Here is a 72,089-nt window from a genome sequence, read left to right on the forward strand (position 1 = left end):
TTTTGTTGACGACTATTCTAGAATGATGACTGTAATGTATCTAAAAGAAAAATTAGAAGCTTTTTAAAAATTCAAGTGGTATCTGGCAAGAGTAGAAAAAGAAACTGGAAAGAATTTGAAATTTTTGAGATTAGACAAAGATGGTAGATTCATTTCTAATGAATTCAATGAATTCTACATTGAAAAAGGAATTAAAAGACAAGTATCAACCCCTTGGTACACCTCAGTAGAATGGTATAGATGAAAGAAGGAAAAAAATCCATCATGGATTGTGCAAGAACACTAATGATAGAAAATAATGTTGCAATCAAATATTGGAAGCAAGCAATTAGCACTGCAATACATACTTTGAATTGAGTATAACTAAAGAAAGACTCAAATGAAACTCCTTATGAACTATGGTATGGCTAAAAACCTAATGTAAGTTACTTGAAAGTATTTGGCAACAAATGTTATATCTTGAAAGAATCTAGAAAGGGTAAATTTGATGTCAAAGATGATGAAGGCATATTCCTAGGGTACTCCTACAAAAGTAAAGCTTATAAATGTTTGAAATTTTTCTACTCATAAAATCATAGAAAGTGCAAATGTGAGAATTGATGAGTTTGTAGAAAAAAGTGAAGAAGAAAGCAAAAAGGAGCCTAAGAATTACAAAAGATTTGTTTACTATGAACCTAATACCCTACCAAATCTATATGGTAGACAAGAAGCTTCACCTCATGAGTCCCCAAAATCTCAAATAGCTACCATGTTGCAGACAGTGCAACTTGAGTCTCAGTCTAAACGACGAGAGTCAGAAGAGGCTATCAAGCTATTACTAGAGAAAACTAAGTCTCATGGACCCTAGTCACAGATAGTGGGAGCTGAGCTTAATATTGAAGTTCATTAAGAAATAAGTAAAAGAAACTCCAAATCCAAAAAACCTATGTTAGAAAGATATGTCAGAAGGCATCATGCACCTGATTAGATCATTGGAAACAAATCAGATGGAACAATGACAAGAAATAAATTGAAAAGTACATGTTTACTTGCTAAATTTGAACCTAGAAATGTTAAAGATGCTTTGGATAATGAAAATTGGATTGAAGCAATGAATGAGGAAATCTAGAATAGATTGAGAAGAACAAAACTTGGACTCTTGTTCCTGGACCCAAGAATAAAAATATAATAGGCACTAAGTGGGTATCTAAAAATAAGCTAGATGAAGATGGAAAAGTTTCTAAAAACAAAGCAAGGTTGGTATGTAAAGGCTATTATCAAAAAGAAGGTATTGATTATGGTGAAACTTTTGCTCCTGTTGCAAGATTAGAAGGTGTTAGAACCTTACTAGCCTATGCAACTCATAGAGGATTTAAAGTTTATCAAATAGATGTAAAATCTGCATTTTTGAATGGAATTCTTAATGAGGAAGTCTACATTGAACAACCTAAAGGTTTTGTAGATCCTAGCAAAAGAGACATGGTCTACAAATTACACAAGGCATAATATGGTCTCAAGTAAGCTCCTAGAGCTTGGTATGAAAGACTCCATAAGTACTTGGTACAAATTGGTTTTCAAAGAACAAATGATAACAATGGTCTGTATATCAAAGAAGGACTAGACAAGAAGATTGTGTTGGCAAAAATATTCGTTGATGATACTTTATTCATAGAAAATGATAATTTATGCAAGGAATTTTTAGAAGAAATGAGTAAAGAATTTGAAATGTCTATGTTTGGAGAGGTCAAATTATTTGTTGAATTTCAGATCCAATAGAAGAAAGATGGTATCTACATTACTCAATCTAAATACATCAAGGAGATACTAAAGAAATTTGGAATGGAAGATTCAAGACTAGTTGGAACCCTTATGTCTGCTGGACATAAAATTTCCAAAAATAATGATTCCAAAGAGGTAGATCAGACCACATATAGATCAACCATTGGAAAATTGTAGTATGTAGTGCATACAAGGCTTGATATTGCATTAGCGGCCAGTATGGTGGCAAGATTCTCAGAAAATCCCAAAAAAAATCACATGATGGCTGTCAAAAGAATCATGAGATATCTGAAAGGTATTGAATAATATGGTTTATGGTACAAAATAGGAGGCAATTTGGATTTAAAAGTATTTACAGATCCTGATTAGGTAGGAAGTACTAATGACAGAAAAAACACCAGTGGTGGAGCATTCTTTCTTGGTAAAAGACTAGTGTCTTTCACAAGTAAGAAAAAAAATTGTATCTCTTAGTCCATAGTAGAGGCAAAATATGTGGCATCAACAGTCAATTGTTCTAATATTGTTTGGTTCAAACAACTGTTGGCAGGTATGAAGATAGAGATCATCAAGGATCCAATAGTTATATACTATGATAACACTAGTGCAATCAATATATCAAAGAATCTAGTGATGCATACCAAAACAAAACACATTGCTATAAAATATCATTTCTTAAGAGAATTGGTACATGATAAAGAAGTGAGGTTGGAATATGTGAATACAAAAGAACAAATTGCAGACATATTCACCAAGCCATTACCTAACGATGCATTTTTGTATCTAAGAGGTAAGCTAGGGGTCATTCCCCTATTTGAAGCTCACTAAATAAAGTTTAGTGATGCATTAACCAAAGCATGTTGAAGATCAATCAGTTGGTGTACTATTGATAAGGGCATATTGAAAATGAATCAGTACCTGAGGTACATTGATATTCATTAAATATTGTCTTCGGCATGAGATGTTAAAGAGAGAGAAATTTATTGTCATAGAAATTTTGTAAACAAAAACATAAAGAGATGTAAAAAGGGAGAATGAACTTAGAAAAAGAAGTTGTAGCAGACAAAAGTTTTCTAATAGAAGGAGTAAACTGAAGACAGAAAGAGTTCACATTGATAGAGGGAGTTCTCATGGATGAGAATCAAAATAAAACTAAGGATAATTCCTCACTTTATTCTTGCTTAAAAAAAATATTTGTATTATGACATGTTGTGTTACCATCAATGTCCAAGAGGGAGATTTCTGGAATAATTGATTAATTATGTATTATCTTTGATGTTACAAAAAATGTCATATCATCACCAGTCAATGTGTTGGCATTTTAAAAAACTACCAAGCAACAAAATGCTCAATACCAAAATGACATCACTCATACAATCTAAGGACTAGCCAATTCCTATTAACAATTATATGTGCAAATCATATGGACCCAACTTCAACAAAACCAAGGGTGGTTTTTTGCTCTTTAGGCTCTACAAAACCAGGTGGGTATACCCAGGGATGATTCAAGACTGGGAAACACTATATGAGAATTATTTTAGTTTCATTATGATTCTCATCTCAAATCCTCAAATACATGCATAGTTCTTGACAATTTGATAAACACATCCCATATAATAGATCTGGCCAAAATTCTTCTATAGGTCTGCATGTGTTCTCAACAATAGTGGCTAACTGAAGCTAAAACATTCCATGCAAACAAGTACTGGCCAACTTTGAATGTCTTCAGGAAATGAAAGTAAAATTGATTATAATTTTGCATTTGAAAACCATTTATGACACATTTCTCTTCCAGTCGAATCAATTTGACTAGTGCCTAATCCATTAGGGTTCAGAGTCTACTACAAATCCTTAGATCTAATTTGTTGCCTTACAAAAAATATTATCAGCAATTCTTATCAGAATTCATCATTCAAAAATCCTTTCCACTACTACAACAACCTTATCAAATTCATCAAAGCTTTTACTCAATCCATTGAACTAATAGTAGTGATGAACAAATATACAACCTAACTGGATTGCATTCAATTGCACAAGCCTTTACTTATACAATATCAAGATAACCAAGTAATCAAAAGAAGACAAAATTCAGAAAGAAGTGATATGGGGACAACTTATAATTTTTATTCATTTTCTTTACAAATTGTATACATTTACAGTAAACTCAGAATGACCTTAGGAAGAAACACAAAGATCATTCTATTATTCATGTGTTCTCAGGAACTAACAGAGAAAATACATCATAAACTTGCTCCAAACATTGGACCCAAAAAAGACTAAGTATATCACTTAGAAACAATAGAATTTGAACCCTTTCTCTTGCCTTGGAATCTCACTTATATAGTGTGAGATGCAACAAGCTTCAGGCTGAGAGAAATTGACAGGTGTCCTTCAAAAAGGTTTTACATACACCCATTACAACAAGACAAAACTGTGAATAATAGAAAGATTGGTACATCGAACATTCCTTTGTGGGTCCACTTTTGTTATTCCCTTTGGAAAGATAAAATATTATGATCGGATTCCTTTAGCGCTCTGGTTCCTCGGGATAGGTGGCCATCAAATGTGATAGTGATGAGTCATCTCCTGCTACTTGAGGATCCTCTTTATCTTTATCATCATCCTCCACCTCATCATCTCCTTCTGTCTACTCTATAGACATAAGCTCTTCCTTCCATTTATTATAGGTAATGTCCTACGGCCAGTCAAAATTTAGAACTTCTCTTTGTATAGTTACTAAAAAATTTGCAGTTGCCTCTATATCAACAAAATCTTTTCTGATGGAGTTATAGAATATCTGCACTTTTACCAACTCCTCATTTGTCATTGCCCATAACAAATGTCTAGTTTCATTTATAACTTTATTTATCCTTTCAAAAAAAATCTCATCCAACTCCCTTTTCCATTCATCCTTTTCCTTTAATTTATCAATAATCTTTAATGCACAAGGGAATAAATCAAACTTTTCTGCAATATACTTGGAAAAACAAATAGTTCGTCTTTTTTGAAAAGAATTTTGCTTATCATCAAATCCTTGCAATTTTTTCAATAAGTCAAAGATTTTTTCTATTTGATGACAGGGCAGTTGGATGACAAATATACACATAGTAGTGATATCTTCATTTCTTTCTGTCCACTTTTGCACAAGGGGTCTGAATACAACTTCATCTCTCTTCAATTCATCCCTAATGGATGCAATCTTTGCCAATAAATCAAAACATGATGACCACTCAATTCTATCTACTAAATACATTATACCCTGCATTATTTTCTCCTTGAACTAATTATTTAGTTCTACATGCAATGCATACAACTTATTCTTTTCTTCTTCAAAATCTTCAGCAGTGTAGAACTGTGGCCTTTCAGGGGTATCTGGTACCTCAATAATTGGAGTGGACTTGAAAGGTTCAATAGGTGGCCTAGGAGGGTATACAATCCTGGGTCTGCTAGATTCTCCTACTTTTCTTTTCCCAAGGACCTTCTCCATTTGAGATGCTTTGTTTTCCAATGACTGTATTTGCATACCCGTTTCCTCATATGCTTTCAAAACTTCTTCAAACCTAGCATTGAGTTGGGAAAATCTATCTTCTTCCTGGCTAGATACAACACTGCCAAATTTTAACATTTTTGAGGCCATCCCTATTATCTACTTACTGCCTACCTCACCAGCCCTGAAAACTGTCAATGAACCAGTATGCTCTGTAGTGGAAATTTCCTACATTCTGGTCTTGTCTCTTTCTTCAATTGAACAAATAACAAGGGTTTTGTGGTCATCACTAAATTTGATTCCTCTATGAGCCTATAATACCTCTTCTTCAGTTTTAAATTAGACATCCTTTTGCTTCCTAACTGAATCAAAAACCATGGCATTCACTATATCCCATTCTGGCAAAATAAGGACTCCTTACTATTTAATTACTTGCCTACCGGCCTCAGGGGTAAATTGAGCAAAATCTTTCAAAAATTTAGACTTTACCTTCTTCTTAATAGCAAAATCTGATTTATTAGGTTGTTCTGCCTTTATTTTTTCACAAGTCTTCTCAAAATTTCCTATATTTAGCCTCCATAAAAAATGTACAAATGCTCTAGACTTCACAAAATTTTCATCATTAATAAACCTCTCAGAGGCTTGGGCAACTATAGGGTCAATTTCCTTACCTTGGTAATCAACAATAGTTAAATCCAAGGAAGGTGTAGGTGGCTCTTGAGGCTCTCCAATCTCCAAATCTGTGGAGGTAACAATCACATCCCCTTTTGCACCCACTTGTCTAAGCTGCTCCCTCAAAGATGCTTCATCATCGATCCAGATTGGGGACTGGCCTTGGGGGTATTTTTCTACTTGAGAAGAAGATCCTTGGTCTAATTTCTACCTTTTGGGAGAGTTGGCTGCAGATGGACTCCCTAGTCTTGGCCTCTGATGAAGGGGTGCCTGTTGCACACTTTAAATCATTACATAACCCACCCTTCTTTGCAAAGTATACTGGCCAGGAGCCACCACATTTCTGCTACTTATCCTTCTTTGTACCTCTGCAGCCTTGTCTGGATATGTCTCAACATATATGGCTTTCTTCTCATTCATGGTTTGGATTATTATAGAAAAATTATTCATTAATGCTTGCATTTTAGCTCCCCAATATTTTTTTTCTTTTAATGGATCATAATGAAAGTCAAAAGCATTAACAAATTCTAGGGTTTTACTATATACTATCCATTTCTCCTTTCTCAATTCCTGTTCTTGCAGAGTAAAAACATTTCTGATATATCCTCTGGATAATAAACTTGTTGTACCATGCAAGAAGCTTTCACCGTCTCTCTTAAGAGGTCATAGAATCTTTCAGGATCAGTAAATCTGGCATGAAATTCTGCCATGTTATATCTATCTAAAAGCAAATTAAGGTGCTTCCACCCTTTCTAGACAAAAACAAAATCATGAACTATAGTAACAATTGGAAAGAAGGTACCCTTCTTGGACAATTCCCTCTCATCTATAGTGCTTATCTACCATAGGAGCTCAGCTATCCTATCTTCAAGGGCACATGGAAAGGTAGCACATGAGGCTTTCCCAAAAAGCCATATACTCTTATTACTATTGAGACATTGTAAGGGATTATATCCCCCCAGTTATGACTAACCAATAGTCCTTGTGCATGGTCCTTGGGTCTAACCAATTCTAACAATTCTTGTGGAATTTTGGGGCTATCCCCTTTCACAAGTAGCCTAAGCTTTGATGCAAAGTATCTATCAAATCTCACATAACTGGCATCTGTAGCTTCTAAAGTCATATCTACACTCCACAACTACACTGGATTCCTCTCTCCATCCCTGGTTGTTTCCAGCTCCATACCCTTGGAGAAAAAGGTGAATCCCTTGTACAAGCATACACGCATAAGCAATGAATACCAACAGAATGGTTTGTTCACTTTTCCCCTTGCTATTCCCACCAAACCATTGTGAATCTCCTTTGCAAGAAAAGTAGCAAAATCTAGAATAGTACTCATTCCAAATTGAAGAGTTTGAGCCATTATGAGAACAATTGAGCCTGGGATCTGCTTAACTTCATCCATCCCAAAATTTTTACAAAGAGAAGTATATAATGCTTGAGCCCTGGGGTTAAAATGTCTTTTCAATAATGGCTCAGGTCTGTTAGTAGTAATCATAGATAAGGTTCCAACTTTAGCAACATGCTCCTGCAATGGCCCTGTCCTCAAGTATATTATTTGTACATCATATCTTGCTTGTAAATCATCCATATCAATGATTTCATGTACAACATGGTTAGGGTTAAGGTTGAAAACTTCATTGAACAACTCAGGGAAAACACTAAAAAGATTGACTCTAGAATGATTTTTCACCCATCTCGTAATAGGATCATATTTCTTTGCCAAGTCAGTCAATAGATCACTATCAAAGAAAATTGAAGGGACTGTTAATTTTCCAATGTCAAATTCCTAGACATTGCTCATGGGGGTATCTAAATTCCATTCTGAGAACCATTTCTTGAACAATTTGCAAACCCTCGATAGATACTTGGGCGTCTCTTACCTAGTTTTCCCTATCATAGAAACCCTTAGCCACAACTACCTTAGGGTTCTTAGGAATGAGTTCCATCCCTTTAGTTATTTTATTTACTGATAAGGGAAATTGTTCTAGGAAATCATCATGCACAACCCTTTTTAAATAATCAGTTTGCCCAAAAAATTCCTTTCATGGAGGCATTTTAAAATTTCACACTCTTACAACAACAAATTCTTGATTTTTACAGGTTACAGATTGCTTACCCGCTAAAATTGCCCTTCATTCTCTGTAATTTTCTCTGCATATTCACTGCAAACCTTGAGAAATTCTGTGCCCTTGCTCTGGAAATCCTTTCACTCTGAGAAAATTTGTGATTGTGTGCTTCAATAATGACAGTTTTTCATATTATACCAGTGCATTGAGGTTGCACGAAGGAAACTTTGAGTCATATTAATTCTTGTAACCGTTAGTTTCATGTTATATTTCAAATTTGAATTTAACCCGTCGATCTCTCAAAGATCGGACGGCTTTATTTCAAAAGTAAAATGCCTTAAAAAATTTCAAGACCCAAGCCATGTGTTAAAAGGGCGCATGCCAGCATTACTTAAAATTCCTGCAACTTCTTATTGTGGGCATGTGTTATTCGTCGATCTTTCCCAAATTGACGGTGGGCCAAAGTCCTTTTCTTTGATGGCCCACTCAACTGACTTAACCAATCAAATATCATCCTTTTACAAGGTGCTCTGATAGATTTGATTGTGTCATTTGAACCTTCAGCGCCCATGACATCACTACTTTCAACTTGGCATATCTGTCACATTCCACCAATGAGTGCACTTTACTTCATGTGACCTTTCCAGCATGGCATGACTCATCATTCCCTTTAAGTCTTGGTCCCACTATGCCTGCTTGCCCACATTACTTAAAATTCTTGCACCTTAGAATTGCAGGGAAGTGTTGCTCATTTATCAAGACAAGATCAATGATCAGATCAATTCACATTTAACAAAGTCCAGTCAACTATATTGACCAATAGGAAACCTTCATATGAGTTTTCACCTTCTGACAACATTCCATGCCAGCGGGTCCCATATCTTCTTTTGAGCAAGCAGGTGCTTGACGTCATCTTTTCCACGTGTTAAGCTGGTGCATTCCTGCTTTTCTTATCTGATGAGCATCTTCAAATTGCAGGCTTGCGCTAGTCGTTGATCTTTGAAAGATCAACGGTGGTAACGCTGGAAATTTGTTAACCTTACAAGATGAGAAAAGTGACATTATCTTGGACACGTGTCTGCATGGCACATTCTCGCTTTGTTTAAACTTCCCTTAAGTTCTTTATGCGAGAAAGAATCCTTCGTTGATCAAGATAGGATCAATGGTATGAAAATTTTTTGCACTTTATGGTCAATCATCCACTTGGGCCAATGAAATGAGTGCTTTCAATCTGTGTGCTCTGACTCACCTGACTATTGCATTAATTTTTGAAACTTTCCACGCCTACATCATAAGTGTTTCCAGCTAAGCACAAGTGGCAGACCACATGGCGTGACTTAGTGTTGCTTCCTAATTTGGCCCCATTATGACACGCATCACAAAGGTGCATACCTGCATTCCTTATTTGACTAGCAGCTTCACAATGCGAGAATGCGCTGGCCTTTGATCTTTGAAAGATCAACGATCATAAAATCAGGCATTTTAAATACCATGTTGGCTTCAGTGATGAATAAAATATCTCCATCCATTTCGACTCATCTAACATTTTCCACAGAAGACATCTTATCATCATCTTTGAGAACGACGGGCCCATCTTGTTAGACTGTGCCACTTGTCCCATTTTCGCTTCCTTGCATTATTTAACATTCGTGCATTTTAATATTGTGGGCATTCACAACCCTTTGATTCTTTGCAAGATCAATGATTAGGAACTCTGAGCTATAAAATAATATCTTTATTAAAGAACGAGACATTGATATTATAGGGATTTTAAAACATGCATGGGGAACACTCACAGTTCTGCAAAAGTTCTAACTAACTCTGACAGCCACAAAATTTTTTCGGTGCACTGAAGTTTAAATGTCAGTAGGAGCTATGTGTCGAAAAGGTGCTTCCCCATAATATTTAAAGACCTTGCAGCTTTGAATTGCGGGAATGTCACATAGAGTTTGCTGTTACATAGGACTTTTTCAAAATAAAATAATGCAGTTTAGGAAAACTTCATAAAGTTTATCAAAAGATTAATAAAGGCATCTTTGCGTGGATAAATCTTTAGGATAAAAATGTCCTGCCAAAATTTATTTGAAATGATACTTCCTAAGGTTTTCACAAGCTAGGGCCAAACAAGGAAAAGCACAAGGTTATTTGGTAAATTTTTTGCCTAGGGTTTTTTTTAAAAACCAAATTTCAAATTGCTTGGAGTGCATATTTAGGGTTTTTCACTGCTAAATACAAAAAAACAAGGGTGGTGAAAAACTAGGCCAATACAATGTATGTCGAGCTCACTTGGGCATTGAAGATAGTTTTTTGTGTCTACTAAGCATTCCAAAGTTTTCCTAGTTCTGAGTTCACTCAGGCATCAAAGAAAAGGCTTGCAGAAGTTGAATGTTGAACGAGGCCACTCAATTAATGAAGGAAATATTGGGTGGAACTAGTGTTAACCAAGCTCACTCGGTTACCAAAGGAACTTTGTGAATATGTAGTGTTGATCGAGTTCACTTGGTTAACACAGGAAAATCATTTTTGAATTAGTGTCTACCAAGAACGGTTGACTAACAAAGGATTTTCTTGTTTCGACATATTAAGTTCAACTGATTTGTCTATTGGTTCTAGTTGATTGAGGAGATGAATATTAATTATTCTAAGTTATATTCTAGCCAACTTGATAGCATGAAAGCTATAAAAATAATGTCAATTTGAGAATTAAAAGTGTGTGAATGCATGAAAGATAATTGAAAATAAAATGATGCTAAGAGGAAGCGAATCAGAAGGATACACATAATATCCTTGAGAAGTTGAAAAGACACATTTGATTAAGAAGGATTAAGTATACAAGCCAAAATTGAGATCTATAATTAACAATTTAGTTGCATCCAAATGAGGTCATCTCATTGTTACTCTCTAACCATTGTAGAAATGATCTAAATCTCTTAATAGAGTTGGCTTAATAACTATTTGTAAATTCTCCAACAAGATGGTATTTCTATTGAATTGTCCAAAGACCTCTAACAAAGCCACTCCTAATAGGGTGATTAAATCCTCTTACAGGGTCACACCTAACAATGTGTTATGTAACCTTTAATAGGGTTGGCTCCTAATAGGGCTCACTTCTCAAGAATGAAAAACAACAACTAGTTGCAATTGGTGGTTTTTCCCAAATTGGGTTTCCACGTTAAATATTGGTGTCAAATGTGTTCATGTTATTTTTCTTATGTTTTTGCACCTAAGATAAAATAATAACAATAATTACAGATAATATCTTAAGATTTGCATGTTAAGTATTTGTCAAACATTTTCAGTGCTTATCGAGCTATAACATTTTCTGTGTGTTTCCTGAGCTTCAATAGAGTTTAATATTCAGAGGTTATTTTGTACTAACATCTAAGGGATCTGGGATTTATTTTTGTGGTAATTGATTCACCCCTTCCCTCTCAGTTACTCTTCTTATATTTCCAACATATACATACATACATACGACATACACATGTATGTGTGTATGTATGTATATATACACATACATATACATAAAGAGAAGCTTCACTAATCACCTACTGGGGGAAATATAAAGATATACATGTTGAGAAGGAAAATAAAAGAAAATTTACATAGGTACCTCTACTTCCCTTGAAGAATATCATAGAGTAGGAACTACTACATTTGGGCCCAAATTACACCACAAATTGCAAAAACAAACATGAAAATCACCACAAATTACACCACCATCAAAATAAGACCCCAAATGTTGTAGTGCAAAGGGTACAGAGATCACAAGGGCATGACATGAAAATAAAATTGTAGATCAAGGGCACAAAGATCACAAGGGCATGGCAATGAAATGCAGATATCTCAAGGGCACAGTAATGAAATGCAATGATCACAAGGGCATGACAATGAAATCTTAGATCTCCACTGATCTCCACCAAGGGCATGAGAATGAAATGTAGAGATCATAAGGGAATGACAACCAAATGTAGTGATCACAAGGGCATGGTAATGAAATCTCCACCAATATTTTGAGCTTAGAGCTCTCCACCAATGTTTAGAGCTCTCCACCCTTGTTTGGAGCTATTTACCCTCTTTGGCGTGTAGCTCTCCACAATCAAAATAGATGGGGAATGATTTATGCCATATATATATTATTTATATCTAAAATCAACTTCACATTGTGTTGTAATTTTGGAATAGGTGTTTGATCCTCGATAGCTTTCATTTCAATGTTTCAACATTCAAGTTTCCAAGTTTCTCTTTATTATATGTTTGGTCTATCAATGATTTCCTCTAGTTTGATTATATTGCATCTCAACTAGCTGCTCCAATGATGCAATCACCCATCTATCTCTAGATTATGCAAGCACTTGTTGTTTTATAGAATCTAAATAGATATTGAGAGTTTCAAAGCCATAAACTTGAAGACCATCATGTGTGTGTCCCAACAATGGAAGCCAAGGATGTAACCATACATGTACTGACACGCTATCACTATGAGGATCCCAAGTATCTACTATTGCTATTAATTTGAGCATCACTATATGATCCAGAATGTTATGAAGTACTGAAGCTGGTAGTAACTTCTCCCATGTCTCCAAAAATGTAGCATAGGTTTAGGGTCCCTTAGCATAGGTTCAAGGTAGTAACTCCTTACACTCAACTCTTCACTAAAGTTATACACTCAACCAATTTTACATTTGAATAAAGGGTCCCATTATAGAACAAAGAATTCATACTTGTGGTTCATCTTAAAACATTTCAGTAGATGCAACCTAGTCTACCTAATTTTTGAAAATAAATGCTAAACTTTGAGTTTCAACATTAACTTGACTAGTCTATTTAGACCCATTGGTTATTGTCACAAGTTTTTAAACATAACTATATAAGGAGTGAGTTAGGATGTATATAGGTTAACTTTACATTTTTACAACACAAAGGTTGCACTAGGGTATTATAGTATTGTAATTATAAAAAACCACCTGATTCGCCTAAGTGGGTGTATGATGTCAAAGAGCTTTATTAGGTGAGTAAAGCTCACTAGTGGTTATAGAAATATAACTACATCAAAACAATTAGAAAATATAAATACATATTCATTAGAGTGAGTAGTTCAAGGGTCTTGATCCTGTGGATACAGGTATGTAGGTAGCCTGGTAGGCAGAGTATACCTCTAGTGTGCAGATGCCTTAGACATAGTTAGGTAGCACTTAACTATTTTAAGACATTATTATTAAATATATTTAAACTATGATTCTTTCTTTTTGATAACAACTTTATTATGAAATATTTCAAATATTCAATATGATTGTTTGGATCACCTTTTTGTAATTAGGAACACAATAATAGTTGATAACAATGATAAAAATGGCAAGTTCTTGTTTCAGTTACAAAATTAATCAAATTGAATTATGTTAATGTTCAGTATTATTAATATGATTTATCTTCCATTTTAACATACATGACACTGAAACGACTGTCAATTTTTTTTAAAATGCTAATTTTTTTACATTGACAAATGCTTCCACTGTAGAAAGCCTCTCGGCTTAATTATCTCTTGGTGATTGAGTAAAGATCAAATATAATTTTCCAAGGTGATAAAATTACATATGCAGATTTATGTATGTATGTATGTATGTATATATGTATGCATATATGCATATATGTATGTATGTATGTATGTATGTATGTATGTATATATTTATGTGTATATGTATGTATGTATGTATATATGTATCTCTACATCTCTACATTTTGTTGTCGTGCGCTTGTGATATCTACATCTTATTGCCATGCCCTTGTGATCTTTGTATATGTATGTGTTGGTTCTGATTTTTCACAGTTTAGAGAAAATTTTGAAAAAATAAGTGAGAACTCATTTGTGGGCATTATATTATGAAATTTAGGGTTTGCTCATTATATTTCTCAATTTTCTTAGATTGCCCTAGTTCATGTCTTGGTCGCTGTGTTGTTGGAATTTTATCACTTTCTCAAGGTTTGTCACTAGAGCAATCAATTGAAAAACCTTAAATGTGAAAACCCTAATGCCTTATTACATTTTACCTTAGTCTTGGAAACCCTCAAAGATAATATTTAATTTTTTTTTCTCTTAAGGCATATTACTTTTACCCTAAGGAGAGGCTTTGCACAAGCATGACTTCATAAAAATCTTCTTTAAACCTTATGTGGCCATGCTTTTCCTGCGAATTTCTCGATCATTTTATTAAGAAATACCTCTGATGATAGAAAGTTTTTATGATCATTGATCTTGTTCAGATCAATGGGTATCGCATTCCCAAAATTTTGAGATTCAAGGTTTTTAAATAATGTAGGCATGCACTTTGGTGACATGTAGCCCTTGCCCTTTTCAAGTTTCAATGAGCCATAAAGTTTGTGATGAGTCATAAGTTGTCAGAACCTTTTGCAGATTTGCCAGTACTTTTCATGCACATTTTGGATTTCCTACAATGTCATTGGTTGAGTTACTAACAGAGATATGCCTTTATCACCAAGAAGCATCAACATTTGATTTCATTTTAATCAAGGGCTAGCACTTTCCCACAAGAAGGAGATGCTCGTGAATTAAATAATGTGGGGAAGTGTCAATAGGACAAGTGGTACAGTCTGACAACATGGGCCTGCCATTCCCAAGGGTGATGTTGAGATGTCTTCTGTGGCAAGTGTTAGATGAGTTGGAATGGACGGAAGTATTTTATTCGTCACTTCAGCCGAAGTGGTGTTTAAGACACCTAATTTTGTGACCGTTGATTTGTCAAAGATCAAAGGCCAATGCATGCCTGCATTTTCAAGCTACATGAGAGATAAATAATGCGGGCAAGTAGTTTTTTGACACGTAACAAGGTGGGGTCGAGAATCTCAAGTGTATGCTACGGTGTGCCATGTTGTAAAATGATCGCTGATATGTACTGCCAGATGTGCCACTGAAGAAGTTTGTCTGCCAGATGGGAGTGAAGCTTTATCAACCATAGATCTTTTAAAGATTGAGGGTTAGTGCAAGCCCGCAATTTGAAGATGTTCATTCAATAAGGAAAGCATGAATGCACCTTTATGCCACATGTCATAGTGGGGCCAAATTATGGAAGAATGCTGGGTCATGCCATGTGGTCTATCACTTGTGCCTAGCTAGGAGTACTTATGCTATGGGCACAAAAACCTCAAAAATTAATGCAGTAGTCAGATGGGTCAAAGCATGAGGGTTGAGAAGAGTCATTCCATTGGTCCACATAGATGCTTTGATCACAAAGTGTAGAGTTTTTTCACACCATGGATCTTATCTTGATCAACGATGAGCGCAGGCCCGCATTTTGAACATGAAAGAAATTTAAGGAATGCGAGTATGCGCCATGTGGGCATGTGTCCATGATGATGTCACTATCCTTGTCTTAGAAAGCTTATAGGATCTGAGCAATGTCACCATTGATCTTTACAAAATTAATGATTGGTGCATGCCCATAGTTTGAAGATGGTCATTCAATTATGAAAGCAGGAATGCACCAGCTTGACACGTGGAAGGAATGATGTCAAGCACCTGCTTGCTTAGAAGAAGATGTGGGACCTACTGGCGTGGAAGTTGTTAGGAGGCACAAACTCATATAAAGGCTTCCTATTGGTCAGTATAACTGACTGGAATTTGTTCAATTGTAAATCAGTCTGATCATTGATCTTATCTTGATCAACAAGTGGTGCTTCCCTGCAATTCTTATGTACAAGAAATTTAAGGAATGTGGGTAAGCGCTATTGCGACATGTGGCCTTTTTTTTAAAGCCATGAAGCTCGTTGCCTATTAAATCAAAGCCGGTCAATCTCGTGAAAATCTATGGATAGGATTCAAATCTAAGTGCAATTTGGAGGTAATGGTTACTAAGAGTAAATATGGTGCAGAGTTCATTCGTGCGATTTCAATGCATGAAAAGAACTCATGATCTCACCATTAATGAATCACCAAAGTGTAGAAAGAACATCAGAGCATACAAAATTTTTAGAACCAGGGCACAAAATTTTTATCTAACAATCTAGTAAGCTACATAGAAAACTACATAGTATATAAGTGAAAATTTTAGCAGGTACAAACTCCAAGACTCTTTGAAAATCAAGTATCTACTCTTATAAAATTTCTAGGGTTTATTCAAAATGCCTCCCCGAAAAGATTTCACTGGACAAATGGATTATCTAAAATGTTTTGTGCACGATGATTTTCTTGAACAATTCCCTTTATTAGTACATGAAATAACTAAGGTGAGGGAACTCATTCCAAAACACCCTAGGGTAGCTGTAGTAGAAGGTTTTTATGACAAAGCAAATTGGGTAAGAGATGCCCAGGTTTCCATGGGGGGTTTGGAGTTGTTCAAGAAATGGTTTTCAGAGTGCAAACTAGATACCCCTATGAGCAATGTCTGAGAGTTTGACATTGGGAAATTAATAGTCCCCACAATTTTCTTTGATAGTGATTTATTGATGGATTTAGCCAAAAATTATGATCCAATTACAAGGTGGGTAAAGAACCATGCTGGAGTAAATATTTTTAGGGTTTGCCCTGAATTAATTAGTGAAATTTTCAATCTCAACCCTAATCATGTTGTTCATGAAACTATTGATATGGATGCCCTTCAAGCAAGGTATGATGCACAAAGGATTTACTTAAGGATAGGGCCATTGCAAGAACATGCGGCTAAAATTGGTACTTTGTCTGTGATTACTGCCAGCACCCTAGAGCCATTATTGAGAAGACATTTTAACCTTAGGGCTCAGGCATTATATTTTTCTATTTGCAAAATTTTTGGGATAGATGAAGCTTATAAAATCCCAAGCTCAATTGTCCTTATTATGGCTCAAACTCTTCAATTCAGGATGAGCACCATTCTAGATTTTTCTACTTTTCTTGCAAAGGAAATTTACAATGGTTTGGTGGGGATAGCACGAGGAAAAGTGGACAAACCATTATGTTGGTATTCATTACTCATGTATATATGCTTGTACAAGGGATTTACCTTTTTCTCCAAGGGTATGGAGTTGGAAACAACCAGGGATGGAGAGAGGAATTTGGTATAGTTATGGAGTGTGGATATGACTTTAGAGGCTACAAATGCCAGTTATGTGAGGTTCGACAGATACTTTGCATCAAAACTTAGATTACTTTTGAAAGGGGACAACCCCATAATTCCACAAGCACCGCTAGAATTGGTCAGACGTAAGGACCATGCACAAGGACTATTGGTTAGTCATAATTGGGGGGATATAATCCCTTATAATGTTTCAATTGTAATAAGAGTATATGGTTTTTTGGGGAAGCCACATGCGCTACCATTTCATGTGCCATTGAAGATAGGAATAACTAAGCTGTTATGGTAAATAGGCACTATAGATGAGAGGGAGTTGCCTAAGAAGGGTACCTTTTTTCTAATTGTTACTATGGTACACAATTTTGTCTTTGTGAGAAAAGGGTGGAAGCACCTAAATTTGTTTCTAGATAGATATAACATGGCAGAATATCATGCTAGGTTTATTGATCCTGAAGGATTCTATGACCTCTTAAGAGAGAAGGTGAAAGCTTCTCACATGGTGCAACAAGTTTACTATCCAGAGGATGTGATCAGAAATATTTTTACTTTACAAGAACAAGAACTGAGAAAGGAGAAATGGATAGTATTTAGCAAGACCCTAGAATTTATTAATGCTTTTGACCCCTAGTATGACCCATTGAAAGAAAAAATATTGGGGAGCCAAGATGCAAGCATTAATGAATTTTGTTATGATTATCCAAACTATGTATGAGAAGCAGGCCATGTATGTTGAGACATATCTGGACAAGGCTGTAGAGGTGCAAAGGAGGATCAACAATAGAAATGTAGTGGCCCCTGGCCAATATACCCTACAGAAAAGGGTGGGATATGTGATGATCTAGAATGTGCAACAGGTTCCTCTTTAGAAGAGACCAGACCCAAGAAGCTCATCTGTACCCAGTGCTCCAAAAAGATAAAGATTAGAGCAAGGGTCTTCTTCTTAAGTGCAACAATATTCCCCAAGCCAATCCCCAATTAGAATTGATGATGAAACATCTCTAAGGGAGCAGCTTAGACAAATTGGTGGAGAGGGAGATGTAATTGTTACTTCCACAGATTTGGAGATTGGGGAGCCTCAAGAACCACCTGCACCTTCATTAGATCTCATTATGGCTGATTATCAAGGTAAAGAGATTGATCCCATAGTTGCCCAGGCTTCAGAGAAATTTATTAATGATGAGAATTTTGTGAAATCTAGGGCTTTTGCTCAATTTTTGTCGAGATTAAACATGGGAAATTTTGAAAAAAATTGTGAGAAGATAAATGCAGAATAGCCAGACAAACCTGACTCTGTTATTAAGGAAAAGGTAAACTCTAAATTTTTGAATGACTTTGCTCAATTTACACTTGAAGCTGGGAGGTAGATAGTTAAACAATCAGGAGTCCTCCTTTTGCCAAAATGGGATATAGTAAATGCCATTGGTTTTGATTCAGTAAGAAAATAGAGGGATGTTCATTAAGGACTGAGGAAGAGATATTACAGGCTCATAAAGGAGTCAAGTTTAGTGATGACCACCAAGCCCTTGTTATTTGGTCTATGAAAAAAAGGAACAATACCAGAATGCATGAGATTTCTACTGTGGAGCATACTAGTGCATTGACAATATTCAGGGCTGATGAGGTAGGTAGCAAACAAATAATGGGAATGGCATCAGAAATGCTAAAATTTGGCAATGTGGTGTCTAGCCAAGAAGAAGATAGATTTGACCAAATAAATGGTAGGTTTGAAGAAGTTTTGAAAGCATATGAGGAGAGGGGTATGCAAATACAATCATTAGAAAATAAAGTGATTCAAATGGAGAAGATTCTTGGGAAAAGAAAATTAGGAGAATCCAATAAACCTAGGATTGCATACCCCCCATAGCCACCTATTGAGCCTTTTAAATCAACACCAATTATTGAGATACTAGATACCCCAAAAAGGCCTTAGTTCTATACTACAGAGGATTTTGAAGAGGAGAAAAATAAATTATATGCATTGCATGTAGAACTTAACAATCAATATGAAGAAAAATTGAGGCAGGGTATCATGTATTTAGTAGATAGAATTGAGTGGCCATCATTTTTTGACTTAATAACAAGGATTGTAGCTATCAGGGATGAATTAAAAGGAAATGAAGTTGTATTCAGACCCATTGTACAGAAATGGGTAGAAAGAAATGAAGATATCACTACTATGTGTATATCTATTATTTACTTGACATGTCACCAAATAGAAAAGATTTTTGATTTGTTAAATAAATTGCAAGGTTTTGATGATAAACAAGATTCCTTCCAAAGAAGATTAACTATTTTTTTTTCTAAGTATTTTATAGAGAAATTTGATTTATTCCCTTGTGCTTGAAAGACAATTGAGAAAGTGAAGGAAAGGGAAGAATGGAAGGAGCTGGATGACATATTTTGTGAAAGAATGAATAAAATTATAAATGAACCAGGTCATATACTATGAGCAATGACAAATGAAGAGCTGGTAAAAGTGCAGTTGTTCTACAACATCATCAAAAAAGATCTTGTGGATATGGAGGCAATTGCAAATTCCTTGATAACCGTACAAAGAGAGGTCCTGAGTTTTGATTGGCTGGATGACACTGCTTACAATGAGTGGAAAGAAAAATTTATGTCTATAGAACAGATGGTAGGAAATGATGAGGTGGAGGATGATGAGGAAGAAGAAGGTACAAAAATAGAAGCCACCTCTGCCATTGATGATAAAGACAAAGAGAATCCTTAGGTAGCAGGAGATGACTCATCATTGTCACATTTGATGGCCACCTACCCCGAGGAACCAGAATGATAAAATAATCCAATCATAGTATTTTTGTCTTTCCAAGTGGAATAACAAAAAGGGATCCACAAAAGGATTTTCAATGTACCAATCTTTCTGTTATTCATAGTTTTGTCTTCTTGTGATACGTCTATGTAAGAATCTTTTGAAGGACATCTATCAATCACATTTGTCCTTTTCTTGTCACTACTCATGCCTATATAAATGGGTTTTCAAGGCAATGTGATGGTTCGATTTCTAATGCTTTAGGTGATAGACTTAGTTTTTTTTTTGTCCAATAGTTGGAGCAATTTTTATGATGTATTTTCTCTGTTAGTTTCTGAGAATATAGAATGATCTCCGTGTTTCCTCCTAAGGTCATTCTGAGTTTTACTACCAATGTAGACAATTTTCAAAGAAAATGAATAAAAATTATGAGCTATCCCCATATCATTTCTTTCTAAATTTTGTCTCCTTTTTGATTACTTAGTCATCTTGATGTTGTGTGAGTAAAGGCTTGTGCAATTGAATGCAATCCACTTAGGTTGTATATCTTTTCATCACTACAATTAGTTCAATGAATTAAGTAAAAGCTTTGATGAAATTGATAAGATTGCTACAGTAATGGGAAGGATGTTTTGAATGATAAAGTCTAGTAAGAATTGCTTATGATATTTGTTGTAAGGCAACAGATCAAATCCATGGAATTGCAATAGACTCTGAACCCCAAAGGATTAGGCACTGGTCATATTAATTTAGTTGGAAGAGAAATAGATCATAGATGGGTATCAAATGCAAAATTATAATCAATTTTACTTTTATTTCTTGAAGATCTTCAAAGTTGGTCAATACTTGTTTGCATGAAATATTCTAGCCTTAGTTAGCCACTGTTACAAAGAATATTTGCAGATCTACATAAGATATTATTACCAAATTTGTTATATGGGATGTATTCTATTTAAAATATCACCATTAGCTATGTGGTTATGGATTTAGGATGAGAATCATAATGAAACTAAGATAGTGTCCATAAAACAAAATTCAGGTTGAGTCATCCCTTAGGTATACCCACCTTGGTCTTGCAGAGCCTAAAGAGAAGGAAACCATTCTTGGTTTTGTTGATGTTAGATCCAAATGGTTTGCATATGTAACTAAAAATAGGAAATGGCTAACCCTTAGGTTGCATAAGTATTTTCATTTTGGTATTGAGGTTCTCTATTGCTCAGTAGTTTTAAAACTCCAACAAAATGATGACTCTGCTGGGGAGTTGTCCAACACATCTATGAAACATACTGCAATTTCTTTGGTCTTGTTGTGTACATGTGTGTTAGGTTATTTGATTTTTTCCCATGGTTATAAGGGGATGTTTTAATGAAAAACCTTGAGAATTTAAAAAGAAAGAAAGAATAGCCAAAATATCACATCGACACACTAATGTATCCAGCTTCTCCAGGTGTCTTATCTAACAAGCAAGAGTTGCAGTCATACAATATTAGTAATTGGTCCATGTGTATTAGTTATTTCTACCTCTACTTGTGTTTTTCTTCAAAGTCAAGAGTAATTGTAATTTTGTATTTTCCCAAGAGAAGGGTGGCAACTTAGTCAAGGTTTTGAAGCTAGTGCTTATTTAAGTATATAGTGAAATGGTTGACAAAAGAAAAAACACAAGAGCTTATGCAAGAGCTCATCCTGATGAACCAATATATACTAATTTTCCTAAAGGCGGTAGGAAGAACCTAAATAAGAAAAGGACAAATCCAAATCCCACTTGGAAGCCCAGAGGTAGTGTATCCATCAATTCCCAATATCAACCAGTGATAGGGAGAGAGTCTTCTTCACTCAGTTTTGAATCAAAAAATACAAGACTCTTAGGAGGGATATTTACTACCCCAGTACCAGATGAAAGAGAATATCAAGATAAGGATATGTCACCAGTAGGGAATATATCCCCTAGACCAGATCTCATAGCTGAAATGAATCGTAGGTTAGGACTCAGAAGTTCTTTTGGGGATTTGCCTAATCCTAAAATAGTCCCATACTCTAAACCAAATCTTATAGATCTAGATGACCCTGTTGATTCAGAAGCTACTTTTGTAGATCCCACAAAAGTACAATAAGAGATATGATTTTTGAAGAAATGGGTTGCTGAAGAAGAAGCTAAGCGTATTCGTCTTGAAAAAGAGAAGGAGCAAGTCACCTTGGATGCCATAATAGAAAGAGATGCTTTACTAAGAAGGATGGCTGCCTTGAAAGAGTAGAATAAAAAGTTAGAAGAGAAAATTGTGACTCTCCATACTGATGTTTTTGGAGACATAGACAGTCTGAAAGCTAAAGTTCAAGAACAAGAACAACGCCTGAATCAAAAGCAAGAACCAGTTATTACTCAAGTCCAAGACTATAAATTTGTACAAGTAAATCCTGTAGAACCTACTATGAAAGTTGTAAACAAAGGAAAGGGTAAAGCTATAGGAATCCAGATAAATGAACCTCAAGCTCAATGCAAAAAATCCTTAAAACCTTTCATGTCCAAATTAGATTTAGATATGGAAAAGGCTAGAAAGGAGAAAGAAGATCTTGCAAAAGAGCTTGAAAAGGTGGAAAATGAAGCTCAAGCCACAAAAACTAGGAGAAAAATTCAATTCATTAAAACTAATTCTGCATTAGCCTCATGGCCAAATTTATCCATCCCAGCTTTAGTTTCTGTACCTCCTTGTGGACCAATGGTTTTAGTTCAAGGAATATCTCAATCTACTCCTGCCTCATCATCCACCACCTATACTTAGGCCCTTATTATCCAACCTCAACAATCTCAAAGTATTCCTCTAAACCATGCTAACATAGAAAGTATCTTAAATGTACCTGGTTTCTAGAAGAAATCGGTATACCTAGAAAAGTATAGACAAATATCATTTGCTGGTATTCCTGGTGCTCCACATCCTATATGGTTTGATCTAAGAGATAAAGTGGTTAAGTTTTCTAGAAATAATGCTGTTACTGGTGAAGAACATTTGAGAATCTTCATAGACATGTTAAATGATTATGAAGTTGAATATGAAGATGTGGTCATGAAGTTGTTTGTTCATTCACTAACTGAGGATGCAAGGGATTGGTTTAGAAGGCTACCTGATGATAGTATTAGTTCATGGAGTGATTTGGAGAAGTTATTCAGAGAATAATATGGAGACAACACTAATGCTGGATTCATGTTAAATGAATTCAACAATATCAAGAAGAATCCTAATGAGTCTGCATTTGACTTCAATGTGAGATTCCAGAAAGGTATGTACAAATTGTTTCAGGTTATGAGGTTGAATGAGGATGTTTGTCTCACAACATATTTTAATACTTTTGATAGCAAAATGACTTACTAATTAAGGGATAAAGATCCTAAAAATTTAAGGGATGCCTATAAGGTTGTAGTAAATATAGAGAATAATAGGAAGGCATCTAGAAAACTAGGTAGGAGGGATGATCCAAAGCTTTTTCATCCCAAGAATAGTAACAAAAGGGAGGGTGATAAAACTCCTGTAGGAAAAAAGCCAGAAGAACCTACAATAGGCTAGGTGTTGGAGTTGCTTAAAAAGATGAATCCCACTAGTTTCAATAAGCCACATGTTATTGAGAAAACTCTAGTGAATAATAGCAACTTCAATAGACAGCCTAGAATGCAAAATTACCCTTATACTACCCAATGGAAGGATGGCAAGCCAATCCCTAACTAGACTCAAAATGTAAAGGATAAGGGTGCACCAAACCCTCTGCAAAGAAGTTTAGTAAATATGAATGATAACGTGCCATGGTGCATTATTTGTCAATCACCCCACTCAGCAGAATATTGTGTAGTTGCTCAGTCATTTGTTTCTGATCACAGTTTACAAACTGAGGAGGAAGAAGAGAAGAGTCATTATGATGTAAGTTGTAATATGGTAAGAATGTGTAGTGACTATGTTGATTCTAATTTAGAGGAAGCAAAAAGTGATATGGAGAATAAGAAAATTGCTTATCAATTACATCATCAACAAATTTTTTCAGACAATGAAGGCTGTGATGAAAATCAAGTATGTGTTAAATCTTCTTACGTGGGTCATGTAAGTTTAAGAATGCCTTCCAAAGAAGAAATTGATAGGATCACTATAGAAATGATTTCCCAAGTGCATAGCAACTATAATTTGAGAAATAGAATAGTTAACAATGAAGTTGGAAAGCCTTCTGGTATATTCATAAAAGAAATCACTCACAAGATCAAAGATTAAGATACGAAGGCTAGTGCAGAGAATATTAGAGCTTCCACCTTCACATGGTTGGCCTTGATTAGTAGAGAATATTAAACTATTCTCAAAACCAAGTGAAGCTCAATATTAACCTATGGTTGCATGACAACTAACTAATGATAATAAAATTGATATTGTATCAGAGAGATGCATATTCTGGATTCGATTGTTCCATATTTTTGCATCAACATTTCAAATATAGATGTTGATCACATTGGGTTGTGTTAGGAATATTACATTACTGAGAAGTCATCAAATTTTATCTCATGGACAGAAAGGAGAGTTCACCCATAACTAGCCATGCTTAAGGTTTGATGTGACAATTTAAGAAAATAATGGAATTGAAATAGTGTAGGCATATTAGCTTGAATTTCCCTAGCCTTGCCTAGCCAAATTTAAAAATGAATCTTAACTCAAGTAGCTAGGATTCATTTGCCACCAATTTTTTTAAAAAAATTATTAAGTCATTGTAATTGTGATGACTTGTTCTAATTTATAATAGTCACACTTATTATATTGTTGTTAGATCCCCATCATAATTATGATGAAATGTGCTAACAGATAACTATTGTTGATAGATAATTGTTGTTGACAGATAATGATGACAACTTTGATAGCTAACCACGGATACAGTGACAAACTGGAAGCTTATACTATCATAATTGCAATAGTCTATTGTCGTAAGAAGGAGAGAAAGAAGATGAACTCTTGCCCTTGAATGTTCTAAGTTATGACACCTTTATTCATTGTAGGCTTGATAGATGCCCTTACCATCACAATTTGTGATAGAAAAAGTTTGACGCCTGTGTGACGAGAGCCAATTCATGGTACTGTCACTCAGGTGACAAGTGGCCGTCGCAATTGCATTAGCCTACTATTATAATTTAGGCCCAAATGTAGTAGTGGAATTACATTAAGTATCATCTAAATCTCAGCTCCACCTATAAGAATGTGCCTGATATCAAGGATTACTGGGCTGATTGCTATACCAAGGTGCAAACTAGAGAAAAGTTTTGGTCTAGGCTCACTATAGGGGAAGTCAAATTGTATAATATGAACATCAATGTTAGCAATATTTAGGATAATGATCACCACTTGGGGTCCTCTACCTATGATAATGAAGTTAAAGATACTCCCATACTATCGACTCCACCTAAGGAGCCCACAATAGATAAGATGGAAATTCTAATGGATGACATCATCAAACAAATAGATAAATGAGTAGAATGGACAAGGGCCAGAATGAAGCATATAGGAGCTATAGGATCATTTGTAGGTGTGTGTCAAGTGAAGCTTAGACTACACCAATGGCCACTTCTATTGCAAAAACTACTACTTCAACCTCTACAGGTCCATCACAATCTATTGGTGGAGGAGGAAATGATCCTGTAGGAAAGATCATTCAAATCCCTCCAAGATGTGGAGGAAGCTCTCTTCCTGATACAGGAAAATATGGAGATGTTGAGGCCAAGAAAGAGAAGGAGAAATCTACCACTAAGGACCCCTCCATGGTGCCAATTATAAACCTAGACAAAGATAGTAATCAGTTAGATGACAAACTTGATGATGATTAGTAAGCCCAAGTCTCTCCACAACAACCACAAGCCATGGATCTAGGTAAACCTTGTGCACATTTTATAACCAAGATTGTGACTTTTCCTTTCTTTTGTAGGAAGAAGGAGACTCTTCTGGTGGCCAAGAAGTTATTTGATCTATTAGCTCTCTAGTTAGCATTGAATGTCCTCTCAGTTGATTCCTGGTTAGAGGAAGCTTTTAATAGAAAGAAAAGAAGAATGAAGGAGAGCATGCCACCAAAGAATCTCATTGCACATGATATGCTACCACCACAACCATCATCATAGAAGGAAAATAAGTAGAATACAATAGCAACTTTGGCCATGGATGTAAATACAAAATACATGGTGGTAGAGGTAGCTGAACCTCAAAAGGAGGGGAAAATTGAGGAGTTAACTCCAAATTATTTCTAGATTTAGATAATTGATATAGGGTCCCCAATACATGATTCTGTGGTCAACATATGGAAATCAAAAAACAAAAGAATCAATGATAGATTGGAGTAATTGAAGTTAGCAAAGGAAATATTAAAGGCCTCCAATAAGGAATTAATTGATTACATTAGAGAAATGCTTGGACCTTTAGCCATAGTACCTATGAATAGTTTCTCTACAAGTACATTTGGTCCAAGGGCAGAGGAGAACAATAATTTATTGTTGAAATTGCAATAGGAAAAGCATTTTTGGTAGATTGGTCGAGTATGGATAGAATATTTGAAGGCCTGAAGTCCTCCTCTAATTGAGAACACGGGTAATCTAATTTTGGATGTGAATAGGTTGAGATAAGCCCTATCTGCACACCAAGCCTCAATGCAAATAGAGTTGGAGAAGCTAGCTAGTGAATTGGTCCTACTTAAGGAAGTAATAATCATGATGACTAATGTTGCCACCAGACATGGCATCCTTAGGACCAACAAAGAGCCTTTTGTTCACTGGAAGAAATAAATAGAATTTAAAAAGGAATTCTTGGTCAAGGTTGAGAAGGAGTTGAAGAGCGTGTGTGAGGATGTGAAGAAAGTAATTGAAAAAGTCTACATATACCTCAAGGATTTATACACTAAATCATATGTAACTACAAACAAGCCATTAGTAGACATTCAACGAATGAAAGGAAAGTTATTGGAATTCATAGAGGAATCAACTAGCCTTGCCAACTTTCAAGATTCCAAGATTTTAGAGCTAATTGTTGTTGATGGAACATTGAAGAAGGCGTCAGATAAGCTCCAACCTAAAGTCAACACAATGGAAGAGTTGATAAAAGAGCACAACTATTGGGTTTTTATAGTTGATAGTGTTTATAATCTAGGTTTTAAAGAAATAAGGATGGTAGTAGATACATACATGGCACATAAGGTCATTTCCACAAAGAAGAATTGAAGTGTTACAACTTTTCTAATGATTTTTTAATTTAAATTTTGCCACGTTTCATTCTCCTTTCATTTCCTCTATTTATTGTAGCCAAATATGGTGATTCTCCTCACATGATTGCATTTTGTAATGGATGATTGATAGTAAATCCTATTTTTGAGCTAATTTCTTTTGAATGCTCTGGCATATAATCATATGATGTAACTAGCCGAATCTAAAGGGGCCTATAGATGTAATTTTGAAAGTTAATAGAAGGATCAAAAAAGTTTTGGTATGAATTGAATTTGTAGTTGGGTCTACCTGATTTAATTTGATAGTTTTGTTGCTCATTACATGTTAGATTAGTTTTCCTTGGAGTTGAAGGACATTTTTATATGAAGCTGTTGATTTCTCATTGATTTGAATGTTAGTAGAATATTAAAAATATAAGTAGACTAAGTTTTTCTTTTTCATTTACAAATCTATTTCTTTTTCTTGGAATGCATTGAATCTTCTAAGTTTAATGTTGCATTGTGTATTGAGGAACTAAAGTTACAGTAAGCTGGGAGGTTGTTTTTGGGTAACTTTGTCTAGACTTAGAGCCACTAAGGGCCATGGACACTATGTTCTTATTTTACACTTCCTGCATTTAATTATTTAGGGGTAGGAGTAGGAATTAGAAGTAGATGTTAAAAGAGATGACAAATAGCTTATATTAGCCATATCTTTGGGTAGTGTGGGCTATTCAAATCCTTCAACCTACCTTGGTTGCTTGTGGTTACATTAATCCAGGTTAGCCTCTATTTCTCTATGGTTAAGAGCAAACCCCTAAAACTCATGATCTAGTAAAAAAAAAATTTAATGCAAATCTTTGCAATCTAAGGGAACTATACCTTTCAATTCAGAAGGCATTGATAGATTACCTACACTAACTTATTTGTTGATAACATCCTTTTGTTTCTCCACACATTGTGATATTTGAGAGTCAAGGTACAAACCAGACATTGGAGGATAAACTATTAACGAACAATATTATTCTAATCTTCTAGAGAAATCCTAATTTGGTTATAACCACATAAACCATCCAAAAATGAAAAATACTTATTTTCTACTAGGTTTTTTAGGACTTGGTGAATGAATAGTTGTGGGAAATGATCCTTTTTGGTTGCAGCATTGAGCTCTCTATAATAGGCATACTCTCCACTTTCCTCTTTTCTTGGGAATTATTAAAAGGGGTGACACCTACTAATTTTCATAAATTTGATAAATGGTCCCACCATTCAATAGTTTTTGCAATTATGTTTTGACTATGTCTCTCAAGGTAGGGTTTAACCTTCTTTGAGGTTACCTAAATCATTCATAATATTTTATAATATAAAATTGTGGGTGCATAACTTGGGATATAAGAATTTCATATCACTTTAATCCCATGAAAAATCTTGTTGATTATTTTGAAGCAACAATATTACAGATTCTTGGTGAGACCTAGTAAAATTCTTGTTGATGTTGACATTTTTCCCCTGGGAAATTTCAAGTTGTTTTGTGAGTTCTATAATAAAAACTTCATTAAAACACACACACACACACACACACACACACACACACACACACACACACACTTGTGTGTGTGTGTATTTCATGGGGAAAAAAAAGTGTGTAGGAAGTTTATATCTGTATTAAAGTGTCAAGAAGAACATATGGGAAATATGGTTTGCAAGGGGCATGGTTTTGTATCACATACTTGTGGGGTGACTCCGTAGTTGTTGTTAATAGTAGCCAATAAACCATCTTCTTTATCTTGTATAGAAATAAATAGCCTTCTTTCTATCATCATTAATTATGTAGCCAAATTAACATTAATTTCTTCATTCCCCATATTGTCCATAAGGTTTGATCTTTATCTAGATGGGTTTGTGCAAGTGAGTATAGTGCAAATTTCTTTGTTGGAAGTCCACATGAGATAGTCATATTTCCAAATTTATAGGTTATGAAGGGATTTTCTAAATCCATCCATGGTCTTCCTAATCAGATTTGGTATCCCCCTAAAGTTAATTTTAGAGATAAGATCACAAAATCAACTAGTTATTCTTGGGAGTCAAGGGTAACAACTAGGTCTTCCACTATGCTATGATGTTTCACTATAAAGTTGTTTGTAAGCTACAAGATAGTAGGAGTGGCCCTTATATTTATAATATAAAGTTGTAACATGATACCCTTAGTCATAAAATTTATGGCCACCCCTAGATCAATTAATACACTCATCACTTTGACTCCATTTATGATAATGGTTACCATTGGACTACCTGGATCGACATAATTAGGGACAAAACATTTTTCAAGCATAAAATTAAATAAATATCCTAGGACATGGATTTTTTTTATTATTCTTCTTTTCTTGTCCAATATTTTTCATTCATGCTTCCCTAATTGCTTTAGCATAAATAGGGACTTCCTTGACAACCTTTATAAGATGTAGATATGCTTCAATTGATTAAGAAGATCATCAACATACTCATCATGAGCTTGTGATGTCTCATGGACATGTCTCTAAGGGAATGGTGGATAATTAATAACTTAATTTATTATACTAGGATAGGTTGAATAATGAGATCTAGTGTCTCTTCTTTAGTTACTACATTAGGGGCATTTCTATAATTGTAAGTGTAGATGGTGCCTACATGATAGTTCTTTCCCTTATACAAATTTCATTAATATTGATAGAATATGAAAGATGTTGATTCATGTCTAATGAATAAAATTATTGTTTTCAAGGCTTTTTATATGGATTAAGAGTTGGTTGAACTGAAAATTAGGTAGGTTTGGCTTGTGTAATAACCCCAATAGGTTATAACTTTGCAAAACACTAAATCCTTCTCAAATTCAATTGTTTGACATTTTGTCAAACACTTTGCAAGCAAGAGATATATTGCATATGTAAATTCTCATTGCTTTCTAAATGCCAAACTTTAATAAATATGCTTTTAAAGAACACACCAAACAACTAATAATGAAGATGCAATTCTTTTTGAATAACACTGATTACAAATAGGAAAATATGCATCTAAATCAATAAGGCATTAGGGCAACAAATTCTGATATAAAAATTTGATATAAATTAGATTACAATAGATTTAAAAAACTCTACCAATGCCCTAAATATCTACTCTCAAACAATGTAAAATGTAGTAGATAAAAACTTGAAATTGCTCCAAAAACATGAATTTTCCTATAGCAAGTTACTGTAGCAAATTCCAACTTATTCCTTACTCCATAAAGATAGCCCTAGGCCACAAATTTGGCACAATGAAAAGACTAATTTGTCTTCTCCAGTAGTTGCAACCCTTTGGAAGATATTTCACCACCTCAATTATGCAAATCAATGGGAGTGTTCATTCCCAATGATCAATATACAAATTGTAGAAACCCTTGGCTCCACAAGCTATCCAGAAGAGTAGATGGAAACACATTCGATGCTCAACAATGAGGTTGCCTTGTCTATTTTTTTTCCCTTCACCCTTCTAGAAGGAAATAAAATATTATTTAATTGCACTCTCTAGAAGCTTCCCCCTTTCCAAGGCAATAATTAGTTGTACTTCTAGAAAATGCACTTTCTAGAAGCTTCCCTCCTTTCCAATACAATAATTAGTTGTGCTTCTAGAAAATTAAATTAATTAAATATAAAGTCACCTTTTAATTTTAATTTATTTAATAAATTTATAAGAAATTAATTTAATCAATTTCTCCTTATTTCTCCACCTAACCTTTGGAGAATGTAAAGGCTAAGAACTCCACCGAGTTGCTAAAAAGATGGGGACATTATAGTCTACCCTCCTTGAAATTGCTTGTCCTTAAGCAATCCAACAACACAATGAACTCCAACCTCCACCTAGATCCCAAATGAAGTAGTATATAACATCCCTATTGACATTAAACCAACTACAAACCAACATCATCAGGACCAACCACAAGTCTTGTAGATTAGCACCCAAAACTTGTACTAATGATGTAGAAGTCAAAATGTCATTAGAAGGAAACTCCATAGAAGATCTATGAAACCTCTTCTTCCTTGTAACCACCCACATAATATATGTTGGATTGGAATCTTGATCATCGCCAACATGCATTGAAAAAGATGTAGCTATAGGTGAACCATATGTACTCATGCCAATTGTATGAATAATAGGTGTAGCCACATTAAAATATATGGACATAGGAACAACACTAACTGCCACAATAGAAAATTGAACTAAATCTATTGTTGATCAAAACTCATAATCATCAACATGTGCACCATCATTAGAACACACATCAACAACTACATGCATACTGCTAAAATCCTTGTTGGATGGTTCAACTGACACACAAGTGGCTACTGATATGACATTATCCTCACATGCTCCTAATCCCACTATTGCTGCATCAACATCCCTTAACAAAGCCTCAATTGTAGACTCCTAACTCTACACACATGACTCAACACTAGGCAATGAATTAGTAATACTAGAGCATAAAACCACATCTATTGACTCTGTTGAAACACCCACATCACCAAAATCACAGCTGAGTGACTCTATACATGCTTTTGTCCCACTCGAGGAAGCAATTACCTCCTGCACTATAGTAACACCATGAGATCTCACATACAAATCTCCAATAATAATTTTATCCTTGAGAGAGCCAAAAGTATTAGTGGTAACAACTGCATCAACTATCTTTGCACTAACTGTAACAACAACTCTGGGAGCCTCAACTTGTTGAAGCTAAGTGTCGCTATCCTTTGCTACCATTGACACAACTACATGTCCCTATGAAATAAGTCCATCATCAAAACTACAGATAGGACTAGCAGGTGTCATACTAAATATAGGTACGTTTGCATTAGAAACTCCTCTTGGGGAAAACTCAAGCTTCCTTCCCTGCAACTTCAATGTTTGCCTTCTAAAGGCAAAAACCATATACCTTGCTACCCTTTCAATTTTCTCTAGATTCGACAAGCTCTCTATTAATATCTGTTGGTGAAGCTTAATTTTCTCCATACTCTCTTGCAAAGCATTCATCTTCGCACTAACTTCATCATATTAGTCTCAGAATGGTTTTTGACATTTGAGTGCCAACACACTTAACCACTTTCTACATTGAAGCCGAGTACACTATGTATGCTAAACCATAGCATGTGCCAAGTTAGAATTCCAACAGGTGCCGAGTGATCTTTAGGTGCCAAGTGAAGATCAAGTGCCAAGTGACTTCAAGTGCCAAGCATGATACAAGTGCCGAGTAATATATAGGTGCTGAGTCACAGATGATGCCGAGTTACAGATGATGCCGAGTAGGATAGAATCACTATAGGAGTCGAGTGAGTTAGTTTTCTTATATGTGTTGAGCATTAGGAATTAGAAAGTGCCAAGTAACACAAAATGCACATATGAGTTTGAGAAGGCACAAACTTAGATGTAAACCATTTTTATGGCTGACATATGATGAATCTCGAAGGATCTAAATGATAAGATCAAATCTTTTGTACTTCCTATGCAATCTGCATGCAGCCAATACAAAAAATGGAGAAGGCATGCAACCAATAATAAAAGTGCAAGAAATGAGCAGGAAATAAAGATTCAATATGGAACGTAGATCCATACCTAACCTTAAATCTTTGAAAGTCTTTATAAGGAAGATAAAATCTCATTGTGCATATGAGAAAAGAAGTGTATGAGGAAAATATAGTAAAATTCAGAGTGAAGAGTGAAAAGACTTAGAGGAAGAGAGCATCAATTAGATATTAAGCTAATCAGAACAAAGAAAGGGATACGAACAGATATCAGATTTTAGAGAATTAAGATCAGAGAGAGCAGATCAAGTGCCTAAATTCAGCAATCAAGGATTGTAAGCTATTAGGTTTATTATACCTAATACTCTCTAGCACTTGTATTAGAAAGGAAATCCTATGTTGATAGGTTAGCTTAACAACTAGGTTGTTGATCCTTTGAAGAGGTGATTAAATTCTTTAACAGGGTGGCACTTAATAAAAAGTGTTTGTAAATCCTTTAACTAGGTCACTATTGATACACTGTAAAGCCTTTAATAGGGCATGCCTTTCATAGGGTAGACCATCAGAAGTGGTCAAAACAATTATTGCTGCAGTGATTTTGTGGGTATCATCCCCACCCTAGTTTTACCTTCTTATTCCTGGAGGGTTTCTGGGTTACCAAAATCTAGTGTTATGTGTTGTTGATGCATGTGTTTACTTCATGTTTATTTCATATGTTTACATGCATGCAATTTCCTTCAAGTTAAAAGTTTTAATGGATAAAGTGTAATACTTCTGATTCACCCCCCCCTCTCAGAAGCATTCTTCCCATTTGAATATTCCAACACATCATTACTCCACTGACTTCCAGAACTTCCAGTCCTCTTATGTCCATCCATGCCTAAAAAATGCTAGAGTGCTGGTCACTCCAAATGCAACAACAAATTTGACAATAATATAAATTTTCTACCCCACAGGATGGCCGAAAACTACTTTGATACCAATGTAATAACCCCAACAATTTATAACTTGTTGAAACACCAAATCCTTCTCAAATTCAATTGTTTGAAATTTTGTCAAACACTTTGCAAGCAATAGATATATTACATATGTAAATTTTGATTGCTTTCTAAATGCCAAACTTTAATAAATATGCTTCCAAAGAACACACTAAACAACTAACAATGAAGATGCAATTGTTTTTGAATAATACTGATTACAAATAGGAAAATATGCATCTAAATCAAGAAGACATTAGGGCAACAAATTTTGATATAAAAATTTGATATAAATCAGATTACAATAGATTTTACAAACCCTACCAATGCCCTAAATATCTACTCTCAAACAATACCAAATGCAGTAGATAAAAACCTAGAATTGCTCCAAAAACATGAATTTTCCTGTAGCAAATCACTGTAGGAAATTCTAAATTATTCCTTACTCCACAAAATTTGCCGTAGGCTACAATTTGGCATAATGAAAAGGCTGATTTGTCTTCTCCAACAGTTGCAACCTTTTGGAAGATATTTCACCACCTCAGTTATGCAAATTAATGGGAGTGTTCATTCCCAATGTTCAATGTAACAACTATAGAAACCCTTGGCTCCATAATCTATTTGGAAGAGTAGATGGAAGCACATTCGATGCTTAACAATGAGGCTACCCTCCCTATTTATTCTTTTCCTTCACCCTTCTAGAAGGAAATAAAATATTATTTAATTGCACTCTCTAGAAGCTTCCCCCTTTCCAAGGCAATAATTAGTTGTATTTCTAGAAAATGCACTCTCTAGAAGCTTCCCCCCTTTCTAATGCAATAATTAGTTGTGCTTCTAGAAAATAAATTTAATTAAATATAAATTCACCTTTTAATTTTAATTTATTTAATGACTTTATAAGACATTAATTTAATCAATTTCTCCTTATTTCTCCACTTAGCCTTCAGAGAATGTAAAGGCTAAGAACTTCACTTAGTTGCTAAAAAGATGGGGACATTATAGCTTGAGGTGAAACTACTATAGGAGGTGGACTTGGTAGTAGTATTTGGGATGGTAGTAGATTGAAAATGAGGAAATTTCTCCACTTCTCCCATCAATTTCTCAATTAACTCTAGCCAAAAAATGAGAGTGATGCCTTGATCAAACTCTCCTACGCTTTAGGCTTATAGCTAAACCAAGGTGGGTGGACCTTAATCTCAATCTCAATCTCACTTGTTAGAGGATTTTGTATACAAAATTTAACTCTTTGACGATCTCTTCAAGCTGAAAATAATTCTTGAAGGTTGATCAACAGTAAGCACTTGTAAACTTTACAAAAACAATATGTTATAAAATTGAGATTTATTTTAAAGATTGTTTAATGTTGTAGAAATTCTTGGTAAAATTGAATAATTTAAATGTAAAAATTATTAATTATATTTTAAACCTTATATTGTAAAAGGTACTGAATGCTATTTTTCTATTGGATGACTTATTCTAGCCCTAATTTTGTAAGTGGCAAAAGCTTGTACGAAAAGGCTTAGGGTTAGGGATTTCATAATGTATGGTGATATTCTAGCTTCTTGTGACAATATTGACCTACAAGGGATTGCAATTTATAATCACTGGATAATAATAATATTGGACTTGTTGTTGGTGGACGTAGCCTAGGGATTGGGTGAACCACATTAAATTTTTGTGTCTTGTGTTCTCTTCTGTGTGATCTATTATTTTTTGATATTGGTTGTATTTGCATGTAACTATTATTTATGTCTGTGGTTAATCCTAACAATTGGTATCAGAGCTAGATGGTCATCATTTTTTTTGGCCAGACGGTCATCATTTTTTCTAGCTATCCTCTATAGGAAGGTCTCACAGTTGCGTGGGAGTCTCACAATTGAGTGGGAGTGATGGAAAAAGCTGAAGGTTGTGAAGTCTAATGGGAAGAACTTTTAGTTATGGAAGATGCAAATGGAGGACTATCTTTATCAAAAGGATTTATGGAAGCCTTTGGAAGGGAAAATAAAGAAACAAGGAATTATGTCAAATGAGGACTAAGAGATTACGAACAAAAAGGCATTTGGAAATATTGAATTATGCTTGGCACCATTAGTGAAATTTAAAATTACAAAAGCAAAGATGAAAGAAGAGTTGATGCAAACCCTAGCAAAATTGTATGAAAATCCCTCCACTTTAAACAAGGTATTTCTCATAAAGCATTTATTTAATATGAAGATGGTAGAAGGTGGATCTATTGCAGATCATTTAAATGAGTTTAATACGGTTACTACTTAGTTATCTTCTACGAATGTCAATTTTGATGAAGAAATTAGGGCTCTCTTGATTTTATGTTCTTTGCCAGTAAGGTGGAATGGCTTGGTAATGGTTGTGAGTAATTCTATTTCTAGATCTAATACCCTAAAATTTGATGATGTGATTGGTGTTATTCTAAGTGAGGAAACTCATAGAAAACCTTAGGTGGATCTACATAAGGAAGTTCTCTAAATGCACAAAGTAGAGATAGAATGACTGAGAGAGGAAATAATTTTGGAAATTGTGGGAAATCAAGAGGAAAGTCAAAGAGAAAGAGGTCTCAATCTAGAGGACCTGGTATTGTGGAAAACTACGGCATAAGAAGAAAGATTGCTAGACTCAAAAGAATAATGAAGGAGATAAACCAGAAGGGAGAAATGAGGAAAATGTGGTAAGTAACAAATTTGAAGAGGATGCTTTTTTTATTTCTTTAGAAAGTGTTGGTGATTCATGGGTTTTATATTCTTGTGCTTCATTTCATGCTACTCCTCATAGAGGTTATTTTCTTGAATATGTCCAAGGGGATTTTGGGCTTATCTATTTGGGGGATAATGAACCTTGTTAGATTTTGGAAAGGGAAAAGTTAAGATTAAGTTGCAAAATGGGAATCACTAGCTGCTACATGAGGTAAGACATGTTCCAAGGCTAAGCAAAAATTTAATTTCAATAGGGCAACTTGGTGATGAGGGTTGTATAGTTACTTTAATGATAAAAACTTAAAGGTTTCAAAAAGTTCTCTTGTAGTAGCAAATGGTGTGAAAGTAAGCATCTTATATCTTTGTATAGGTCATACTATTGCTTCTACTTTGATTGTTTTAGAGACAAATGAATATTCAGGAACAATAGCTACAATTGAGCAAGGAGAATAAAAAAATGATATAGATTCTAATACAACACTATTGCACTACCGATTTGAGCACATGAGTGAGAAAGGTATGAAATTACTTCAGTCAAAGAAAGTTTCACTATGTCTAAAATGTGTTATTGTGGATTTTTGTGAAAGTTGTGTGTATGGAAAATAAAAGAGAGTGAATTTTGTGAAGAGTGGGAAGGAAAAGAAAAATGAGAAATTAGAGCTTGTGCATACAGATGTATGGGGACTAACTTAGGTATCTTCCATTAGTGCCTCTCATTGAAAAGTATGGGTTTATTTCCTTAGACATAAATCTAATGTATTTTAAACTTTTAAGAAATGGAAATGCTTGGTTGAGAATGAGATTGGTAAAAGTTTAAAATGTCTTAGATATGATAATGGTGGTGAGTATTGCAGTCATGAATTTGAAGATTATTGCTCCAAAAATGGTATTTATAGACAAAAAACTATTTCAAGGACTGCACAAGAAAATGGAGTGGCTAAATGCATGAACATGACAATAATGGAGTGTGCAAGGAGCATGAGGTTGCATGTTGGGTTTCCCTTAAACATGTGAGTGGAGGCTATCAATACTTTTTTATATTTGATTAATAGAGTTTCATCTACTCCTTTGGGCTATAGTATTCCAAAAAAAGCATGGGCTAGTAAGAAGATGAGTTATTCTTTTCTCAAAACCTTTAATTGTGAAGCATTTGCACATATAGATTCTAAAAATAGAATAAAGCTGGAAGCTAAGTCAAAGAAATGTGTATTTGTTGGATATGACATTGATGAATTTGGTTATAGGCTTTAGGATTTCAAAAATCGTAAATTTTTAGAAAGCACAAATGTCATATTCAATGAGAAAGTCTTGTACAAAGATCTGTTACAATAACATGAGAAGAAAGAAAATGATTATGTAGTGTTGGATGGTACCCCAAAAGATGATGTTCCAATAGTTCCTCATGATCTACAACAACCACAATGAAAAATACCACACTCCCCAATGAATGTTAGATGGCTAACAAGGCTAAGTATAACTCCAGAAAGATTTTCTCCTTCTTTGTATTCCATTTTACTTACTGATGCTGGTGAGCTTGAATGTTATGATGAAGTTGTGCAGGTGGATACAAGGATTTAGTGGGAGTCTGCAATGAAAGAAGAAATGGACTCTTTGTTGAAAAATAAGATATGGGATTTATGCAAGTTGTTTGCAGGTAAAAGGGATTTATAGAATATATGGGTTTATAGGTTGAAAGAAGAGGATGAAGGTAAGAAAAGATTTAAATCTAAGTTAGTTGTAAAAGGATTGCATAGAAAAAGGGCATTTATTTTGATGAGATATTCTCTCTATTTTTAAAATGACTTCTATTCGCACTGTTTTAAGTATTGTGGCTATTAAAGATTTGTATCTGGAGCATCTTGATGTTAAAATAACCTTTCTTCATGGTTATAAGAGATATATATGGCACAACTACATGGATTTGAGGTCAAAGGTAAGGAGAAGTTAGTGTGCAGATTGTAGAAACGTTTATATGGCTTGAAGCAAGCACATTAGCAATGGTATCTAAAATTAGATAGTTTTATGCATGAGCATGGATATAGTAGGTGCCATTTAGATAATTGTGTTTATATTAAGAAGTTAGATGATGACAACTACATAATTTTGTGTTTATATGTTGATGATATGCTTGTAGCTGGGTCTAACATGAATCACATTAAGGGGTTAAAAGAACAGTTAACACATTCGTTTTATATAAAGGATTTGGGGGTAGCAAAGAAAATCCTTGGTATGAAAATTTGGATAGATAGGAAAAATAGAAAATTGACATTATCTCAAGCTAATTATATTGTGAAGGTGTTGCAAAATTTCTCTATGGAGAATGCTAAAGCTGTTAGCACACCTTTACCTGGTCATTTGAAATTGACTAAGGATATGTATCCAAAGATACAAGAAGAGGAGGCTAAGATGTCCAAGGTACCTTATGCTTTAACTGTAGGAAGCTTAATGTATACTATGGTATGTACTAGGCTCAATATTGCACATGTAGTGGGAGTTTTTAGCAAGTATATGAGTCATCCAAGAATTGAGCATTGGAATGTAGTTAAATGGTTTCTTAGATATTTGAGAGGAACATCCAGTAAGTGTACACATATTGGGGGCTCTACTACTGATTTACATGAATATGTTGACTCAAATTTGGTAGGGGATATTGATACCACATGGCGTACTACATGTTATGTGTTTACTCTTGGTGGAGCAACAATAAGCTGGGTTTCTCAATTATAGAAGGTTAATTAGTTATCCACTACAAAGACAAAGTATGTTGCTACTATAGAGGCAACCAAGGAGATGAAATGCCTTCAGTTCTTCATGGAAGAATTGGGACACCGATAGGGATAACTATTTGTTCATAGATAGCTAGATGCCATTAATCTTGCGAAGAATTCTGCTCTACATTCAAAGACAAAACACATATAGTTGTGGTACCATTTCATTTGATCAGTTTTGGATGATGGACAATTTAAGTTGGAGAAGATACATAAAAATGATAATTCAATAGATATGTTTACCAAGGTAATAAAAAGGGAGAAGCTAAACTCCTCTTCAGCTTCGGTTGGTCTTATAGATTGAATAGAACAAATGAACAATATAGTCTAGGTTGGTTTGATATTCTAGTGGGAACTATAGGTTTAGCATTACTATGACTAGTCTCCAAGTGGGAGATTTTTATGATGTGGAGCCTAACTAGACTCAGAGGTTTATTCAACACAATTTATCCCTAGATAATTTCTACTAGGGTTTGGGGGCAATGCCCTTGCAAGGTCCTAGAGTAGTGCCCTAGGTGCGCTCCCTATCATAGCATAGGGTGGGGTCAAGCGGCAATGCCCCTGTGGGGGTTTTCAAGGGTAGTGCCCCCGAAGCCAAAAATAATCTTATATTATAAAAGGCGTTGGTTGCTATTTTTCTATTGGATGACTTATTCTAGCCCTAATTTTGTAAGTGGCAAAAGCTTGTATAAAAAGACTTAGGGATAGGGATTTCATAATGTATGGTGATATTGTAGCTTCTTGCAGTGATATTGAGCTATAAGGGATTGCAAATTGTAATCACTGGATAATAATAATATTGGACTTGCTATTGGTGGACATAGCCCAGGGATTAGGTGAACCACATTAAATATTTGTGTCTTGTGTTCTCTTCTAGTGCTATCTATTATTTTTTGATATTGGTTATATTTTCATGTAACTATTATTTCTGTCTATGGTTAATCCTAACAAATAGGAAGCTATAGACTTTGAAGAAACCTTTGCCCTAGTTGCAAGATTAGAGGTAGTGATATTGTTTTTGGCTTATGCATCTAACAAAAATTCAAAGTGTATCAGATGAATATTAAGTTATATTTTTTGAATTATAAACTCAAAGAAGTTTACATTGAGAAACCTAATGGATTTCCATTAACAAAAGAGAAGGATATGGTAGGTAAGTTAAAGAAAGTACTGTATGGATTAAAGTAAGCACCTAGACCTTGGCATGCAAGATAGGATAAAAACTTGTTAAGTTTGGGATTTAAGAAAGGTAATGTAGACAATAATTTGTATGCGAGAGATAATTTTAATGGTATACTAATTATTGAAGTATTTGTGGATGATATCATTTTTGGAGAAAAGGATGAGACAAGTAATAAGTTTTATGATGAGATGAAAAGTGAATTTGAAATGTATATTATAGTGTGATGAAGTACTTTTGGGATTGTAAATAAATCAAACAAAATATGGTATCTTAAATATCTCAAACTAAGCAACTTAAGGAATTATTGGAATGGTTTGGAATGGAAAATTTTAAACTAGTAGGAACACCTATGGTTACAATATGCAAGTTGACTAACAATGATGATTCACCTAGTACTATGCAAACAAGATATAGATCAATGATCAGTGGGTTATAATATTTGACTCATATAAGACCTTATATTGCTAATATAATTATAATTGTTGAAAGGTATCAATTATAACCTAAGGAGACACATCTTGTAACAATAAAAAGGATTTTCATATATTTGAAGGGAACATTAGAATTTGACTTATGGTATAATAGATGTAGTGATTTACAATGTATGCATACACTGATTTTGATTAGGTAGGAAATGTAGATGACATAAAAAGCACAAGTGGAGGATAATTTTTCCTTGGAAGAAGGTTATTATCATGGTTGAGTAAGAAACAAGATTGTATTTCTTAGTCTACAATAGAAGGAAAATATATAGAAATAGTGATCAATTGTAATCAGATAATGTGGATGAAATAAATGTTAAAGGATAATGATATTACATTCTTTGAACCTATTATCATGTATTATGATAATACAAGTACAATTAATATGTCTAAGAATCTAGTTTTACTTTCTAAGATTTAGCATATTGCAATTAATTATCATTTTCTAAGAGAGAATATCACTGAGAAGGAAATCTAATTGGAATATGGTAGTATGAAAGAGAAGGTAGCATACATATTCACTAAACCATTAGCTAAAGACACCTTTGAGTATCTCAAAGGTATGCTTGGGGTAATAGTCCCACATAGTGTAGAGTAATTGATGCAAATTTGCATTAGTCCATTGTATTAAGAGAATATTTATTTAGTTGGATGTGATGCTTGGTACTGATCCTTAGGGGAGAGATTGCATTGAGAAGAGCTAACCATAGAGCTCTTATGTTTTGGATTTTGGCATGACCATGCTTGTTGGAACTTTCCATTATTTTTGGTTGCAAATTGGCTAGATCCAATATAGGTACTTTGATGAAGATCATCATCAACGGGGGAAAATTTCAAAAGATCAATTAATATTTGGCATATTGGCACCTTTTCCATTGATTTTAAAAGGGGAAATGTATATAAATGAAAAACCAAAGAGAAAATCCTATGGGGAGAAGTTTCATGCAAGAATGTATAAGAGTTGGAGACTATATATGTTGATGATATTCAAATTTTTTAAAGTTGTGAATAGGAAACATGTTACTTCTGGATTGATTATTTTTTACCACATGTTTTGATCAATGCAAAAGAAGGAGATTGTTAGGAATTGAGGATATTTTTGGGAACCTGGATATATTTCTTTGACGTTGTATTGATGGTTCATTTTGTCATTGAGAACAACATATGTTTGTGTGATCAGGATAGACATAAATTTTTATATTGCAAGTTGATTATCTATACAAAAAAAATTAGTTATTATTATTCTTTTTAAATTTATGAAAGCTTAGATTTATGTAGCATAATGAGTAAATACATCATGTCTATGTTTACAGAGTCTTATGTTGAGTTCTGGATGAGTTACACTTTGTTTGGTGAAGAGTTGTAGCATACCAGTATATAGGAAATAATGTCAGAGACAATTGGTAGTATTCTTTTTGTATCTTATTGGAAAGAAATAATTAATATAATAAAATATTTATATATGAGAGAAGACTTTCCATACATGTATGTTTAAGAGTGGGAAGCATTTGTTCTATTATGGAAATGTTACTATTGTGTAACATGTAATATGTTTTATTTGTAGCTGATAGTACTAATGAAGCATATATTTTAGCATTATAAAAAAATAATATCTTTGTTGTAATGTGTGGGAACCTTATTGTAATATTTTTAATGATTATTATGAAGGCATGGATGCCTTAGTATGGACCTATGTAATTAAATGTACTTTGGGCAAGCTTAACAAGTTGGCCTAATTATTTATTTATAAAAGGTATAAAGGAAAGCCATTTTCCTTGGTTAGGTATCATCATGTATGTTATGATTTGATATGGATGGGAGTGTTAAAGTTTGGTCAATTTGGATGCCTTTATCCTTTATATATGTTTGTTCATCATATATTAGTTATAATTTATATATGTAAGTTTATTATTATTTGAGAGAAATTAATATAATATACACACACACACACACACACATCTAAATGAATAAATGAATATATTATGATTAATACTAAGTATTTGATTATTGAATAGACATGTCCCATGAAGAGACATGTCTATTCATGTCCAATGTTCAATATAAATGTGAGAGGAAGTTACATTTGAAAAACACATCCAAATACAATGGTAGTGTTAATACTTTTGCAGTATATCCTAGGGAATTTAACATGGTATCATAGCCAAGTTGCAAATTAAGATGGAAAAGAAATAATTCAAAAAAAATTTAAAAAAATCACATGATATCATAGCATATTGTTGAGTTTTCATTTTGCACGATGCTTAATGGCATGAATCCTTTCAAAATCCTCTCTTAAAAAGCTAATCTAGGATCAACTCCAAGGTTTCAGGTGATCTTGCAACCTATTGGAATTTGCTCAATTGAAGATAAATGTGTATGTTCATGCAGAGGCCTTTTCTGGTTTGAATGATTTTGGATAAGATATTCGATCTACTATTTTGAAAAGTAACCAAAAAAGAAACATATTTTTGGTATTTTCTATTTTATGATGAATACAATTTATCAATGCAAGTATATGAATTCCTATTTTAACCAAGTATTAGAAAAGAAAATAGAAAATATAAGGAAATGAGAGATTAAAGAAAATAAATAGAAAGGGAAATTCCTAACGGACATAAATCGCAGTAACAATATGTTTGTGAGTTAAGTCATCAAAAAAAGTTGAGCAGGAAATCGATGAAAATAGGAGCATCAATTCCTCAATTCTATTGATGCAATCATCGAGGGGAACTCAATAATAACTAAAAGATGTTTCACTTCTTATCAAATTACAATGCCATGGAAAGTGCACTCATGTGAGACAAGAAGTTATGTAGGAACAATAGGTGATCTTTTCTCCAACTCGATACATTAGGGAAATTCATTAACACAAGAAAAATACTAGAACTAAAAGGTCACACAGTTATTAAAAAATGATAAAACCATTGGCTCCATTATTATTCATGAACATGCATTCACAAAAATGACACACTCTGACAAGAATAACTACACTCAGAATGAGAGAATCAATAGCATATATTATTGCATCAAAATAATGACTACGACTACATATTGCATCCATGCATTTATAAGAAATCATCTCCTCCCTTTGTGTTAGGAGAGAGAGAGAGAGTTCTTAAAATTCAACTCATGCTAAAAAATAATAAAACAAATCTAATTATATACAAATTGACTCTCTAAATGGTGCTAAGTAGGTCTCCACCCTTGTTTATATCAATTAATGGGTGCATGAGCCTTTACATGACTTAAAGAAATGAAAGAACTAGATAAGAAGAAGGAAGCTGAAAGAGGATTTGAGAGTCACTGGAAGCTCTAAAAATTGAAGCTTGGCCTTCTCTAAATGTTTTTGGGAGTTGAACTAGCATCAAAATTCTTTTTCGGTGCATGGAATGCTCTTAAAATAGAAACTGATAGTTAATTGTCAGAGCAATACTGCTTCTTCATAATTATTAGCACACCTCTGAGAATAGTGTACTTGCACTCTTGCATACCTGATGACAGGTTCCAAAAATGCAATTTTTTCACAAGTGTCAAAACTAAATTTCTAGTATCTAGGTTTTCTTCCCCTTTATACCAAAATGATGTCTAGAATTATGCTCTTGATTTTTTCTATTATTTCTGTCACTTGGGTGGCTTCAGGCACCACCAAAGCTCCATATTTATCCTTTACTGGTTGCTGATAGTTACTGACTTCTATTTAGGTTACCAAAAAATCCTCAAGTTTAGTGTCCATCTCCAACCATACCTCTTCAGTCTTGAATGCTTACCTAATATCTTCATCTAACAAAGCATCTTCAAAGGTTCTTTAGAATTGTTGGACTACTGATTGTACCTTATTAAGCTTAGCCTTTGACTCATCTTCAAAAATATCAAGGTAAACAAAGTTGTAATACCTTTCTGCTTCCAAAATTTTCTCTTGATTTTGGTCTATGATTTTATGGATATTTGCATGTAGACCCTCCATGACTTTATTGCCGATATATATCTTTTCAATCTGATCATCAAGTTTATCCAACTCATCAGCTGTATATACTTCAATGAGCATACAATGCCTTTGACCTTTTATTTATTAGAGTGCATGTAGGTCTTTAGGCCAGCATGTACCTCATCCATCAATCCAAAATCCTAGTTTACTATGGATACCAGTTTATCTACACTTGATTGAATATGGTGTAACATGTTCAAGTTCCCCTGTATTATTTGTACACCTCTCTCCTCAAAATTTCCTTGCCATTGTTGACATGCCTCAAAAAAGGGTCTAATTGTACATTCTTATTCTCTTTCCTCTCTAGTGGTGTAGAAAGAGTGACCTCTAGATTATCTAGGTCTATAGGGCCCACAAATCCATGCAAATAGCTTCTTAAAAGCTCATTTTGTTTCTATGACACAATCAATTTGGACTCATCTCAGTCCATATGTTTGAATACCTCTTTCATCCACATAGTGATCATCACTTTAGTAGTGTCTATCATGGGTCTACCCAACATGATCTCCTTTATTTGATAGTCCTTAGGAGTCAGTTGTTCAGTGTTAGCATGTAGAGGAGGAATAGCTATATGTGCAAGCAAGTCCTAATCTTGGTTCTTCATTATGAAGGCTAGTGCTCGTACATCACCTGTAGGTGGTTCAAACTTCTTGATGGCTTTAACTAAGTCTCTCATTCCCTCCCCAATAGTTAAATCTAGCTACTTCTTTTGCCACAACTTAACCTCCCTCTTCAGCCATGCTAGTGTAGTTCCCATTGGAGACATGTACTCAGTTGAAGAGGTGATTTCCACTATAGGCCCTTTTCCCTTATCTATCATTTTTGGAGTCTTTTCCCATTGAGAAAGATCACCAGTTGGAGTATCTATATTTGATTGGGCTAAGTTCCCAACCTTTGTATCATGAGGAGTTTGTTGAGGCTCTTCAAGTCTTTTCCCTTCCTTCAATACTTCATCGGCTTGCATTTACTGGGGCTCAACTTCCTCCATTGCTTATTCTTATATTTCTATAGCATGAGGAAGTGGTGTTGCCAAGCCTTTCTCTAGGAATGCTAAGTTCTGAGATGGTGGTGGTAGTATGCCCAGGGGTCCTTGAGGTATAGGAAGAATTTGACTCTAGTCCTCTCCTAAGGATTCACTCCTAAGGGTATCTCTTATCTTTTCTCCCACCATTTGAGTACCTATTGGCATGAAGTCAAAATCAAAGAGGTTGAACACATCTATTTCTTGCCCCTCCATATAATCTATCCATTGCTATTGCTCATCTTCTAATGTAGAAACATGAATAGGTTCTTTAGGAGTAGATGGAGGTGTCAAAGTTGAGCTTCTTCTTCTCTCCTCTTCTGTTTCCTGTACTGAGCGAGTCCTTTGAGTCAAGGGGAAATATTCAATTTGCTCACCCTTTTCTTTTTCTTCTTTTGCTTCAACTTTTGGAATTATGTTAGGAACTTGTAGGGGTGGAGTGTTTTTTTTTTTTAGTCGTCTCCTTCATATTTTCACCATAGTCAATTCAATCCTTGCCCTTTTTGGAGCTATAGGGGAGGCTTCTTCCTTTGGTGTAGCTACTGAAGGTACCCTCTAATCTTCTAGTTGCTCTTCTTCTGCCTATTCATCCTGCACTTGTTCTTTGTGTAGAGGTGCTTGTGGCTCCTGGCTGGGCTCTTGTTTGGGCTCTTGAGCTTCTGGCTCAACTTGTGGCTTAGCTTGTGCAAACTATACCTATTCTAGTTGAGGCTCTTAAGCCCAAGCCATTTTCTTCTTTGTCTTTGTAGGAGCTCTCCTCCTTTTCACACCCCTATCAGCTTCAAAATACTCAACCTCTCGCTCATATTGATGCACCATTTTTGGCCTCATGGGAGATTGAGCTAGGAAGGTTGGTATTGTAACTTTTGCACCTTTACCCTTCATAAGGCATTTTGTGGGTTGAAGAAGAATAGCCTGAGGAATTGGATCAAGTTTGAAAGGTTTCTTGATCTAGTCCTTTGTTAATTGAACTATGTGCCTAGCCCTATGATTGATGTCTTCATTTTCATCTTTTCCAACCTCTGCATTGATTATAGGCCTATCATAACTCTTGTCACTATTATAGAGAGGATCCAATATGTCTTCTCTATCTTTCTTGACATACTTTAACATGATCTTCATTTTGAGCCCTTCTTCAGAAAATATAGAGTCATCCTACAATGATCCCTTATATAGATATCATAGTCATCTATTGTGTTCATCCAATGATCTTCTAAAACATCTTTATGCACAAATCACTTCCCTACTAGATGTCATACCATTCTTATATTGTCAAAGTAGGGGCGAGGAGAGTTGTATTCTTCTAATGGATATCGGTCCCACTTAGAATCAAAAGTGGCAATATCTTTCTTTTGCTTGACCTCAAAAGCACCGATTGTGATAGGCCATACCCATGTGTTTTCTGCTATTTTCTCATTTTGTCATATGCAAACATGAGTTGTCAGGAAATCTCCAGCAAAATGAGCCTATCTAATGGATATCTCACGAGATTGTTTGGGTTCTCTAATGTACTGGCTACCCTTAGCTAGGTGAATGTTTTGCATTGGATGTAGTACGCATCAATCTTTGTGATCCTATCCATTGCTTATATTGGCATCCTTTTAGCACAATCACCTTCAATGAATTAGATGATTGCAAATATTCACTACGTTGTATTCTATGCTTTGCTATGAGAGTTTCTTCTTTAATAGTTGAGGGTACACCACATAGGCCTAGGCATTAGCATCTTGTATGCTTCCCTTCTTGTAAAGTCCTGGGTAGTCTATTGTTCGAGCCACTAGTAAGTACACCAAATATGATGTCATGTAGAATTTTGGATTGACTTTGATAGATACAAACTACTCATCTAGGTTATCATTGAGAATTGTGGCCTAGTCAATCGACATCTTTGCCATCCTAATGGGCTTTTATGAAATGGACCAACCAAATGTGAAGGTGTCCTACTACTAATTGTCCCATAACTCTTCTCAAAAGCACAATGGCATATCCAATGTCATCTTTCATATAACCTCGAGTCATGTCCACTTTGTCGACTCTGTAGCCCACTGGTGTTCTATCAATAAAAAAGGATGACTATATTATCTCTCTAGTTTCTTTCTCATTCTCCCAATACCATCTTTTAGCTTCTTCATTAGAAATCTAAAAATACTAATTGGCTCAAGGAAGATAGAATACTTTCTCAATGTTTCAAGGTTGGAGGTCTAGGACTATCTCCCCTGTAACACTCTTGACGACCTTCTCTTTGATCAAGTAGTTTTCTACAAGAGCCATTATCAATTCTAAAGACTGAATGGATGTAGGATGTGATGTTGCATTAACTAGACTTGATTTGATCATAGCTAATACCATTGTAGGTCATTCTTTAGGTTTAATATAGATGGTGAGGAATGCATTTCAGTCTATATGCCCAAGCTAAGTATCTCTGATCTCTACGTGCCTATCTTGAAACCAAGATTTCCTCGATACACCTTGGTACTTGAAAACAATAAGCTTTGGAGCTATCTTCTCCACCATTAAAGAGGATGATGATGCCATCTTATCTTCACAAGAGAGGAGACATTATTCCAAAAAGCTAAAATCAAACCCTAATAGAGAAAAACCTAGCACAAATCCACCTAAAAGAGTCAAGCATTAGTTAATCCCCCCCAAAAAGCCCTATTATGTAGCTTAGTACACCCTTATAGGTGCACTGAATGGTCCCTAATTGACCATTTGTGCACAATTACACACATGCACACCTTAGTAAGGTGCACAACTATGCACATGTGTAGTGCAAGTGCTTCTTATTGGGGGGGGGGGGGGGGGGGGGGGGCACTTAGTCTTTGTGTTTTCTTTTGTGCACAAGGGTATGGAGATGCACACCTTAATGGGTGTGCATGTGTTCACCCTAATATACCTTAAGTGCATTGTATTAAGGAGGTGCACAGTTTGCACCTTTTGACTTAGGTGTTATGTTTTTAGTTTTAGTTAAGATGGTGCACACATGTGCACCTTGAGGAGATACACATGTGCACACTGATGGCATGAAGAAATAGATGTCTTTTTGACCCTTTTTGTGAACATTTGTCTATAACATACTAAAATTTATCATCCTTTAAGTATAGTATTTTGAACTTTTGATGTATAAGGTATGAACATATGGCATAAGAATGATAATTGGAATTATGTCTAAAAAGGGTTCATTTTGTTGGTAAAAATCTTTCTTCATGAATGTTTGACATGGGTATATCTTCCTATAGCCAAAGAGATTGCAAAAACTTTTAGTTGAATATTAATGCTTTTTCTTTACAAATTAATAAATATAAATAAATGTTTGTAGGAAGTTTTGTGTGCATTAAATGTTGATCGCAGGAATCCAAGCCAAGCTAGAATTAATCACAAACAACTGTGAAGGACTAGCGCAGAGAGAAATATTATGGCACCGTTGCAGCCAGAGACTTGGTGGCAAAACTAGAAGGGACCTATTTTAATGACTAACAAGTGGGACCTGATAAAGTAGCTGATCAAGAAAGCAAGCATCAAAGTGATCAGTTGAACATGCAAGGAACTGTTACACAATACCTAGATTCCTAGAAGCTATTTAAGTTAGATAATAGAGTAGATCTAGCATCCACTATGCTCTATATTTATGGGAATTTAAGGAGATAACTAATGTTTTTATGATTGCATGCTTGAATAAATCTTGAATTGTAATGAACTATCATTCATGACAAATTCGTAATTGTAGGAGTCTATTATTTCCTTCCTTTTAATTAAGACCTTGTCTATATCTACAAGGTCAGGTAGTAAGCATAATTATAGAGTTGATAAACATCTTATTTTCCAAGAAAATGTAATACTACATATTTGAATGAATACATGAATTTTTTGAGTTTCTACACTTTCGTTTGAGTTGATATTTTCTTCATTCTTCTATGGGGGTGCACATGGAAGGTGGAGTTTACTTTAGCAATTAGGAGTTAGACTCAATTTTCTAAGTTAAATTTAGAATTGCTATTCCTACAGCCACTGGAAATAGAACTAGTCACTGTTCCTGTAGTAGTAGGTGCATAGATGTATGGTTAAGTAATTAGAATTTCCTTCCAAGCATTTGATAGTTGTATTTCCTTTTGATAAACTAGATTTCCTTAATGGTTATTTCATTCAAAGTAGCAGTGACTTTTAGCGAAAACTAAGCATATACTTTACAAACATTATCTCAAGTACACGCTCCCAGATTGATATTTAATGAAGATCAACATAGTAATTTGGTAGTAAAGGATGTCCAATCCTACAACTAAAAAGGTGTTATATTGGCTTAACATTTTTGACATTGTTGCCAAGGATGGTGTCAGTCTAGTATTCACTATTGAGTCACCTAGTTAGTTTCATTTTTAGTATTTTGCATGCATAGGAGAAGAGACCACCTTGGAAGATTTCTTCCCATCTTCAATTAGGAAGATCCTTTTTATCTCGACCTTGAAGAAGAAGAAAGAGTAGAAGAAGAACTATTTGAGAACATGTTTGTAGAAGTACCTAATCAAGTACAATCATCAACCACATTTGAAGAATCCTTCCATCTGAATAATCTTTTTGCTGAGCCAGAATATCAAGATAATCCATTAGCTCTAATAATTTATTAACCACCACTAGGAAATCCACAAATGGTAGCTATTCAGCCTACCTTTCCCTTTCCAATCCCTACTCAGAAGGGTAATCAAAATCTGAAAAATATACCCTCTGCTACCCTGCCAAAGTTCTATGGCCTTATTACTGAAGATCTAGAAACCTTTCTCTTTGAGTTTGACATTTTTCATCAAAGTTATGACTACACAATAGATGCTCATAAACTAAAACTGTTTCCATCAACTCTCAAAAGGCTTCCTTATGATGGTTTATGAGTCTAGGTGCCAATGCTATGACAGATTGGCCAACTATGAGTAACTTGTTCCTTAATAAATATAAGGAATATTGTAGAGGCCATGACTTAAAGGGATATGACATATTTAAGATGTCACAAAAGGAGGATGAGACTTTGGAGGACTATGTTGCATGGTTCATGTTTAACTTGTAGCACAACATGCAATATTAGTTGAACAAGGAGTCCCAAAAGTATCTCTTTTTGAAAGGAGTGCATGACAAGAGTATGGAAGCCTTAGACTTAGTGGCTGGAGGTGACATTACATAGAAGATGTGGGCTGAAATCTAGAATATTTTCTTGAACTATTCTAGAGCAACAATAAAGAAAGGACAAGGCTTGAGGGGCATACTCCAAAAAGGCCCTGGTGCTAGAGTATTTAAGATAGAACTGTCAAACCTCCTATTAGATTTCAAGAAAGACATCATTAATGATGTCACTATGAAACTAGAAACCATATAAGCATGAAGGAAGAAGGAGGATGCTGATATTATGTTAGGAGAATATTGCCCTCATTGTAGAGAGAAGAAATGCAACTGCCGATGCAAGCCTATTGCTAGTTCAAAATCACAACATGTGCCCACTGAATTCAAGGCAATTGATAAAGATGGGGAAGTCCTCTATGTTGCTCAACGAAGGTCATGGGCTCCAATATCAGGTATTCCTCAAGACCCACTCCATAATTATGGTGGTAATAGTCAATGGCAATAGCAACATGGTAGTTATAATAATTGGCAATAACTTAACCAAAGTTGGCAGTAGCCTAACCAAGGGTGGCAGTAGCCTAACCAAGGGTGGCAGTAGCCTAACCAAGGATGGAAAAAACCCCATAAAGGTTGGTAACAACCTCAGCAAGGTTGGCAGCAACCCTAGAACTAATAGTAGCAATAACACCAACCAGCCTTGACACAGCCTCCTCAACAACAAGCCTTAACTCCTCCTGCAATCAATACAACCCCTCTATAAATAGCCATAGTTACCTACACAACCTATGACTAATCCCAATAATACAAAACCTTTAGCCTAGCAATAAAGCTATTCAATCACCTTGAATGATATTCATCTACGATCTAGAACAATGCTTGCATCACCTCAACAACCCATTATAATAGAAGTAGATGATATAAATGCCGAGTCAATTCAAGAACCTACAACCATTATCTCTCCTGCAGCCAAGAAACCACCATTTCCTAGTAGGTTAACAGAGAAAATCCTTCCAAATGAAAATCAAGTTGCACTAGATTTGCTTGAAAAACTCAAGTAAATTATGGTAAAAATTCCCTTGCTTGATGTAATAAAGGAAGTACCCATATATTTAAAAGCCATCAAAGAAGCATGTATTAAAAATCTAGGAAGGAAAAAGACAGACCCAAAGACTATCCATGTCCTTGGCTAGCTTTATGATCTTATGCTTGATAACCTCAAGATACCCAAGTATGCAGACCCTAGAAGTCTAGTAGTAACCCTTGCCATTCAAGGAATACAAGTGTAGAATGTCTTAATAGACCTAGGAGCATCCATTAATGTAATGAACAAGGAAGTAATGTCCAAATTAAACATCATTGGTCTAAGAAAAACACCAACAATATTGCAATTGGTAGATAGTTCTACCATCATTACTAATGGTATGTTAGAAGATGTCACTGTCACATTACATTCATGGGATTACCCAGTTGACTTTGTAGTACTCTCTCCAAAAATAAGTATTGGGGGGTATCCTATCATTCTAGGATGACCATGGTTAGCAACAAAAAATAATTATATTGCATGTCAATCAGGGAAAATGATCATTTTAGATGGTACAAATGCAAAAAACTTAACCTTGTATTCTCCTGCTCAGCCTTTGCTGCAAGATGACCAAGTTGTCTGACCAAATATGGGTGATTCTCACATGGACATAGATTCTATTAAACAATTGATGATGATTTCAAGGGACTCATTTGTAAGAATTAAAGAAGAGGATGATGTCATTTCTTCCATCATACTGAATGGGTATGGAACACAACCTAAGACATCTTCTAAATAGGATTGTGTTTTAGAAAGTATTCTACCTCTACTATCTGAATTTCATTATTTTGAGTTTGCATAGCTTCTACATTCACTCTTGCCACATGAAATAGACTCACCACCAATTGCTTAGATTTTAATGGCTGAAAAAGTAGTAAAAATAGCAATTGTTTTAGGGAGAGGACTAAACTTAAGCAATTCCTTATCTCAGACACAACATCATGATATCCTACAGTTGTTACAAAAGCACCAAGATTCTTTTTCTTGGGAGTATATAGATATGAAAGGTTCAGACCTTGTACTCCATACTCATAGGATCTATATAAGTCCTGATTGCAAACCTATGAGACAACCTTAGTGTAGGATAAACCCAACATTACGAGATATTATAAAAAATGAACTGCAAAAATTACTCAATGCTAGCTTTATATATCCTATTTCAGATAGTCAATGGGTTTTACCATTGGTTATTGTTCCAAAGAAGGGGGAAAATGGTGAGTCTGCATAGATTATAGAGAACTTAACTCAGCTACCAAGAAGGATCATTTTCCACTGCCATTTGTCAATTAGGTTCTTGACAATCTTGCAGGAAAGAAATACTTTTCATTCTTGGATGGGTTGAATAGCTACAATCAGATCTAGATAGCACTAGAGGATTAGGACAAGACTACATTCACATGTTTGTGGGGAACATTTTCTTATTCTATCCTACCATTTGGTTTGTGCAATGCACCCGCAACTTTCCAAAGAGCTATTATTAGCATTTTTTCTAACATATCTGCATATTGTTTGGAAGTGTATATGGATGACTTCACCACATATGGGCAGACCTTTAAAGAAGCCGAAGGAAACTTGGACAATATTTTTCAAAGATGCAAAGACTAAAACTTGTCTTTAAACAGTGAAAAGTGTTTCATAATGATGTAGGAAGGAGTGGTGTTGGGATACTTTATTTCCCCCAAAGGAATTGAAGTAGATCCAACAAAGATAGAGGTTATACGTACATTGTCTGTACCAGCTAAATTGAAAGAAGTTAGGAGTTTTCTAGGGCATGTAGGGTACTATCAATGCTTTATCAAAGATTTTAGTCAAGTTGTAGCCCCTCTATATAAATTGCTTCGAAAAGATGCAAAGTTTGTATGAGATTCTAATTGTACAAAGGCCTTCCTACAGCTTAAGGAAGTCCTTTCAATAGCATTAGTTCTCCATGGACCAAATTGGGAGTTACCTTTTCACATACATATTGATGCCTTAGATCATGCCATTGGAGTAGTTCTTGGCCAAAAGATGGATTCAGTAGAACATGCAATTTACTATATTAGCAAAAATATTCAAAGAGCCGAGTATAACTACATTGTAATGGAGAAAGAACTGCTTGTCGTAATTTATGCTCTGAAGAAATTTAGACATTATATTATAGGCTACCAAATATTTGTACATACATACCACTTTTCTATAAAATATCTGATGAACAAACCAGTAATCTCTATATGATTGGCTCGATGGTTGTTACTAATGCAAGAATTTGACATTACCATTATCGACAAACCATGTAAGGAAAATGTTGTAACTAATTTCTTGTCTCATCTTCAAACACTTGATGATCTTGTAGCCATAGAAGACAACTTTCTTGATGAATATCTCTTTCTTTTGTCAGCACAAAACCCTTGGTATGATGACATTGCTAACTACCTAACCACTGGTAAAAAACATCCACATTTATCTACAAAGGAAAAATGGTTATTGGTAGAAAAGAGTTTTAACTTTTCATGGATCTTAGGGTTCATGTTTTATATCGGACTAAATCAAGTGACATGAAGATATCTTAGAGAGGATGAAACTTATGATGTTCTTCATGCTTGTCATGATGAACCCTGTGGTGGCCACTTTGCTAACAAAAGAACTGCATTGAAGATTTTAAATACAAGTTATTATTGGCCCACACTTCACAAGGATGCAACTCAACATACAAAAAAATGTGACAAATGCCAAAGAATGGATCGACCAATGAAAACAGATATAATGCTCATGAAACCATAGATAGTAGTAGTATCATTTGATAAATAAGGGATTGATTTTGTTGGCCCTATTGAACCACCATTAGAAGGGAAGAGTTACATCCTAGTTTGCACTAATTATGTTACTAAATGGGTAGAAGCAAAGCCAATGAAGCACCCTCGTGATAATAATGTTGCAAAGTTTCTGTACGAATGTATCTTTACCAAATTCAACATTCCAAGAGAATTATAATCAAATCAAGGACCTCAATTTACATCTAATCTAATAGTTGCACTCATGGAGGAATACATAATTCAGCATGAAAAATCTTCTCTATATCATCCATAGGCTAATGGATAGGTTGAAGTGACAAATAGAGAGCTAGAAAATATACTCACTAAAACAATGTCCTTGCATAGGAAAGATTGGGAAGCTAGACTTCCTGAAGCCTTATGGGCATATAGAATAGCATGGAAATCCACTACTAGGTTTACACCTTTTGAGCTCCTATATGGGAAGATAGCTGTCATACCCATTGAATTTGAACATAAGACTCTACGGACAACCTTGGAACTTGATATTACTCTTCTTGCAATACAACAAGACCACATTTTGCATTTCCATGAGTTGGATGAATGGCAGAAGTTAGCTCTTCATAACACAAAATTAATTCAGAGTTAGAGGAAGCAATGACATGACAGATTCATTAAAGATAGAGAATTCTCTATTGGTGATTGGGCACTCCTATATGACTCACAATATCAACATCACCAAGGAAAATTTCAAACCAGATGGCTTGGTCCATATGAAATAGTTGTAATTTTTAACAATGGAGCAGTTCAACTGTCAACAATTGATCCGGTCAAATTTGAACTCCTAGTTAATGGACATCGCCTAAAGTTATATCACAAACTAGCAACCCAGGAGGAATTTCTTCAACGGTTCAACACAACAGAAGCATCTCTTCCTATAGCCACTTCGTTTGATTCTTCCACTCAGATGCCTGCAACCCCTTGAATTTATTTCAAGGCCTTCATAATAAAACTTCCACATTTTATGTGAAATTCATTTCTTTTTTGCCTCATTCCATCTCACCTTCTTGTTTTTCCATCATCACTCCATCTCATCTTCTTTCTATAGTATGGTACTACTTGGAGCACTCTTCCTATCATGTCTAAGTTAGTTACACTTGACCCCTCTACATTTATTTAATTTATTATTTATTTAGAAAAACATGTTATTTTGATTTTCAGAATTTGCAATCTTTAAGGTCTGGTAGGACCCAGTCTTTGATAGGTTGGGGGGAGGGAAAATTGAAATCATAAATGAAAATCAAGGTGAATCTTAAGTTGGCATGTAGGATGTACAAGGTAGGGTCATCTCAATAATGAGCTGGTGCCCCTTTGTACTTTTGAAGTGTGTGTGAAATAATTAAAAATTGCAGCCATTAGATTATGATTTCACAAGCACATAACCCCTCATTAATATGGGGTATGTTTTGGGCATGATCTTTATCCTCATTATGTTTTGGTGATTAAAATACTGTCATGAAGTATTGATGGATGTGATGTTTGGAAAGTGCCGAAGCATTCAAGACTCTTATTTTCTTTTCCAAACGCCATTGCTAAAATCCCTATAGCCATCTCTACCCACACTTTCAATCACTTAAAGTGAATTTACCCGTTATAGTATTTTTCAAAAGACAACATGGGTGGAGAACCTTAGTGGCATGAACCATTAGATCATAGAGTCCTGCTGGCAAACCCAATAACATGTAGCTTATTTCAACAATGAGGTTGGCTGGCTTACTATCTCAGTCTAAAGCAGTTTGATCAAGAAATTGCGGTCCAATTTCAGAATACACTAAGGGATGGATATGAAACTATTAAAGGTATCTAGATAGAGTTTATAGAGGAGGTGGTGGTAGAGGTTACTAGTTTGCATACAAATGGGGAATGATGGACAGAGGACATGGATGCACGAGTAGCAAAGGAGCAATTTTTAGTGCATGGAGATCCTTGGCTGGAAGAAAACAAAAAGCAAGTTACATTACGGTTATCTCTTCCCCTATAATTTATCCACCCTGCTGACTTTATCATAAGGTATTTTACCTGTGAGGGGAGGTATTCCTATTTGCATGCTATTCATTTCAAATTTTAAGTGGTTTGCGGCATGGTGATTGTCCTGTAAATCTTTTGAGTTTCCTTTATAATATTATCAAAAGGAAAGTTGCCTATGTACAACAAGGCAAAACCCAATCAGTATCCCACCATTACCTAATCAGGGCTATAGTTGAAAGGGAATTGACTAGGCAACACTTGGGGACATGGAAGGATTTTGTAAAACTCAAAATAGTAGGACTCCAAAGGGGTGAACCTAAAGGGTAAGGAATGGGGACAAGAGAGAGAATTGCTATAGGAATAAGGAAAGTAGTATATAAAACAACTCAAGAAGTTTCGGCTTCTGTGTTTGCACCCAAAATTATGAAAATGAAATTTTTTCCCTTAGAAGCCTTGACCTCTAAAAAGAGGAAGGCACACAAAGCTACTGGAGGGGAAGGTTTAGAAGAAGTATCTCCAGTGTCACAAGAAGTTGCACCCAACCTTAATAAAGGGAAATCTGTTGATAAGGGTAAGCAAACAATCTCTACCCCACGACAAGTTACCAGACTATTTGGGGTGGACTTGAAAATTGAACCTCCCATTCCACCTATTGATTTAGAAGCTCTAGTACATACACCTATGCAGTCCCCAAAGCATACAATTCATACTCTTGAACATGAAAGTGATCTTGAGGAAATTCCCCCAAAGCCAAATAGCCCTATTAACATTGATAGTGACATAGATTCCTGAGAGAAAATAGTGTCTAGGTTTGAACAACAAGTGGAAGAAACTGACAATTTACTGCCAGAGGAATATCCATCATTTGCACAAGAAATAGTTTAGGACATTGTTGAAACATTTTAAATTAATATGGCTATTGTGCCCTATCTTGTAGTCATTGTGTCTCTAGAGAAGGTTGATATTTCTATTGCTCATCATCCTCGTGAAGATGACAACACTGCTACTCATCAAAATGATGGCTTTGTTGATCATCACCATTCTGAGGATGAAAATGCTGTTGCTGGTCCAAGTGTCAACCCTACTACCCATCATCATCTTGAGCACCACCTTGAATATAATAGCCCTATTGTCTATCATCATACACCATTAGACATTTCTACTACATTAATAGCCAGCTTTAGTTTGTACCAATAGTTTCAATGGGAAAAAGAAAACTAGGACCTAGAGAGGAAACAATTGCTCAGAACTATAAGGGAACATGCACAACAAATTGAAGAAAAAGATAGTAAAATTATGGTCCTACATCAATGTGTCACAAAGGTAACAAAGCTCATTCTAGAGCTTGTGAATTGTAGGTCATCGTCTCCAATTTATGCACTAATCCTAAAAGAGAAAATGATTAATTTTTAATTGTCTCAAATTACTCGAGGGTTGAACCCTTCTTTGCACACTCTCCAAGAATTTTATGTAGCATTCAAATCAGTCTTGATGGCTCTATAGAATCTCCTTGATGAGTTATATGCTCATAACCTTACTGTTCAAGATGATAGGGATTGGAATTCACTATTATATGTGGGAGATGTATAGTTTAGAGAAATTATATCATGGATGCAGAATGAGATCAGTTGAGAGAATTAGGCCACTCCTTATAGGGAAACATAAATGTTGGAAGCACTATACATTCGGCCTGAGGTACAAAATACTCACATGGTGTTCTTTGTTTGGCTCTCTATTAATAATAATAAAAGTGGTGCTGGCTAAATTCACCTTATCCAATAACAGGCATTTCTAGATTGGGAGCAACATTGTTTTGCAATTGCTCCTGACACCATATGAGCCTCTACTCAAAGATGGATCTAATTATCAGAAGATCTAAAAACAAGGGAGTTGCACTCTCCTCAAAATTTGGAGTTGGATATCAATAGAATGCCTAGGTATATGATGCTTGGCAAAAATCAAAAGAGTTATTGGGTTCCTCTTCATTTCCAACTACCAATACTCTTGCATCCTATGCTTGGAAAGTATGATTCATTTGCTAGATATAACATGGCCATTGAAGAGCAGAAATGGGAAAGGTTAAAACAAAATCATGGATATTTTGGCTACAGAGCTTATGAGTTAGGTGAGAAGATGACTAATGATTTTAGACTGTAGATAAGGATTAGAAATTTATAAATGCTAAAGGGACCAACATCAAGATGGTTGGGGGGAAAATGATGGCATGAAGAAATAGATGTCTTTTTGACCCTTTTTGTGAACATTTGTCTATAACATACTGAACTTTATCATCCTTTACGTATAGTATTTTGAACTTTTGATGTATAAGGTATGAACATATGGCATACAAATGATAATTGGAATTATTTCTAAAAAGAGTTCATTTTGTTGGTAAAAATATTTCTTCATGAATGTTTGACATGGGTAGATCTTCCTACAGTTGAAGAGATTGCAAAAACTGTTAGTTGAATATTAATGCTTTTTCTTTATAAATTAATAAATATAAAATGTTTGTAGGAAGTTTTGTGTACATTAAATGTTGATCACAGGAATCCAAGCCAAGTTAGAATTAATCAAAAACAAATATGAAGGACTAGTATTGAGGGAAATATTATGGCACTGTTGCAGTCAGAGACTTGGCAGCAAAACTAGAAGGGACTTGTTTTAATGAATAACAAGCGAGACTTGATAAAGTGGCTGAGTAGGAAAGAAAGCATCAAAGTGATTGGTTGAACATGCAAGGAATTGTTACACAATACCTAGATTCCTGGAAGCTATTTAAGTCAGATAGTAGAGCAGATCTAGCATTTTCTATGCTCTATATTTATGGGAATTTTAGGAGATAACTAATGTTTTTATGATTGCATACTTGCATAAATCTTGAATTGTAATGAACTATTCTTCATGAGGAAGTCGTAATGGTAGGAGTCTATTATTTCCTTCCTTTTAAATAAGACCTTGTCTGTATCTATGAGGTCAAGTAGTAAGCAGACTGATAGAGTTAATAGACATCTTATTTTCCAAGCAAATGTAATACTACATATTTGAATGAATACATGACTTTGCTGAGTTTCTACTCTTTTCTCTGAGTTGATCTTTTCTTCATTCTTCCATGGGGGCCCACACAGAAGGGGGAGTTTACTTTAGAAATTAGGAGTTAGACTCAGTTTTCTAAGTTAAGTTCAGAACTGCTATTCCCGCAACCACTAGAAATAGAACTAGTCATTGTTCCTGGAGCAGTAGGTGCATAGATGTATGGTTAAGTAATTAGAATTTCCTTCCAAGAATTTGATAGTTGTCTTTCCTTTTGATAAACTATATTTCCTTAATGGTTATTACATTCAAAGTAGCAGTGACTTTTAGCGAAAACTAGAGCATATACTTTGCAGACATCATCTCAAGTTCATGCTCTCGGATTGATATTTAATGAAGATCAACATAGTACTTTGGTAGTAAAGGATGTCCAACCCTGCAACTAAAAAGGTGCTATATTGGCTTGACACACACCTTCTTGGTAATTTAGGTCCTTAGGTCTAGGTTTAGGTTGTCTTTGGTTTGTAGTTTAATACACCTTCTTGTGTCTTAGTTGACCTTTTTGCTTGAAATTTTGTGATTGTAAGTTGCAAGTGGAGATAAGTGCATGTCTGGAGGCCTAGGTGTACACCTCTGTAGGTGTGCACATGTGCACCTTTGTAGGTGCACACATATGTAATTGTGGATGTATGCATCTCTAGAAGGAGATGAGTGTGCACTTGTGCACCTCTGTAAGGTAGGCATGTGCACCAGTGCACTCTTTTACACTAAAAAACACCAATTCTTCATTTTTCTCTTGCAGCAGGCCCTCCATACTTCCCTAGTAAGAGACTGAGGCTTAACCTCGACTCTTGGGGGAGTACAAAAATGACCTAGTCCATAGATTAGGGGTCTAGGAGACACAAATTTACTAGGGGGTCGCCATTTCTAGGAGAAATGGGGCATGCATTGTGAGATTGCAACAAATAGCCCCAACAAAAAGGAAGAAATGAAAAAAGCTTTTCTTGATTAGCAAGCATTCTTCTACCATGTGTCAAATCATAACTAAATTGTGAACACTTTAAACCACTTTCAAGTTCTTTGATAGTGAAAAGTTTAGAATCTTGAATCTCTAAGCTTAATGTGTGCATTATGTATTCATTTCCTTTTAACATTTCAAAGTGCAGTCTATCATGAGCTTCTAGCAACTTGGAAACTATCTTTTACTCCATTGGTCCATTCATCAGGAATCCTCATAAAACCTATGTATCAATCATTGTCTGACCATATGAGAGAATCCATTCCGAGGGCTCTTAATGAGTTATCAATTTTTCATTTTAGGTCCTTAGTAATCCCTTTTTATTTTGCTTCATAGAACTCATGTGTTTCCATTTGATTCTTCCATGAAGTGATTTGTATGGATAGTCATTTGGGATGAATATACCTATTGTTTGATTACCTTTTTGGATCCTTTGGAATTTTTATTTCTTAACACCATCCTTTATTCCTTTTCTTCTATACCCTAACCATGCTTAGATTGTGTGGCCAAGGCATTGGTGTCAGTTCTTAGATTCCTTTTTTAGTTTGATAACCTCTAGGTTTCTCTTTTATGAACTTTTGGAAACTCTCACACCAAATAATGATGTTAGTAGTTCTTTGAAAAGACTTTTTAGTCTAAACTAGCAAGTTTGGACTATCCCTTGCTATTGCCAACCTTAATTTGAAAACACTGAGATAGTCAATCTTAAAATTTGTAAAGTTTCGAGAACTATCAATCTACAATTCTAATTTCAAGACTGAATGTCCTTTACAACTACAAGTAATGTCCATTTTTTAGTTGGTACAAGAAAAAAAATCATTTGAATGCTTTGAAAAAGAAATACCTCTTCCTGAAAATTGAAACCACAAGGAGTGATTTATGAAAATGCTTCAAGAAAGAATCTTGATTTCACCTAACCCCCAGACTAATAGGAAAAGATAGACATGATTTTTAAAAGTAAACACATAACTAAAGTAAAAACACTTGCAAATTTTTTTCCTACTTTTAGGCCTTAAAGAAATATTTTAGGAACTGGCCATTGACTAACAATGGGACCAATTTCCCTTGTAAGGAACTCAACCTAAAAGAATTTTCTACCAAAATCTCCACAATTTGATAAGGGCCAATCCACAAGCATTGAAACTTAGTGTGACTGCTCAACTTTTCTTTCACCTTGTCCCATAGGAGAACAAGATTAGATATTCTAAAAGATTTGATTATGGCCCACTTGTCAAACCACCATTTGATGACAACCTAATGTTTCACCATATGCTCCAAATCTATTGTTCTTTTCTCTTCCAATTACAAGAGATTCATTAATATGATCTAAACTCTATCAATGTCCTCAACGTATCCCTTCATAAATTTTCATAGTGGAATCCCAAGGTTAAGTGGGAATACTGGTTCTTTTCCATAAATGAGTAAATAGGGAGATGTCCCCAAATAATTTTTAATCCTAACTATATCCATCCATAATACATGTTTTAGCTGAGTGTACCAATCTTTTGGGTTTTCTCTTAGCAATTTCTTTATAACAGTAATCAAGTTCTTATTGGTGAACTCAACCACACTATTCCCTTGGGGATAGTAATTAGAGGAGAACTTGATTATGACTTGATTATCTAATGCCCATTGAGTAAGGAAGATTGATGAAAAAGATTACCCATTATTAAATACAAGGAAGAATGAAATACCAAACCTTGTGACAATGTGTTCTTCCAAGAAATTTGTAACCACTTTTGTTGTGCAATTTCAAAAAGTTTTAGCTTCTGTCTAGCACATGCAATAGTCTATAGCTATGGGGATGAACATATGTCCTATAGATGATGGTGGGTTTATTGAACCAATAAAGTCTAGCCCCCGCTTAGAAAAAGGGTGTACCTCAAAGATTGGTTGTAGTGGCATAGCTGGATATCTATCTCTATTGGCACTTGTTTGACAAATGTGGCAAGAACATACATGTTAAAATATATATCTAAAGATGGTGGGCCAAAAGTAACCTGATCTCAAAATCATGTGAGTTGTAGCTTTTTTTGATTCATGTCCTATACCATACCTATCATAAAATTGTTCCAAATTTTTTTTCACTTCTTCACATCCCATACACTTCAAATAAATTCCCTTGTAGTTTCTTTTGTAAAGTTTTCTATCTTACAACATATAGGATTCACATTTCATTTTGAATCCTCTACTATTCATCCAGTTGGGGTATTGATTCTACAAAAGACAATAAATAATATCTTGATACCAAACATCGGTGATTATTCCTTGATCAATATCAACTTGAGACATTATGATCTTTTGTTGATTATCAATATTGATCCTGTCATCAAATATATTTTTGTCATCATTACCAATCTCATTATTAGGTATCATCTTGGTCAATCCTTATCCTCTTACCAACTTCATTGGTTGAATCTCCAAATCAAACTCTTGCAATATAGCCATCCATTTTCCTTGTCTCTATCCTAATTCATTCTACATCAACAATTTTTTAATCACAGGATTAGGAATAATTTCATAGACCTTGCTCCTGAGTATATAACGACAAAATTTCTTAACTGCCTTTATCAATACAAAAGACTATTTGTCCAGATTATAATAGTTCATCTCAACATTCTTTGGTGGGAAACTCATGAATGTGATGGGTCTCTCATCCTCTTTGTCTTTCTTTTGAGTGAGAATCCTACTACATGAATGTTTTGAAGCAAATGAATAGATTTTGAATCATAAATCATAATTTGGATTTACAAGACCTGGGGCTATAGAGATGGCCAATTGACGTCTTAAAAAGATTTCTTTAATTCAAGAACCCATTCAATATTTTCTCCTTTCTTGAGTAGGTCATTAAGAAGACATACCATCTTAGCAAATCCACTAATGAACTTACGTAGAAATTGATTTTTTTGAAGAAAGATTTCAACTCTTTACGACTATGAGGAGGTGACAGATAAAGAATTGCTTCTATCCTTTCAAGATCAATATATATACCAAATTTGAAAATAATATGACTGAGGATATTTCCTTTTGTGACCTCGAATGAACAATTCTTGGGATTCAGTGATATGCTATACCTTTGACATTGATTGAACACTTGTTTCAAGTATACAATATGAGTACCCCTATCTTTAGGAAAGATAGTGAGGTTGTCCATGTAGATAACTATGCACTTGTTTATCAGCCCTTTGAATGCTTTTTCCATCACTCTTTGGAATGTGGCTCCCACATTGATCAATCCAAAGGTATCCTTTGGTATGCAAAGGTTCCCCATTTTGGTGTAAATGTAGTCTTTAACCTGTCATCTTCATCTACCATGACTTGGTTGTATCTGGAGTATCCATCTAGAAAATATATCATTTTAGACCCATTCACAATTTGGAATACTTCATCAAGCAAGGGAAAATGGTAATTATCCTTTTGGGAAGCCAAGCTCAAATTGCAAAAATCCACACAAAGGAGAATTTCTTTAGTCTTTTTCCTTACTAGAACCAAGTTAGAAACCCATGTAGAATGTTGTATTGGGAAGATAATTTTAGCATCAAGTGACTTTTTCACTTCTTTCATTATCAAAGGCTCAATTATGGGATTCACTAGTCCCTGTCTTTGACAAAAGGGTTTGGAATCAAGCTTCAACAAAATGTCATGAGTGATGATTTTAGGATCGTATGTCTTGAGTTCTTCATAACTCCATGTTATGACATCTTTGTATTCTGTAAGCAATTGAAGCATACTTTCTCATTCTTGAGGGTTACACACCTTTCCTATTCTTATTAACCTAGGTACTTATTCCATTCCCAAATTATATGAATCACATTCTTCAATCCCTTTTTCTTCAACATTTCTTTTACTATGAGAGTTGATTCATCTTGATCAAAGATGCACTCCAAATCTACCATCCCCTTAGGAATAGTATTGGTCTTCAAATTTATAATCCCATCATTATCCTCTAGCTCATTGTCTTCGAGTTTTTCACCAAGAGTATAATTAATCTCTTGTCCTTTGTAAAGGCCATTTGACATAATCAACTCAAGAATATGCTGGTCATTTTGGAAGACTTGGAAGTTTGTAATGTTTCCTAGAATAAATGGGGTAGTAGCCAATTAAACTAAAAATCTCTTTAGCCTTTTTCTTTTAATAGGTTGCAACACACTTGCTAAAATGGCAAGAGCATCAGATACCATGTTCTTCTTCCTTGGAATAGACCTTATGTTCAAGGCCTCAAAATCTTCCAAGAAGTCCCAAAATATTTTTTGGTATGCAAGTAGTCTTCTATCATTGCATGAGTAGATTGATTTCACCCGCCTAATGACCAACTGAGAGTCTCCTTAAATTACAAGAGCTTTGACATCTTTCTCTAATGCAAAGAGACGTTCGTGAATCAATGATTCATACTTTAAAACATTGTTAGTACATCTAAATTGTAAGCGACATGTTGCATAAAAGACCTACCTTTGGGATTAATTAATTCAATACCCATGCCAACTCCTAATTTTCATTTAGAGTTGTCAAACTTGAGTGTCCAAATTAGTTATTTTTTGGGCTTTCTATACTTGTGTTTATTTGTATGTAGCTTCTCCTCACTTGAGTTTTAAAAGATTGTTCCTTTGGGATCCATTGAAATCTTTCACATGGTAGACTTGGTCAGTTTCCATAGTTTATATTTGATATAGGGATCATTTGTTTCTCTTGTTGACTTTGAATATCCCCTATTAATACAATGATTTTATCAATTTGGGGTTTTGGATGAACAACCACCAAGGTCCAACCTTGTCCTTTTACAAAATATCTTCTTATCAGGACTTTGATCATCCTGGGTGGAGGATTAGATAAACCCCCACCATCTAAAGAAGTGTCACTATATGACACATTAGAATCTTCTTTTTCTTCTTCATCAATCCTCACAACTTTGGATATGCATGTCCAACTTGAACTTTTTTGTACCTCATTTGGAATTTGACCATTTTTGGATTGTATTGAGTACCCTAACAACTACTTCCTGATAATGTACTAACTTTGTCTAACTTGCAAAATCCTAGAAGAAGCAAAATATTTGGGTCTTCTTCCTTGCCTAAGCATTGTAAGTTTGCAACCATATTGGCTAAAAACTTAGTTACGAGTTCTTCCTTTTGGGTAAGGATCCAAATTTCTTTATTTAGATGGTCAGGTCTCTTGGCTAAAGTTATGTCAAGAGACAACACTTTGTACAAGCCTAACTTAGCTTGAAAAAATGCTACCTCATTTGGTGCATTGTATTATGTGATCATTGTCTTCAATTTTGGCTCAATATCAATCTTGATTTGATTATTCAGTCCCTTCCAAGGTAGCCATAATTGAGTAAAATCAATTGAGAACCATCCTCATAAATATTTTCTCCATTCTCTACTTAGCAGTAATCTATATATTTCAGGGATTTCCACCACATGTATGTTTATAATGTCTTAAATTTGGGGATCTTCAGTTAACTGTATTCTAACATCTTTCAATACCTTGATAACTTTCACTTTCATCTTTTCAAGTTGTATCACTATCGAATTTGAGGGTTGAGGAGTGACTCCCAACCTTTGAGCTATCAAAAGTGGCATGCCATTACGAGAAGCTCCTGAATCTATAAGACAATTGTGTAGGTTCTTTCCAAAAATTATGAGACTAAGAAAAAAGGGAGGCACTTCAACCTTATCTTTATACATGGTAGGCATTACCACACAAGTGTTGACTTGTTGTGATGTTGTCTTTTGAGAGACAGTATTTGCATTAGGCATTTCCTTTGCATGATCAAGAGTCTTCAACACTGCTTCCCTTTGATTAGGAATATTTTGTAGCATATCAAACATGGACATATTGGCTTTGGTTCTCTTTAGATCTTCCACTGCATTATACTTTTCAGTTGCCCATATAGGATTCTTTAGGATTGTAGGCATATTCCCTTGATTTTGACTTTGTTACTCAACGTAGGGTGCTCTAGTAGGTACTAGATTTCTATTAGCTTTTGGATCAGATGGTGTTGGATGTAAAGCAGGAGGAATCCCATCAGTCATAGGTTCCCTTCAGTTACATAAATTGTAGGTATTTTGATTGTCATTTTGAAAAGCTAGCATCTCTTTTGGTTGAGGATCTAATTCTTGTCTGAATGAAAAAGTGAATTCTTCATTAGTTGGTTTCTCCATTTTAGGATCTTGTAGAGAATCATAAGATTCCAACATCATAACATTGTACTACATAGAATAGTCACCATTATTGCCTTGTGAATTCTAGTTCACTTAATGATTTCCATTGAAATATGAGCTGCCATCATTAGGCACATTTTGATTACTGTCTATATGCACCCTAAAATGGTCGCCTAGACTATGGGTCCCCATTCTTCAATTTATCAATTTTCTAAATCAATTTATCAATTTCCTGAATTAATGCATTGCAATATTTTATTAAATCAATTCAAATAATTTTCCTTGATCAAATTCCAGTTAATTTAATTATTTGAATATTTCCTAAGGTTTGATTATTTTATCCTAAGTCTTATTTAATTAAAAGAAAACTTCTCTTTTAATAAAATAAAATAATCTCATTTATTTAAATGAAAATATCCCTTTTAATAAAATAAAATAATCCCTTTTAATTAAAATAAAATCCCTCTTTTAATTAAATAAATAAAATCCCCATTTAAATATTTCTTTGTGATAAAAAGGAAAATAAACTAAATAAAAATAAATAAATAAATCCTTTTTCTTTACACTTGAATGAGCATATCTCTAAGTGGGATTCCTTTTTGTCCCCTTTTCATTTTCTTCTCAAACACTCCTCTTTTCTCATTGGTGGAATTTTGTCTCACATGGATCAAACTCTATTATCCCATATTGGTTGTGAGAAGCCTCCCACTTCCACATTTTTCTTTATAAGGAGCCCTCTCCTTCTCATTTTCATATAGAGAAATATAGAGAAAGATTTTATTGTTATGCTATATGTTTGGAGAGTGATTTTGGAGGAGTTTGAGCATTCAGGTTTTGAACCTTAGGGTTTGGACATTAGAGCTTCATTGCAACTTCTCTCTTCTTATCATATTCTCTCTTGCATCTATGGCTTCCATCATTAGGTTGCATCCTTACATTTTCATATTATTTTAGTGTCATATTTATTTTCATAGGTTAATATTGCATTGCTATTCCTTTCATAGATTAGATTTCTTTTCTTGCATTGCTTTGCAGTGTTATCATTTAGATTAGCTTGCATCTTCATTTGCATTCATATTTTGATCCATGAGTCTCTCATTTTATGGTGTACTTATATGGGCACAAACTAGGTCAAACCGAGGGCCTCCCTTACAAATCCTTGCACTCCATGAATAGAGAGCTACGAGTCACCATTTGAGACCTTATTCTTGAGTAATCTTGGATATAATGACTCATAGAAGTGTGTCAACTTTTTAGCACACATTTTTGGCGCCCAACATGTGGTAACCCATCTTTACTTATTCATTTTGTGATGTAGTGCAAGGCAGGAGAATCCCCAAAGGAGATGTCCTAGCCCCTAGCTAAATAACCACACAACAGAAGCACAACATCAAGAAACAATAATGCAAGATCTGATATCGAATTACAATTCCTGATTCATAGATATATATAACTGATTACATGCAATATGCCTAATTGTAATGCCTTCTAGATTAGGACCAAATACAAAAAACAATTGCAAAATAAGTTCTACAAGATCCAATAAGATCCAACTTAAAAGCCAATCTCAGCTAGTCCAGATACACAACTAGATAAGAACACCAAGAAGAATCCACACTTGTACCCTCAGGTCCACCAAGAGATCCTCTAGTTCCTAAGTTGTAGCTCTAGCTCTTCAAATTTGCATCTCTCCTTCATTTCATCCCAACTCAATAATGACTAAAAGACTCCATAAGACCCCTAATTATACCAATCTAAGCCACAAGTTGGCCTAGAACACAAATTAAATACAAATACATAAATTAAATGCCACAAGTTGGCCTGCAACAACAATTAAATGTCCAGAAATTGATATTCGAGTAAAGTTGTGATATCTCCTAGCTTTGATTGAATTAGAACTTGTGCTTCAAACCATAGATAGTAATTTATGTCCTCTACAACCTCTTAAATATGAAAAGGCTAATTCACCAAGGAAAAGTGTGCATCCATCTTGAAAGTCATGCACAACAAACTATCGCACAAAACTACCAGAAATTGATACTTCAGGAGAATTGCCATATCTCCCAACCTATAATGAATTAGGACTTTAACTCTTGAAAAAGGAAGTAATCTAGGGCCTCTTCAATCTCTAAAGTGTGAAACCTCTCATTCATTGTGAAAAATTAGTTATACACTCTGCAATAGGCACCTAGAAACTAGAAAAACACAGTTCTAGCAACAAGGTAAAAATAGTTCAAACTTTAACTCAATCCATCCAATCTCTATGAAATCATGAGGAAAGGTTCCCAAAGGTGTCTCCAAAACATCAAAAACTATGAAAGAATAGTTCCAACAAATCCAAGCTCGATGCTCCTCAACACTTAACCAAAAATCCCTCCAAACATGCAGGACTGCATGAAAGCCTAGGATGCTTCTGCATCATTTTGGCTATTTTTGGAGTTAACCCCTTTGTGAAGATTTGTTTGGAGATGAAAAACCTTACATCTTAAAGATCTAATCATATCTCCCAAATAGCTTGGTTTTCTAGTCTAAATTTGTTTTACAGGTTGGTGACTTGTCAGAGAAGCTTAAATTAAAATCTCATATTTTTCTGAGGTAATTTGTATTTTTTATAATTTTTCTTTATTTTTAATGAAAAATCATTCTTGGGCACAAATTAGAAATTTTATGGAAGATTCTATAGTTTTTGAAAGGTCTTTGAATTCTAAATAGGGTTGTTTCTTTGTGTTTGAGTTTAGAGCTCATATGAGGGCTCAAACACTCGATTTACAAAAATTGGTCTATTTTGACAAAATGGGTCCCTAGGGTACAAATGAAAATATTTTTCTGAAATTATAATTTTTTTGAAAAATTTTCTATTTTTAAATAGGGGTCTCTTTTCTATATTTAGAGTTTTGGGTCTGAATTCATGCCATATAGGTCCAATCTTGTTGACTAGGTTAAAAATCATGATTTAGTTACACTTTATTTGCACAAACTTAAATGCATGATATGAGTTGTTATTTTTCATGGAATAAAATAATTTAATATATTTTCATGTTAATTTTCCTATTTCTTCATGATTTCATGCACTTGATTGCACTTGGAGGTCTAAAGAATGAAAAATGGAAAAAATTGAAAAGCATGAAATCAAGGTGCACACATTCCAAACCTTCTCATTTGAATTATAAAAAGTGACCATTGCGTTATTTTTCATTGTAAAATAATTTTCCTTCTTTTTTCAAATTATTTGATGTGTCTTCCCAACATTGTAAAAAGGGCTTTAAATTAATCATTCACATTTGGATTTGGGCTTAAAATAAACACCTTTTGTCTTTTAATCCCCAAGGTTTTCTTATTGATGTTCTCTTCTTGCATCCTTGTTAAGGAGTTTATGGTGAATATAAATAAGGGATCTTGATTTTTATTTGTTAGGGGGCTTGCCTAGAGAAGTGATCACTCTAAGGGATGAACTCAACTCCCGTGTTCTGACAAAGTATAAATAGCATGGCTTGAATCTAAAGATAAGTCTCTTGGAAGTAGTAATATTGTCAATCTTGGCTAAGCCCCAAAGAATTTTATACCTTTAGGAAGTGAAGGTCAAGATTTGGTTACCATTTCCTCCTAGCTATTTGACACTATTATCTTTCATTTACAGATTTGGGCTTCACCTACCTTGTGTATATCAAGGACATCCCCTAGTTGAGGTTGTGCATCCTTATATAAACCTAAATAGGTTTTTGGTGTATTTGATGTGCCTAAATATTTAGAACCTTCCCTACTTTGAACAAAAGTGGACACATCCATCAAATTGAGCCTTAAGGATTACTTCCTTTTATATGCTTTCAAAACCACTATGGGCTCTGTGCTATGAAACCTCAGTCAAGTCTAGATTATAATGAGCTCTCCTTGATCATTAAAAAGCATCTAGACTTACCTACTAGTCTCCCTAGACACATGATAGATGATCATGAGTTCTCCTCTATCATTAAAAAGTATCAAGACTTATGTGCTAGTCTCCTAGACACATGATAGAAATGAAGAAAGTGCTAGAGAAAAAAATTGCATCATTACATGAATCTTCCTTAAGACCTTTACATAAATTTTAATCATCTTCTTTAAATCTACATATTCTACTCCAAGACATAAATTATACTTGTCTTCTAGATCCAAAGACCTTTTGAGAGAGAAAGTGAATAATAACTCCTTTGATAATACGTCAATATTTCATGATGGGCCTATCTTTGACCGAGATGAGAATGACAAAAATGGTTCTAGATATACTTTCGAGAGAACTTTTACTCCTTTTGCATTTTCATATGAAATAGTGTTTGAGACCTTAGTTGCAAACAAGACATCACTTTACCAGATAGATCTAGACCTTTTGAACCTAAGGTAAAACCTTCACGGTGGAGAGATGATCACTATTGTGGTTACCATAGAAACAAAGGTCATAAAATTGAAGATTTTATTGCATTTAAATGTATAATTCAAGATCTTATTGATGATAGAATCATTGATGTTGAAATTCCTAAAAGCTTATGTAATGAAGATGGTTCTCTTGAGCAAGATCATGTTGATGAACCTATGTCTAGTGATGATTTCCTTGATACCTCCATTTCTTCCAATATTTATGCATCTCCCAAAACTTCAAAGTTATCCAACATTAATCCATCAAACAAAGGTCCTAATACTTTTTATGTAGTTCCCTATAGTTATCCTCAAGGGCTACCTCTTAAAGAAAATCAAGCTAATCTACAGTTGGCTAAAAACCCTTTTCATGCTTCTAAGACTAAAGATCCTCAACCTTCATGTGGCACTATGTTTACTATGCCCACTTCAGCTAGTCCTTCGTTACCCCTTCAAGATCCTATCATGTAAACATCATATACTCCCTTGTCCTTAGAAGTGACTCCATGTCAAGAGGACTCTAAAAAAGATAAAGATAAAAATGTCAAGAAAGATCAAGATGAAACACCCCTTCATCTCCTTCAAGATGTCATCCCTCCATATCCTATGTCTTATCCACCTCCTAAGTATGATGAAGAAACTACGGTATATGCAAAATTGGGGCCTCTGATCCTCACATACACTTCAACATAGTCATTACCTATGAGATCATCCCGAAATAAAAATTGTATTGTTTATTCAAAAAGTCTAACAGAGTGACCTGTTGCCTTCTCACTAGAAGGATTATGCCTTTGCTCTCAGAATGAGAAGCAGGCAACTAGACCTCTAGAACAAAGGATTTATACAGCTA

Source organism: Cupressus sempervirens, chromosome 7 (assembly GCF_028749045.1).
Source record: "Cupressus sempervirens isolate cs-2001-9-10 chromosome 7, ASM2874904v1, whole genome shotgun sequence".
NCBI classification, from domain to species: Eukaryota; Viridiplantae; Streptophyta; class Pinopsida; order Cupressales; family Cupressaceae; genus Cupressus; species Cupressus sempervirens.